We start from the raw sequence: 72,089 nt of genomic DNA, 5'->3' as shown, positions 1-72,089 counted from the left end.
CTTGTTTTTCCGAAAAAGCAAAATAAAAAGGACAAAAATTGGCATGTTAGAGAGGTTGTCCACCACTTTTTCTTTGATGACCTATCCTTGTAATAGGTCATCAATGTCTCATCTATCGGGGTTCGACACCTGGAACCCCTGCTGATCAGCTGCCCACGGTGTGGGTTGCGGCCGCCGCAATCCGGAACGACTTACTTGCAGAGCTGGCCTTCTTCTGATAGTGGCTGGGGCTTGTTAATACACATCTGCCTCCTATTCAAATCAATATGAGGCAGATGTGCAGTACACTGCACCGGCAACTAACAGAAGACGGCCAGCTCCACAGTTGAATACCTCTGACCAGCAGCCGGCGCTGATAACAACTGATCAGCGGGAGTGCCAGGTGTCGAATCCCAATCAATCAGACATTGATGACCTATCCTAAGGATAGGTCATCAATGAAATAGTAGTGGACAACCTCTTTAATGTAATTGAAAACTTTAATAAAACATACCATAAGGGATAAAAGTGTAATGTACATTTATGTAAATGTTATGTATAACTACTGTTGTAAGGAAAGCGTAGTACTCTAGTTAGGCCACTAGATGGGGTGGAGCGCATACTCAGCCTGTAAATAGTTAAAGTAGGAGGAGTTAACGACGGTTAAGCTTGTGAACAGCTGAGATTTGAATCAGTTGGGCGGGATCGCCCTGACAGGGCAGTCAGCTCTGTAACATTAAAGACACGAGCCCAGCCATCCAGGGCCTGAAGGCCACAGATGACAACACTGTAGAACAGAGCAGCGCAGATCACAGCCGCACAGTTCACAGCAGCGCAGAACATAGCAGTGCAGATGACTACACTGCAGATGGTAGTGAGACAGTTGGCAGCGGTACAACAGCACAGATTGCTCATTATGAGGCAGCTTGCTACGTGGGCATACGTCTTTTTGTCTGGGGAGAAACAGACAGGGGAACTCCCAAAAATGGTGAAGCTGGACAGATAGGATGTTGTGATGCTGAACGGGACAGGACGTCCTGGAGATATGCTGAAGGAAGACAGTGAGAGCATAGGTAAAGGGACAGAATTTTGCACTGTGGAATCTGAGGTAACCGCTGTAAAGAAAATGGATGTGCTATGTACAAAAATGCGTAATGCTGTTATTGTTAAGGTTGAACGGGACTGTGACTCTGTTTGTTCCACATCGTCTGAGGAGAACGTGCAGTGCATTACAGAAAGCCCTGAGAAGAATGGAGCTGCAGGTATGTTGACAGAAAGCTGTCATGTCTATGTGAGGGGAGGTCACGACACCATTGCCATGGTATCCTTGGCCACTGGCTGAACCTTAAATGTGCAATGAGCATTCAGATCAGTCTATAACTGTGTACATATTTACTATGTTTTAATGTAAAAAATAAACCGAAATCAACATTTTCCAGTATAATATAAAAACAGATATTTTACAATCACCATAATGACTTAATTAGTTAATTACTAAAAACTCCAAAGTAATCAAATTACTAAGCAATTGCTTCTCTTGGCTGTAACCTGTAATCAAGATGCCTCCCTGATCACTGTAATTTCCAAGTGCAAATGTTAGCCCAGAACTAAGGAGCACAACTGAAGATGCCTTATAATGTAATTCTTGAAAAAGCAGTGAATTCATATATTATATTTTTAAATTGTAAATTTAATTTAGATCATTAAAATTTTATAAAATAATAAAATTAAAAAAAAAATTAATTTACCCTTTCTTTTTCCACATGGCAACTTAGTGATGTACCCCAGACTAAAGTAAACACTCAAGTTGAGTATTCACTCACCATTTACCATTGCAAGCTGTGCCTTTGCCATGCATTTTTGTGATTATCCACTGATCATGGTGACTCCTGAAATTCATTCACCAAATGACTGGCTTATTAATAGGAGATTATAAAGTCAGTGAGCCATTGAATCTGAAAAGTATTCTAGAGGACTTACTGTAAGATGTAAATGCAGCCAGAGAGCCTTAAAATTACACTTTTATATCTATTAAATGGACTTCACTATGTGACAAATTCTGGACTTCACCAAAAGTTCCTTACATAATACCACATGTCGAATCTATCATTTGGTAAACTTCTGATGGATATATAGCTGTTTTGAAGCTTGAAAGGGTATTCTCAAGTTTGGAAGTCATTTCGATTTTTGATGGTTTGACTGCTGGGGCCTCCACTGATCCTGTGAGATAGGCTTCATGGCTCCATGTGATTGGAGCAGTGCTCAATCATTTGCACTGCTGCTCCATTTATTTTAAAGATAGACAAACTTTGGTTTTCGCTGGTTTCGGGCACTCACATAAGAATGATGGGAGTAGCAGTGCTCATGATTGACTTCCTATCCATTCAAAAGGTGCTCTAATGTCCCATGGATAGAGATAACTTCCATAGTTGAAAATTCCTCTAAGGCCGTGATCACACATGCGAGAAACTCGGACGAGTCTCGCATGTTAATACTCGGCACTGCTCTTGGCACTCAGGAGCGGAGCGTGCAGCTGCATGTATAGCTATGCGACTGCACACTCCGATCCGGTTGCTGTGTATTAACTTGCGAGACTTGGCTGAGTTTCTTGCATATGTGATCCTGGCCTAACTTTCAGTATAGCTATGTAAGTACTACATCAGTGTTGAAGAACGCTAGTTAGTCAATAATTAAATATTTGACTTTATATTGTTATTTTCTATTATATGATCTTGTGACATTTTTCAGTTTTAGCTTTGTTTTAGTTTAAGTACACAGATATGTTGACTAATATTAACTCCCTTAACGAACGCCGATACGCCTTTTAACAGCGGTAGTTAAGGGTACTCATGGAACTGTGAAAAAAGTATATAGTGCCCCCCAGAGTGGGATTTTCTCCGGGATCTTGGCTGCTGGGGGTAGCCGAGACCCCTGGGAGCATGATTCGGGTCTATGTTTACTGACCCCAGTTTTACGATTGCCGTTATTAACCTTATAACGACGACTGCAAAAAAAGTCCGATATGCCATTTAAATTCTCTCTCCTCTGATGTGATCGCACATCAGAGGAGAGAGAAATAGGGTCCCCGATCCTCCTGTGCTCCTCGGCCCTCGTGCTTTCCCCCACGGGCGTCGCCATTTTCTTCCGGGAAGAAAATGGCAGGCGCATGCACAGTGCGCTCGCTCGCAGAGATCTGCTGGCCGGCACCAAGCAACAATAAGAAGATTTTTCCTATTGGTTCATTTTGGTCACTGTGATAGACCCTATCACAATGATCAAAATATAAAAAAATAGTAAATAAACCCCCCTTTATCACCCACATAGTTAGGGAAAAATAATGAAATAAAGAAAATATATTTATTTTCATTTTCCCATTAGGATTAGAGTTGGGCTAAAGTTAGGGTTAGCATTAGGGTTGAAATTAGGGTTAGGGTTGCAATTAGGGTTAGGGTTGCAATTAGGGTTAGGGTTAGAATTAGGGTTAGGGTTGGAATTAGGGTTAGGGTTGGAATTAGGGTTGGGATTAGGGTTAGGAATACGGTTAGGATTAGGGTGAGAGTTTAAGGCTAGGTTTGGGATTGGGGATAGAGATGACATTAGGGATAGTGGTGGCTTGGGGTTAGGCTTGTGGTTAGGGTTACGGCGGGTTGGGATTAGGGTTAGGGTTGTGGTTAGGGTTAGGGTTGGGATTAGGGTTATGGTTGTGGTTAGAGTTATGGTTAGGGTTGGGATTAGGGTTAGGGGTGTGTTGGGGTTAGGGTTGTAGTTAGGGTTATGATTAGGGTTGGGATTAGAGTTAGGGGTGTATTGGGGTTAGGTTTGTGGTTAGAGTTATGGTTAGGGTTGGGATTAGGGTTAGGGGTGTGTTGGGGTTAGAGTTGGAGTTAAAATTGAGGGGTTTCCGCTGTTTATGCACATCAGGAGATCTCCAAAAGCGACATGGCACCACTGATTACAGCCAATTTTTCGTTCAAAAAGTCAAATGGTGCTCCCTCCCTTCTGAGCCCAGACGTGTGCCCAAACAGTGGTTTACCCCAACATATGGGGTATCAGTGTACTCAGGACAAATTGAACACCAACTTTGGAGGTCTAATTTCTCCTGTTACCCTTGGAAAAATAAAAAATTGCGAGCTAAAAATCATTTTTGTAGAAAAAAATGATTTTTTTATTTTCACGGATCTGCGTTATAAACTTTAGTGAAACACTTGGGAGTTCAAAGTTCTCACCACACATCTCGATAAGCTCCTTGGAGGGTCTGTTTTCTAAAATGGAGTCACTTGTCGGGAGTTTCTACTGTTTAGGCACATCAGGGGCTCTGCAAGCGCAACATGACTCCCGCAGACCATTCCATCAAAGTCTGCATTCCAAAACAGCGCTCCTTCTCTTCTAAGCTCTGCCATGTGCCCAAAAAGTGGTCCCCCCCACATATGGGGTATCAGCGTACTGAGGACATATTGCACAACAACTTTTGCAATCCAATTTCTCCTGTTACCCTTGGGAAAGTAAAAATTTTGGGGTGAAAACATAATGTTTTTGGAAAAAATATGATTTTTTATTTTCACGGCTCTACATTATAAACATCTGTGAAGCACTTAGGTGTTCAAAGTGCTCACCACACATCTCAGTAAGCTCCTTGGGGGGTCTAGTTTCCAAAATGGGGGTCACATGTGGGGGGTTTCTACTGTTTAGGCACATCAAGGGCTCTGCAAATGCAACATGACGCCAGCAGACCGTTCCATCAAAGACTGAATTTCAAAATGTCACTACTTCCCTTTTCAAGCTCCGAGGTGTGCCCAAACAGGGGTTTCCCCCCATATACAGTTGTGGCCAAAAGTATTTCCACCCCTGCAATTCTGTCAGATAATACTCAGTTTCTTCCGGAAAATGATTGCAAACACAAATTCTTTGGTATTATTATCTTCATTTAATTTGTCTTAAATGAAAAAACACAAAAGAGAATGAAGCAAAAAGCAAAACATTGATCATTTCACACAAAACTCCAAAAATGGGCCAGACAAAAGTATTGGCACCATCAGCGTAATACTTGGTTGCACAACCTTTAGCCAAAATGACTGCGACCAACCACTTCCGGTAACCATCAATGAGTTTCTTACAATGCTCTGCTGGAATTTTTGACCATTCTTCTTTGGCAAACCGCTCCAGGTCCCTGATATTTGAAGGGTGCCTTCTCCAAACTGCCATTTTTAGATCTCTCCACAGGTGTTCTATGGGATTCAGGTCTGGACTCATTGCTGGCCACCTTAGAAGTCTCCAGTGCTTTCTCTCAAACCATTTTCTAGTGCTTTTTGAAGTGTGTTTTGGGTCATTGTCCTGCTGGAAGACCCACGACCTCTGAGGGAGGCCCAGCTTTCTCACACTGGGCCCTACATTATGCTGCAAAATTTGTTGGTAGTCTTCAGACTTCATAATGCCATGCACACGGTCAAGCAGTCCAGTGCCAGAGGCAGCAAAGCAACCCCAAAACATCAGGGAACCTCCACCATGTTTGACTGTAGGGACTGTGTTCTTTTCTTTGAATGCCTCTTTTTTTCTCCTGTAAACTCTATGTTGATGCCTTTACCCAAAAAGCTCTACTTTTGTCTCATCTGACCAGAGAGCATTCTTCCAAAATGTTTTAGACTTTTTCAGGTAAGTTTTGGCAAACTCCAGCCTGGCTTTTTTATGTCTCGGGGTAAGAAGTGGGGTCTTCCTGGGTCTCCTACCACACAGTCCCTTTTCATTCAGATGCCGATGGATAGTACGGGTTGACAATGTTGTACCCTCGGACTGCAGGGCAGCTTGAACTTGTTTGGATGTTAGTCGAGGTTCTTTATCTAACATCCGCACAATCTTGCGTTGAAATCTCTTTGTCAATTTTTCTTTTCCTTCCACATCTAGGGAGGTTAGCCACAGTGCCATGGGCTTTAAACTTCTTGATGACACTGCGCACGGTAGACACAGGAACATTCAGGTCTTTGGAGATGGACTTGTAGCCTTGAGATTGCTCATGCTTCCTCACAATTTGGTTTCTCAAGTCCTCAGACAGTTCTTTGGTCTTCTTTCTTTTCTCCATGCTCAATGTGGTACACACAAGGACACAGGACAGAGGTTGAGTCAACTTTAATCCATGTCAACTGGCTGCAAGTGTGATTTAGTTATTGCCAACACCTGTTAGGTGCCACAGGTAAGTTACAGGTGCTGTTAATTACACAAATTAGAGAAACATCACATGATTTTTCGAACAGTGTCAATACTTTTGTCCACCCTCTTTTTTATGTTTGGTGTGGAATTATATCCAATTTTGCTTTAGGACAATTCTTTTTGTGTTTTTTCATTTAAGACAAATTAAATGAAGATAATAATACCAAAGAATTTGTGTTTGCAATCATTTTCAGGAAGAAACTGAGTATTATCTGACAGAATTGCAGGGGTGTCAATCCTTTTGGCCACAACTGTATGGGGTACCATGGTACTCAGTACAAATTGCGCAACAACTTTTGTGGTCCAATTTCTCCTATTACCCTTGTGAAAATAAAAAATATCGGACTAAAAAATCATTTTTGAGGAAAAAAAATGATTTTTTTCTTTTCACGGTTCTGCGTTATAGACTTCTGTGAAGCACTTGGGAGTTCAAAGTGCTCACCACACATCTAAATAAGTTCCTCAAGGGGCATAGTTTCCAAAATGGTGTCACTTGTGGGAGATTTTCACTGTTTAGGCACATTAGGGGCTCTCCAAATGGGACATGCCGTCCAATCTCAATTCCAGCCAATTCTGCATTGAAAAAGTCAAACGATGCTCTTTTCCTTCCGAGCTCTGCCATGCGCACAAACAGTGGTTTACCCCCACATATGGGGTATCGGCGTACTCAGAACAAATTGTACAACAACTTTTTGGTGTCTAGTTTCTCCTGCTACCCTTGTGAAAATAAAAATTTTGGGGCGAAAAGATCATTTTTGTGGAAAAAATATTCTTTATTTTCATGACTCTACGTTATAAACTTCTGCGAAGCACTTGGAGCTTCAAAGTGCTTACCACACATCTAGATAAGTTAATTAACCCCTTCATGACCCAGTCTATTTTGACCTTAATGACCTGGCCATATTTTACAATTCTGACCAGTGTCCCTTTATGAGGTAATAACTCAGGAACGCTTCAACGGATCCTAGCGATCCTGAGACTGTTTTTTCGTGACATAGTGGGCTTCATGATAGTGGTAAATTTAGGTTGATCATTTTTGCATTTATTTGTGAAAAAAACGGAAATTTTGCGAAAATTTAGCAATTTTCAATTTTTAAATTTTATTCTGTTAAACCAGAAAGTTATGTGACACAAAATAGTTAATAAATAACATTTCCCACATGTCTACTTTACATCAGCACAATTTTGGAGACAATTTTTTTTTTCTTAGGAAGTTATAAGGGTTAAAAGTTGACCAGCGATTTCTCATTTTTACAACAAAATTTACAAAACCATTTTTATTAGGGACCACCTCACATTTGAAGTCACTTAGAGGGGTCTATATGGCAGAAAATACCCAAAAGTGACACCATTCTAAAAACTGCACCTCAAGCTACTCAAAACTTCATTCAAGAAGATTATTAACCCTTCAGGTGCTTCACAGGAACTAAAGCAACATGGAACGAATAAATGGACATTTTAATTTTTCCAACAAAAATTTTATTTTAGCATCAATTTTTACATTTTCACATGGACATCAGGATAAAATGGATCATAAAATGTGTTGAGCAATTTCTCCTGAGTATACCAATACCTCATATGTGGTCATAAACCACTCTTTGGGCGCATGGCAAGACTCAGAAGGGAAGGAGCGCCATTTGACTTTTTGAATGGAAAATATGCTGGAATATTTAGCGGTTGCCATGTTGCATTTGGAGAGCCCCTCTGTGCCTAAACATTGGAGCTCCCCCACAAGTGACCCAATTTTGGAAACTAGACCACCCAAGGAACTTATCTAGATGCATAGTGAGCACTTTGAACCCCAAGGTGCTTCAGAAATTGATCAGTAAAAAAAATTTTCTTTTAGCCTAAGTTTTTTCATTTTCACAAGGGCAACAGGAGAAATTGCCCAACAAATTTAAGGATCCATTTTATACTGAGTACACTGATACCTCATATGTGGTCATAAACCACTGTTTGTGCGCATGGCAGGGTTCAGAAGGGAAGGAGCGCCATTTGACTTTTTGAATGGAAAATTACCTCCAATCATTAGCGGACACCATGTCTCGTTTGGAGAGCCCCTGTGTGCCTAAACAGTGAAAACCCACCACAAGTGACACCATTTTGGAAATTAGACCCCTTAAGGAACTTATCTAGATGTGTGGTGAGCACTTTGAACCCCCAAGCGCTTCACAGAAGTTTATATCGCAGAGCTGTGAAAATAAAAAAATCATTTTTTTTCCTCAAAAAATGATTTTTTAGCCAGCTATTTTTTATTTTCACAATGGTAACAGGAGAAATTGGACCCCAAAAGTTGTTGTACAATTTGTCCTGAGTACACTGGTACCCCATATGTGGGGGGAATCACTGTTTGGGCACATGTCGGGGCTAGGAAAGGAAGTAGTGACTAGAGTTGAGCGAAACATGTCAGATTCAAAGCGAAACCCGACCATTGCGTGAAGTCGGCCATGCGTTCGTCGACCCGAGCGCCAAAGTCGTGTTTCCCATAATGCTTGCAGGCGCCTTTTCTTAGCCAATGAGCAAAGACGCACACTGTAGGCAACAAGATTACATGGGCAGTGGCCACCACCATCACCACCAGAAGGGCATTGCAGTGATTGGCTTGCTTTGTGTGGCATCACAGTGGCTATAAAAGCCCTGACCACCAACCACCATTTTACTTCTGCCGATCTTAGTGGGTTGCCCTCCCAGGGCTTTGGGGTACTCGGTACCGAGCCCGATGAGCTTCAATAGGAGATGTCATGGCAGCTGTGACCCAGCCCGTGGCCCTGGGAGCCCATTGTAAAAGGGGTTGTTTCAGTATGCTTGTAGTGATGAAAGTTTATAAGTGATTCGTGACACCACCTGTAGTGTTCGGCAATGAAGATATAAGCTGACGCTGCAGACAGATCCTCTGGGACAGATGGTGTGGCGCAGCAGTGATGGTATAGCCCTCCACAGGCAGGTCTGTAGTCCCAGGGCAGAGTAAATGGAGTGACAAGTAGATGGTGCAGTGTCAGGTGCAAGGGATGTAGCAATGCTGGGCAGGTTGGCGCAGGAATAAGTGGAGGACACCAGGGCATGTAGTTCCAAAGCTTTACTCACAGTCTGTTGTACAAATAGGTGCCTGCCTCCGTGCCGTGTCCTCCGGGTCAGGGGACTCAGTCAACCTCCAGGCCAGATGGAATACTCCTTTCCAACACTCCGTCAACATGTACCTTTCTGAACGTCTCCTCTTATAGTGCCTTTAGGTGAAGTAATCCCAGTACTGAGTTACACTGGAGTTCCTCCTGTCCGATGTTCTTATGAACTCTACTTGTACGGCAGACAGCTGTAGCCTGCTTCGGGGACTCCTTGCTACTAAGTCCCTGCTCACTATTATGTTGCTGTTGTGCCCCCAAGTCTTGTGTGGGAATAAAGTGGTCACTACTTCTATTCCTCCGGTGTCTGCTGCAGGACCATTAGTTTCCGTACAACCTTGGGGACCGGGCCCCAGCCTTGCGCTTAGAACTTCTAGGAAGGGTTTTTTTCTAACCCAAGTCCTCTGTTCTCTTTTACTCCTCGTGTTCCACACTCATCTTCCTCTCTATGGAGAGTCAGGCTTCCAGTCTGCGTTGCTCTCTCTCTCTTCCTTTCCCGTGCCAGCAGACCCAGGTCACTGGGATATGCTGCAGCACTTCCATCCATCTATCCCTCTCTCTGGGGATCTTCTTCTCTCCAACTCTCTAACCAACTGACTGACTGACTACCCTAAACTCTTCCCGCTCTTTGTAATGTTATCTAACTCCACCCACCTCCCAGCACATTTTGTGTTCCAGGCAGGGAGCCACCAATGGGTGCTTTGCTATACTCCAAGCAGGGAGCCGCCGAAGGTGCTTTGCTACACTACTTTGTGGTGTGGAGTGCAGGTGTTGGAGTGTGGTCAGGAGTCTCCACCTTACCTGGATGGTGGGATACCACACCTCAGGAGGAGGTGCAGTACCTCTGTGGCAACTGAGCCTCAGGGGCGCCAAATTAGCGTAGGGAGAGGTTGCTGCCACTGTATCTCAGTAGGAAGAGAGTTAGGCAGGAAAGAAAAGTGATTCTGTGCGTGTGCTGATAGCAATTGTGCTATATAGTTAGTGTGCAGTGACAGGGGAGGATTTTCTTGTGTGCAGCAGTGCTGGTTATTAGGCTGCATGATAGCTGCATTGCTGTGTGTACATTGCTGTGCAGACTGCATTTAAAACAGCACTAATACGTGTATTCTTTTTTTTCTGCACAGTTACCGACCGCTCATTTTTTCCCACACCATATAGAACTGTACGCTCCTCACACACTATCGTGTACCGGCTGGTATCAAGGACAAATACATGCTGACTATCTGTGTGTGACTACGGAAATAAATACGGAGATTTAAATTTTCCCCTACACCGTATACAGCTGTATGTTTCTGATACAGTACCGTATATCTGCTGCTTGGATCACGGTCAAATCCATACTGGGAGAGCGTCTATGTATGACTAAGGAAATATATATGGAGATTTACATTTTTCCCTACACCGTATACAGCTGTACGTTTATGATACAGTACCGTATATCTGCTGTTTGTATTACGGTCAAATCCATACTGGGAGAGCGTCTGTGTATGACTCCGGAAAAAAATATGGAGATTTAAATTTTCCCCTACACCATATACAGCTGTACGTTACTGATACAGAACCGTATATCTGCTGTTTGTATTAAAGTCAAATCAATACTGAGAGAGCATCTGTGTGTGACTAAGGAAATATAAACAGAGATTTAAATTTTTCCCTACACCATACACAGCTGTAGGTTTCTGATACAGTACCATATATCTGCTGTTTGTATGACGGTCAAATCCATACTGGGAGAGCGTCTGTGTGACTCTGGAAAAAAATACGGAGATTTAAATTTTCCACTACACCGTATACAGCTGTACATTTCTGATACAGTACCGTATATCTGCTGTTTGTATTACGATCAAATCCATACTGGAAGAGCGTCTGTGTGTGACTTCGGAAATAAATATGGAGATTTAAATTTTCCACTGCACCGTATACAGCTGTACATTTCTGATACAGTACCGTATATCTGCTGTGTGTATGATGGTCAAATCCATACTGGGAGAGCATCTGTGTGTTACTAAGGAAATATATACGCAGAGTTAAATTTTTCCCTACACCTTATACAGCTGTACGCTCCTCATACAGTACCATATATCTGCTGGTATTTTCGGTACATGTTCCCAAACATGAGGAAGTATGGTGGAAGAGGCTGCGGATCTGGGCGGGGGGGCAACTGGTAATGATGGTGGTGGTGGTGCATCTGCTGATTATGCCAAAAGCACAATAGCAGCTAAGGCAGGAGGTGTTGAGCCTGCGTCATCGTCTGGCTCAAGAAGGCCTGGAAGGTTCCCTTTTCTGGGAGTAGGTAAACCGCTTTTAAAGCCGGAGCATCAGGAACAGGTTTTGGCTTACATTGCCGAAACAGCCTCCAGCTCTATCGCCTCCTCTTCTGAAGTTTCAAAAACTGCAATCTCTGAGTTGTCAGTGCAGGCTTCTGATCAGGAACAACACCTTTCCTTGTGTCCTTCACCCCCACCAAAAGTGAAGGATGCGGCAGGCCACACTTCAGATTACTCCATGGAGCTCTTTTCACATACCATGCCTGGGTTATCAAGTCAAATCCTGAAATTGAGGAGGAGGTGATAGATGACCCAGTTGTTAACCCGGATTGGCATCCATTGGGGGAAGAGGGGGCCACTGGCAATAGCACAGAAGAGGAGAAGGATCCGCAGCAGGCATCGACATCACAGCAGCTTTTATCTGGCAGGCCCGTAGCTGTCCAAAAACGTGGTAAAAAAACAAAAAGAGATGCAGGACAGCTTGGCCAGAAGGTCAAATTAGCACAGTGTGCAAGCATTGAAAATTTATACCATAGTAGGAAGAGTGCAGTGTGGCACTTTTTTGACCAAAATCCTATTGATGAGGCAAAGGTTATCTGTAAGAAGTGCGGAAGGACCTTTAGCCGAGGGAAAAATCTCCGAAATTTGAATACCATTTGCATGCTTAGACATTTAATCACCATGCAAGCGTGAACGGACAACAAAACCTTAGGTAGCACATGTGCACCTGCTCCGACTAAAGGTAGCCAGCAATGCTCCATCGCTTCCCCCACTGTAAGCCCACCGGTAAGCACACCACCAGCAAGAAATTTTGAGGTGTCGTCGCAAGGCCAAAGCAGTCAAGGAATCACAATGTTTTTTCAGCGAAAGACTGAATCTAGGCCATCACCACCACCACCACCATCACCAACCCCCTCTCAGTCCGTCAGGTCCACCGCTAGTTCCCCCATATGCAGCTCTCAAGTCCAGCTCACCCTACCAGACACTCTGAGTAGGACAAGAAAGTACTCATCCTCTCATCCACGTACACTGGCTTTCAACGCCTACATTGCCAAACTGATCTCACTAGAGATGATGCCCTTCCGTTTGGTTGAAAGTGAAGCGTTCCGAGACCTCAAGCCTACGCTGTCCCACACTATGACCTACCCAGTCGGCATTTCTTTTCTAGAAAAGCCATCCCTGCCCTCCACCTGCATGTGAAAGACCGCATTGTCCATGCACTCAAACAATCAGTGAGTGGAAAGGTGCACCTCACAACAGATGCATGGGCCAGTAGGCATGGCTAGGGCCGTTATGTGTCCATCACTGCGCACTGGGTTAATATGTTGGATGCAGGCTCCACAGGGGACAGCGGAGGTTGAACTTTGCTGCCTAGCCCACGGTATAGGGAACAGTTGGCTGTAGGCGTTCGACAATCCAGAAGCGAAAGCTCGTCGACAGAGCGCAGTCGCACGTGCACTCCATCTGCAGCTGCCAGTGTTGCACATGAGGTGTCCCACTATCGAACAGCTAGTGGTAAGTGTCAACAGGCTGTTTTAAAGATGATGTCTTTGGGCGACAACAGACACACCGCGGTGGTACTGGCCGAGTACTTGCAGTTTGAGGGCAGACATGGAATTGTCGGGTGTGCAGTGGTCAAAATTGAAAAACCTCTGTAAAGTCCTTCAGTGTTTTGAGGAATGCACACGGCTGGTAAGCACAGACAACGCCATCATAAGCATGAGCATCCCACTTATGCGTCTGCTCATGCAAAGTTTGATGCACATTAAAGATCAGGCGTCTGCAGCGGATGAGGAAGAGGAGGAGGAGGAGGGAAGCCTTGATGATAGTCAGCCCTTGTCTGCTCAGGGAACTGTCCTGGATGAGGTGGAGGAAGAACAGGAAGAGGAGGATGGGGGGGATGATTATTTTGGGGAGGAGCATGCTTCTCAGTGGCAAGAGAAAATGTTGGCTTGCCAAGGTCAGGTACAGGGTTTGTGCGTGACTGGAGGGATGTGGATTTGCCAGAAAGTGCTCCTCCACCCACCACTCGCAATGCATCATTGACACCTGGAACATTGGCCCACATGTGTGATTATCTGTTGCGGATCCTAAAAAGGGACCCCCGCATTGTCAAAATTATGAAGGATGATGACTACTGGTTGGCCAGCATCCTCGATCCACACTATAAAGGCAAATTACAGAACATCATGCCACAGGAGAACCTAGCGCTAATATTGGCGAACAAACAAGCAACTCTGGTAAACCGTTTGTTAGAGGCATTCCCAGGACACAGAGCAACAGTGCAGGTTCTACCATGAGCAATACTGGGCCAAATGGAAGAGGTGTTCATGGGGCACACAGCCGAACTGGCGTTGGAGACAGGGGTTTCATGACCATGTTGTGGACTGATTTCTCGAGGACCGCTCACACGACTGTTAATACTGAATCAATTGCAACAGACAGGAGACAGCAGTTATGAACTTTGGTTCAAAATTACCTCTCCTCCCCTATCGATGTTCTCCCTCCCTGTTCATTCCCCTTTGACTACTGGGCCTCTAAACTGGACACTTGGCCTGAATTGGCACAATATGCCTTACAGGAGCTCGCTTTCCCTGCTGGTAATGTGCGATCAGAAAGAGTTTTCAGTGCTGCTGGATCAATTCTGACAGAAAGAAGGACCCGACTGTCGAACCAAAATGTTGGTGATCTCATCTTCATTAAAATGAACCATGCCTGGGTTTTAAAGGATTTTGTACCACCTCACCCTGATGACACATAGGTTGCCAGCAAAATGGCTCGCTTTGTCCTCCTCTTCCTCTGACTTGTGCAATTCCTCCATTTACAGCTGCTGAACGTCCAGCCTACACCTCAACAAATGCCAGTTTTTACACCTCCCTAACTGAGCTGTACACCCCCAGGGCTGGCAACAGCACATGGCGCACCTGGGCAAGTGCCGAGGCCCTGAGAAGGTGGGGGGGCCAACTCGTGGTCGACGGCACTGACACAGTACCCCACACAGTACGCCGGTGTCTCTGACGGTGGGGGGGCCCACTCGCCGTCAGAGACACCGTCGTACTATGAGGGGCCCTGTGCCAGTGCCGTCTCCCATGAATGGGCCCCCCCTGCTTGCTCAGGGCACCAGCACTTGCAATACTTACCTCTCCCTGCTCCACCACTGTGACCTCTTCCGCTTTCCTGACAGTGATATCCAGGTCAGAGAGCGCGATGACGTCACATCTCTACACCATCTGCCTGAACAGTCCAAGATTCATAAATATCAAAGCTTAATATTTTTGGAAGTTGGAGTGGGGTTTTTTTTAGATTTGGCTATCTTAGGAGGATATCTATTTGTGCAAGTAACTATTACTGTGCAGAATTATTAGGCAACTTAATAAAAACCAAATATATACCCATCTTACTTGTTTATTTTCACCAGGTAAACCAATATAACAACACAAAATTTAGAAATAAACATTTCTGACATTCAAAACCAAAAAAAAAGTGACCAACATAGCCACATTTCTTTACGATGACACTCAACTGCCTTCCATCCATAGATTCTGTCAGTTGCTTGATCTGTTTACGATCATCATTGCATGCAGCAGCCACCACAGCCTCCCTGACACTGTTCCGAGAGGTGTAACGTTTTCACTCCCTGTAGATCTCACATTTTATGAGGGACCACAGGTTCTCTATGGGGTTCAGATCACGTGAACAAGGGTGCCATGTCATTATTTTTTCTTCTTTTAGACCTTTACTGGGCAGCCACGCTGTGGAGTATTTGGATGCATGTGATGGAGCATTGTCCTGCATGAAAATCATGTTTTCTTGAACGATACCGACTTCTTCCTGTACCACTGCTTGAAGAAGGTGTCTTACACAAACTGGCAGTAGGTCAGGGAGTTGAGCTTCACTCCATCCTCAACCCGAAAAGGTCCCACAAGTTCATCTTTGATGATACCAGCCCATACCAGTACCCCACCTCCACCTTGCTGGCATCTGAGTCAGAGTGGAGCTTTCAGGCCTTTACTGATCCAGCCTCGGGCCCATCCATCTGGCCCATCCATCTGGCCCATCAAGAGTCACTCTCATTTCATCAGTCCATAAAACCTTGCAAAAATCTGTCTTAACATATTTATTGGCCCAGTCTTGACGTTTTATCTTATGTTTCTTGTTCAAAGGTGGTCGTTTTCCAGCCTTCCTTACCTTTGCCATGTCCCTGAGTATGGCACACCTTGTGCTTTTTGATACTCCAGTAACATTGCAGCTCTGAAATATGGCAAAACTGGTGGCAAATGACATCTTGGCAGCTTCACGCTTGATTTTCTTCAATTTATGGGCAGTTATTTTGAGCCTTTTTTATCAACACGCTTCTTGCGATTCTGTTGGCTATTTGCCATGAAACGCTTGATTGTTCAGTGATCATGCTTCAAAAGTTTGGCAATTTCAAGGCTGCTGCATCCCTCTGCAAGACATCTCACAATTCTCTCTTCTGACCCATTTTGCCAAAGGAAAGGAAGTTACCTAATAAATAAGCATACCTTATATAGGGTGTTGATGTCATTAGACCACACTCCTCCTCATTACAGAGTTGCAAATCACCTGATTTACATAATTGGCAGTTGGCTTTCAAGCCTATACAGCTTGGAGTAGTACAACATGTATAAAAAGGATGATGTGATCAAAATACTCATTTGCCTTATAATTCTGCACACAGTGTATAGGCCCATCATACACTGGAGCATCATCCATGGGGCCTATCTTATACTGCAGCATCATATGGGGCCCACTATATATGGAGCATAATATAGGCCCATCATACAATGGAGCATCATGCATGGGGCCCATCATATACTGGAGCATCATATGGGGCCCATTATATATGGAGCATTATATAGACCCATCATACAATGGAGCATCATCCATGGGGCCCATCATATACTGGAGCATCATATGGGGCCCATTATATATGGAGCATTATATAGGCCCATCATACAATGGAGCATCATCCATGGGGCCCATCATATAGTGGAGCATCATATGGGGCCCATCAGATACTAAAGCATCATATGGGGCCCATTATATATGGAGCAATATATAGGCCCATCATACAATGGAACATCATCCATGGGACCCATCATATACTGGAGCATCATATGGGGTTCATTATTTATGGGGCATCATATATGGTATGGCGCATTATATGGAGCACATATGGGGCATATTCTGTATGGAGCAATATATAGGGCCCATCATATACTGTATGGAGCTTGATATGCGACTCATTATACTGTATGGAGCAATATGTGGGGCTCATTCTACTCTATGGGGGCCATCCTAGACTGTATGGCACATTATATGGGGACCATCATATACTGTAGCATTATGTGGAGCTCATCATATACTATATGGAACATTATATGGGACCAATTATTCTGTATGGAGCAATATATGGGGCTCATTATTCTGTATGGTGCACTATGTGGTGGCCATAATACTGTATGGAGGAATATACTGTCCGGTTTTTGAGCTATTGTAGGATTTAAAATAAATATCAGTCATGTAATGTAAGAAGTGAAGTATTTGTCATTGCACTATACCAATATTTCTCTGCCATATCAGAGCCTTATGAATTGTGGCATGTGTTAAAGGGGCCCACTGACACTCTTTCACCCGGGGCACATGAAAACCTGGAGCCAGCCCTACCCCCCCACAACTTTAGCCAAATAACCCCCAGTTTTCAATGAGCAATAGTAAATAGTTAATAGTAAATTAAGGTTGACAAGCTTAAGTAATAAGAATTGATGTTGTTGGCATTGAAATGGGCACTGTAGGTGTGTTTACTGTCCTCCACTCCCTGCCGACTTTGCTTCCCCATTGACATGCATTGGGTTTCGTGCTTCAGTCAGACCTCCGATTTCCCGATAGTCGGCATATTTCGTTCGACTCGACTTTTGAGAAAGTCGGGTTTCATGAAACCTGACTCGACCCTAAAAAAGGCAAAGTTGCTCATCTCTAGTAGTGACCTTTTGAAATGCCGACTTGATGGAATGGTCTGCGTTTGCAGAGCCCCTGATGCGCCTAAACAGTAGAAACTCCCCACAAGTAACCCCATTTTGGAAAACTAGACCTCCCAAGGAACTTATCTAGATGTCTGGTGAGCACTTTGAACCCCCAAGTGCTTCACAGAAGTTTATATTGCAGAGCTGTGAAAATAAAAAATCATTTTTTCCCCCAATTTTTTATTTTCCCAAGGGTAACAGGAGAAATTAGACCCCTAAATTTGTTGTGCAATTTTTCCTGAGTATGTTGATATCCCATATGTTGGGGTAAACCACAGTTTGGGCACACGTTGGGGTTTGGAAAGGAGGGAGCACCGTTTGACTTTTTGAATGCAAAATTGGCTGGAATCAATGGTGGCGCCATGTCGCGTTTGGCGACCCCCTGATGTGCCTAAACAGTGGAAAACCCTCAATTCTAACTCTAACCCTAACCCCAACACATCCCTAACCCCAACACATCCCTAACCCTAATCCCAACCCTAACCATAACCCTAACCCCAACACACCCCTAACCATAACCCTAAACCCAACCCTAACACCAACACACCCCTAACCCTAATGTTAACCCTCATTCCAACCCTAACCCTAATTCCAACCCTAACCCTAGCTCCAACCCTAACCCTAATTCTAATCCTAACCCCTATTCTAACCCTAACCCTAACAGAAAATAAAAATATTTCATTTTATTATTTGTCCCTACCTATGGGGGAGATAAGGGGGGGTGATTTACAGTTTTTTTTATTTTGATCACTGTGATAGGATCTATCACAGTGAACAAAATGAATGAATGGCATCTACCGTTTGGCAGATTCAAACGGCGCACTGCGCATGTGCCCACCATTTTGGAAAATGGCGGCACCCATCACCGATGGCGGCGGGTCACCAGAAGCCACAGCAGGACTTGGAGGGTACCGGGGGGTGATCGGAAGGTGGGGGAGCAGAGGGAAGGGGAGGGGGAGCACATGATGATGGCATCTGCAGATCACCACCATCATTCATTGGCGGAGGCCGATCACCCCCATCAGTTATGGGGGTCAGATCGGTGTCTCCAGCCATGCCTGATGCTATTTCAGCATCGGCCATGGCTGGATTGTAATATTTCATCAAATTTCATTGATGAAATATTACTATCGCTCTGATTGGCTGTTTCACTTTCAAGAGCCTATCAGAGCGATTGTAGCCAAAGCCTTCTGTATCTGCGGGTCGGGTGACCTTTCAGTGTCCCTGGTCACCCGACCCGCAGGAATGCTATTTATACCATGACGCCAACATAGGCATCATGGGTCATATTGGCACAGATTTTCATGATGCCTACGTTGGCATCATGGGTTGGGAAAGAGTTAAGGGCTCTAGTTTCCAAAATGGTGTCACTTGTGGGGGGTCTCCACTGTGTAGGCACATCAGGGGCTCTCCAAACGTGACATGGCGTCCGATCTCAACTCCAGCCAATTCTGCATTGAAAAAGTCAAACGGCGCTTCTTCCGCTCCAAGCCATGCCGTGTGCCCAAACAATGGCTTACCCCCACATATGGGGTATCGGCATATTCAGGAGAAATTGCACAGCAAATTTTGTGGTTCATTTTCTCTTTATACACTTGTGAAAATAAAAAAATTGGTTCTGAAGCAATATGTTTGTAAAAAAAAAGTTAAATGTTAATTTTTCCTTGCACATTGCTTCAGTTCCTATGAAGCACATAAAAGGTTAATAAACTTCTTGAATGTGGTTTTGAGCACCTTGAGGGGTGCAGTTTCTGGAATGGTGTCACTTTTGGATATTTTCTGGCATACTGACCCCTCAAAGTGACTTCAAATTTTAAACCTTATAACTTCCTAACCAAAAAAAATTTGTTTCCAAAATTGTGCTGATGTAAAGTAGACATGTGGGAAATGTTATTTATTAAGTATTTTGTGGGAGCCCTGGCCCTAACCCTAATGGGAAAATGGAAATACATACATTTTTTTTATTTTATTATTTTCCCTAACTAAGGGGGTGATAAAGGAGGGTTTGATTTACTATTTATGGCGAGTTTTTATGTTTGGCAGCTGTCGCACGCTAAAAGACGCTTTTTATTGTAAAAATAGTTTTTGCATCACCACATTTTGAGAGCTATAATTTTTCCAAATTTTGACCCACCGAGTCATGTGAGGTCTTATTTTTTGCGGGAAGAGTTGATGTTTTTACTGGTACCATTTTCAGGCATGTGACATTTTTTGATCGCTTTTTATTCCAATTTTTGGGACGCAGAATGAACAAAAACCAACCAGCATTTCAAGAATTTCTTTTGGGGGGTGCATTTACACCGTTCCATTTGCGGTAAAATTGTTAATGCGGTTTTATTCTTCGGGTCAGTATGATTGCAGCAACACCTCATTTATCCCTTTTTTATGTTTTGGCGCTTTTATGCAATGAAAACAATTTTATATAAAAATAATTATTTTTGCATCGCTTTATTCTGCGAGCTGTAACTTTTTAATTTGTTCACAAATGATGCTGTATGGCAGCTCGTTTTATTGCAGGACAAGATGACGTTTTCAGCGGTACCATGGTTATTTATATCCGTCTTTTTGATTGCGCGTTATTGCACTTTTTGTTTGGCGGTATGATAATAAAGCATTATTTTTTGCTTTGTTTTTTACTTTTATTTTTTAAGGGGTTCGCTAAAGGGGTTAACTAATGGGACAGTTTTATAGGGCGGGTCGTTACCACATGAGCGCCGCTGATCGCTTTGATGTACTATCCCGTCCATGGGCATAGGGGCCCGGGTCTCATGGACGGGATAGTACGTCAGATGTCAGAAAGGGGTTAAAATGCACCAGGTTATTAGAGTGGTTTGTGCTGTTATTATTATTATTATTATTATTATTTATTATTATAGCGCTTTACATGTGAGGAGGGGTATACATAATACATACAAGTACAGTATTCTTAAACAATACAAGTCACGACTGGTACAGGATGAGAGAGGACCCTGCCCGCGAGGGCTCACAATCTACAAAGGGATGGGTGAGGATACAGTAGGCGAGGGTAGAGCTGGCCGTGCAGCGGTTTGGTGGATCGGTGGTTACTGCAAGTTGTAGGCTTGTCGGAAGAGGTAGGTCTTCAAGTTCTTTTTGAAGGTTTCCATGGTAGGCGAGAGTCTGATATGTTGTGGTAAAGAGTTCCAGAGTAGAGGGGATGCGCGGGAGAAATCTTGTATGCGATTGTGGAAAGAGGAGATAAGAGGGGAGTACAGAAGGAGATCTTGTGAGGATCGGAGGTTTCGTGCAGGTATGTACCGGGAGACTAGGTCACAGATGCTGTTGATAAATATGGCACATATTTAGACTGTCCTGTCCAACTTTACATGATCTGTTAGGGTATGTGCACACATTGCGGATTTTGATGCGGATCCGCAGTGGTTTTTGAAGCATGGATTTGCATCAAATCCGCAGTGTAGTGCACAGGCAATGTTAGTCTATGACAAATTAAGATTTCTTATGCCCATGCTGCTGAAAAATCTGCGCAGATTTGCAGCGTTTTTTTTTCCGAGGCATGTCAATTCTTTTTGCGGATCCGCAGCACTGTTTTCCAGTGCAATACCCTTAGTTGGCTTAGTTTGAGTCAAAAATTTGCACCAAAATTTTGAGCATGGTGTCACAATTAAAGCTCATTTTGGATAAAGCACATCTAATTTCAGTGAAGCCAAGTTCCTCTGTCTGACAAGGCTGAGTAAATGTCGAAAAAGCAAAATAAATATAGTGAGTGCAGGTAATTAAAGCCATTTTGATACAAATTGCACCAAAATGGTTTTCAAGACTGGAAGACTTGTATTGTGAGTATGTTTTCACAGATAGAAATTGTATCCATTAAAGTCTACTAGCAATTGAACCCTTTCTACTCCCAGGGGGCGAGAATTTTTATTGGTACATTTTTAATTTTATGCCATTTTTTGAAGACACCATCTGAAAATTTGCTTACACAGTGTCTTCAATAAAATGTCTCCAGAGATCGCTTTATGTGTACACACTGACTCCGACACAATTTTGTTTAAGTAATTTACTAAAAAAGTGATGGCAACCCCGAGTTCCAAAACTGCAACCCAAAACCCGCTTATTTATTGCAAAGCGTAAACACGGCAATTTAACCTGAATAATGACGTTTTAGTTTAGAAAAATTAAAAAAACTCATACAGAGAGCATGTGGGGGCAGTTTGTTACACTGTGATGGTCTTTGGTAAGAAAGCGGGATCTCCAACTGTCCCTGGAACTGGAACCCTAACCATCCCTGCCTCGGGAGTACTATTAATGGGAGACAGGCCCGAGTCTCTAACTTTACTATGCTTCTGTTATACCATGATCCGTCCCATTCCCCTCTCCAAGGAGGCCAGGGACAGATATGTTAGTGTATAAACAAACAGGGATAATAAAAAGCAACTAACTGTTGTGCTCAAATGTTTACATACCCCGGCAGAATTTTTGCTTTCTTGACCTCTGTCAGAGAATATGAATGATAACACCAAAACTTTTTCTCTACTCATGGTTAGTGGTTGGGTGAAGGCATTTATTGTCAAATTAATGTGTTTAAATCATAATGACAACCCAAGACATCCAAATGACCCTGATTAAAATTTATTTACCCCATTTCTGTATCGCCCCCTCTAACATCAATGACATCTTGAAGTATTTTGTGGTAGTTGTGGATGAGGTTCATTATTTTCTCAGATGGTAAAGCTGCCCACTCTTCTTGGCAAAAAGCCTCCAGTTCCTGTAAATTCCTGGACTGTCTAGCATGAACTGCGTGCTTGAGATCTCCCCAGAGTGACTCAATGATATTAAGGTCAGGAGGCTGAGATCCCTAGACCCCTCACTTCACTATCTGTAAGTTACTTAATTTAAACCCTAAAGAGCACCTTTAGGATAAATTAGGACGACGAGTTGGGGCCCGTAACCATAGCAATCCAGGTGAATTGTTTGCAGACTTGCAAATGAAATAGAGCAAGATGCCTCAAGATGTCTTGCATAACCTAGTGGCTTCAATGACTCACTGGTGTGATGCAGTAATTTAACCCCTTAACCCCCGGATCTTTTTTCGGTTTTGCGTTTTTGTTTTTCGCTCCCCTTCTTCCTAGAGCCATAACTTTTTTATTTTTCCATCAATATGGCTGGTTGAGGGCTTGTTTTTTGTGGGAACAGTTGTACTTTTGAAAGACACCATTGATTTTACCATGTCGTGTACTAAAAAACAGTAAAAAAATTCCAAATGCGGTGAAATTGCAAAACAAGTGCAATCCCACACTTGTTTTTTGTTTGGCTTTTTTACGAGGTTCACAAAATGCTAAAACTGACCTGCAATTATGATTCTCCAGGTCATTACGAGTTCATAGACAGCAAACATGTCTAAGTTCTTTTTTATCTAAGTTGTGAAAAAAATTCCAAACTTTGCTAAAAAAGAAAAAATAATTATGCCATTTTCCAATACCCGTAGCGTCTCCATTTTTTATGATCTTGGGTTGGGTGAGGGCTTATTTTTTGCGTGCCGAGCTGATGTTTTTATTGATATCATTTTGGTGCAGCTACGATCTTTTGATCGCCCGTTATTGCGTTTAGAGACCAGGTTAATCCTTTTTTTTACTGATAGATCGGTTGATTCTGAACACGGTGATACCAAATATGTGTATATTTGATTTTATTTAGGCATTCGAATAAGTAAGTCAACTTTAGCCCATATAAACCGAACACACAAATCATAGAACAGAAAAAAAATAGATTTATATACACACACATAATAACATCACAATATAGATACAGCCTGATCTTGCCAGGTAGTAGCACCATGAGGTGAAACAAAATACTGGGTGAACACATCACGCACTTTGATTCCTGAGAGAGGACGCCGTAAAGGGAGCACATGTGGCCTAGGCCTATCCCCATTGTCGACCACACCTTCAGTCACATCAGATGAGGAGCAATCATGCAGTCTAGTGAAGTTATGGAGGACCACACAAGCTTGGATGACCTCATTGACGTTGGCTTCACTCAGTTGAATGGCAGACTGGAGGACACGCCATTTGGACAAAGAATGCCGAAGGCACACTCCACCAGTCTTCGGGCGTGTGAAAGGCGCAAATTAAAAATCCTGCGCCGGTGGTCAAGGTTTCTGCGCGGGTATGGCCTCATGACATGCCTGGTCCATTGGAAGGCTTCATCCCCCACTAGGACATAAGGCACCACTTCTTGATTTGAGCCTGGCAGCTGACGTGGTGGTGGTGCTAGGTCCAACTGGTTATTGCGCAGCCGCCCACTCATAATGGAAGAATTGAAGACTCGAGAGTCTCCAGTTCTTCCATAAGCCCCAATGTCTACAATTATAAACCTGTTGTTACTGTCAACCAGAGCCAACAAAACTACAGAAAAATATTGTTTATAATTATAGAATTGGGACCCTGAGTTCGGCGGCTTACGCACATGGATGTGCTTCCCATCCAGGGCTCCAATACAATTGGGGAATTGGCAGTGCAACTCAAATCCCCTGGTAATCCTCAACCAGTCTCCCATCTTGGGCTCTGGCATGACCAGATGATGAAGTCTGGACCAGATTTCCGAACATGTAGCACGATTGATGCCAGATATTGTCGATCACCCAATGAAAAACTCCAGATGGAGTGCGGCATAAGAAAGGCCAGTTGTGAGGAACCTACAATTAAACAAATGTCGAAAATATATACATTAATACATGCTAAAGGATGCACTCATTACATATAGATCACCAGAACAGTGTATAAGTAAGCTAGGCGAACAATACATATACACATGTACCACGGCTATGTAATGTGGAATAACACATCAAAGTCTTCTAACTTTTAGAGCATATATTTGGTACCAATTCATAATGTTACTTGGCCAAAAAGGTGTTACTGAGTAAGAGAATACTTTTTGAAACTAATCATCTACATACATTCTGTAGCTGAGGAATACATACCGTAACGTAAGGAGAAGCCGCTCCTCCGCAGAGATACATTTGCACATCCGGGTGTCCTGGAAGGTGATCTCTGGGCGCACTGTCTCCAACAAAACATCAAAGGTAGAAATGGTCATCCGACAATAGAGGAAGAACTTGTCAGGATGTGTCCTCAGAGCTGCATAAAGCCTGTGAAAATGGCCTTTATTGAGGCGTTGTCTCAAATGCGGATGAACCCACATGCGTCTCCTCCTTCTCGGATCCACATTCACTTGATATGGCTGGCCAAAGCGCGGGGACAAAACCCAGTTGAACGGAACACGATCAGTTGGGGTGAACTGAAGTGTGTCTGACATGTTTGTTAACAACCACCAAGACACCAACACAAGCACAGCACCAAAATGGGCAGATTGGAGGCTGCCACCTGATGTTAAGGCAATAAATAGGGTTGGTGCTGATGATTTAAATTATGTGCAGGCCTCAAAACCGTTAAATGTCCATTTTGCAAGGTTGCGAGAAAAAACCGCTATACGGATAACATACGGATTACATATGGATGCTTACATGATAAAAATACGCGGCCACACCCTGACAACGAATGACATGCGAATCACTATTTAGCGACCATTTATGCGTATTATGGCCGTACAATACGGTCCGTATTTTTCTACGTTGTGTGTGACTCCAGCCTTACATAGAGGCTATGATCAGATCGCCTCTATATAGCAGATTTACTCACTTGCTATAAGTGCAGACCACTAGGTGGTGCTCACAGCAGGCACTGACAACCATAAAGGTCTCCAGGAGACCTCCGGTTGTCATGCCAACACACCGGTGACCCGCGATCACGTGACGGGGGTCACTGGTGTGCGTATTTCCGGCGTGATTGCCTGAAGCTCTTGTTAAATGCCGCTGTCAACATTTGACAGCGACATTTAACTGGTTAATAGCTTTGGGTGGATCGCGATTACAAAACAAAACAGCTGTCATGTCACGGGAAAGATGTGGGTTCACCGGAGGAGCCCAACTCAAAGGGAGGGAGTCCGAAGTTGCCATAAATGTACGCCCGATGTCGGAAAGGGGTTAAGCAAGAGGTTGTGCTACAAAATGCTAAGTTATGTCATTGTAAACATGAACTGCTCTCTACGTTGTGATCAATAGATAATATATGCAAAACTTTTTGCAGTCAGTTTACAGTGGGTACAGACAGTATTCAGACCCCTTTAAATTTATCACTCTTTGTTTCATTTCAGCCATTTGGTAAAATCAAAAAAGTTCATTTTTTGTCTCATTACACTCTGCACCCCATCTTGACTGAAAACACAGAAATGTAGAAATTTTTGCAAATGTATTTAAAATGAAAAACTGAAATATTACATAGTCATAAGTATTCAGACCCTTTGCTCAGACATTAATATTTGTCACATGCTGTCCATTTCCTTGTGATCCCCCTTGAGATGGTTTTACTCCTTCATTGGAGTCCAGCTATATTTAATTAAACTGATAGAACTTGATTTGGAAAGGTACACACCTCTCTATATAAGACCTCACAGCTCACAGTACATGTCAGACCAAATGAGAATCATGAGATAAAAGAATTGTCCAAGAAGCTCAGAGACAGAATTGTGTCAAAGCACACATCTGGCCAAGGTTACAAAAGAATTTATGCACTACTCAAGGTTCCTAAGAGTACAGTGGCCTCCATAATCCTTAAATGTAAGAAGTTTCTGCCACCAGAAGTCTTCTTAGACCTGGCCATCCAGCCAAACTGAGTAATTGTGGAAGAAGAGCTTTGGTGAGAGGTAAAGAACCCCAAGATCACTGTGGCTGAGCTCAACAGCTGCAGTAGGGAGATGGGAGAAAGTTTCACAAAGTCCAACTACCACTGCAGCCTTCCACCAGTTGGGTCTTTATGGCAGAGAGACCCGACGGAAGCCTCTCCTCAGTGCAAGACATATGAAAACTCGCATAGAGTTTGCTGAAAAAAACACATGAAGGACTTCCAGGCTATGATAAATAAGATTCTCTGGTCTGATGAGATGAAGATAGAACTTTTTGGTGATAATTCTAAGCGGTATGTGAGGAGAAAACCAGGCACTGCTCATCACCTACCCAATACAATCCCAACAGTGAGATGTGGTGGTAGCAGCATCATGCTATGGGGGTGTTTTTCAGCTGCAGGGACAGGACGACTGGTTGCAATTGAAGGAAACATGAATGCGGCCAAGTACAGACATATTCTGCATGAAAAACTCTTCCAGGGGGCTCTGGACCTCAGATTTGGCTGAAGGTTCACCTTCCAACAAGACAATGACCATAAGCACACAGCTAACCTAACAAAGGAGTGGCTTCAGAACAACTCTGTGACCATTCTTGATTGGCCCAGCCAGAGCCCTGACCTAAACCCAATTGAGCATCTCTGGAGAGACCTGAAAACAGCTGTCCACCAACATTCACCATCCAACATGATGGAACTGGAGAGGACATGCAAGGAAGAATGGCAGAAGATCCTTAAATCCAGGTGTGAAAAATTTGTTGCATCATTCCCAAGAAGGCTCATGTCTTTACTAGCTCAAAAGGGTGCTTCGACTCAATACTGAGCAAAGGGTCTGAATACTTATGACCATGTGATATTTCAGTTTTGCAAAAATGTCTACAATTCTGTTTTTTCTTTCAGTCAAGATGAGGTGCAGAGTGTACATTAATGATAAAAAAACTTTTTTGATTTTACCAAATGGCTGCAATGAAACAAAGAGTTAGGAATAGAGTTGAGCGACTTTTGCTTTTTTAGGGTCGCGTTTCGTTTCGTGAAACCCGACTTTTCCAAAAGTCGGGTCGAGCAAGATCGTCCGATTATAGGGAAAAGTCGGGGTCATCCCGAAACACGAAACCCAATGTAAGTCAATGGGGAATAAAAGTCGGCAGTGAGAGGAGGACAGGAAACACACCTACAGTGCCCATTTGAATGCCAAAAGCATCAATTCTTCTTACTTAAGCTTGTCAACCTTAATTAACTTCATAATACAAGTTACGCACTGAAAAATGGGGGTTATTTGGCTAAATTTGTGGGGGGGGAGGGCTGGCTGCAGGTTTTCATGTGCCCTGGGCGAAAGAGCGCCCCTTTAATACATACCACAACTCATCATGCTCCGATACGGCAGAGAAATAGCGGTATAGTACAATGAAAAATACCTCACTTTTTACATCTCATGAAGAGGCCCATCTATTTCTCCATACAAAATCATTGGTCCCATATAATGTTTGAAACAGTATATGATGAGCTCCACATAATGCTACAGTATATGTTGGTCCCCATGGATGAAGCTCCACTGTCTTATGGGCCCAAATAATGCTCCAAACATAATGGGCCCCATTTCTACTGCTCTAGTGTATAATGGGCCCTGTAAATGCTGCTCCAGTGTCTGATGTCCACCTTTGGAATGTTCCAGTGTATGGTGGGCCCCATCTATCATTCTCCAGAGTATAGTGCTCCCCAAAAATTGCTGTCCCAACATAGAAAACAATCAAATAAGTCTCCTCGCTAGGGAATCCCTGTACTTGTCTGGACAGGTGCTGTAGCTTGCTTAACAGCTCGCCAGCCGTTCTCACGCCCAGTATGGATTGCACGTCATTGCACAAAGGTTAGAAAGGGTACCGTATCCCTGGATAACATGTATGGATAGCGTACACATTCAAAATATATGTCTATACAGCATGAGGCAGGCTCAGACGGTGGTAGGCCCAGTATGGATTGCACGTCATTGCACAAAGGTTAGAAGGGGTATCGTATCCCCGGATAACATGTATGGATAGCATACACATTCAAAATATATGTCTATACAGCATGAGGCAGGCTCAGACGGTGTTAGGCCCAGTATGGATTGCACGTCATTGCACAAAGGTTAGAAGGGGTACCGTATCCCCGGATAACATGTATGGATAGCGTACACATTCAAAATATATGTCTATACAGCATGAGGCAGGCTCAGACGGTGTTAGGCCCAGTATGGATTGCATGTCATTGCACAAAGGTTAGAAGGGGTACCGTATCCCCGGATAACATGTATGGATAGCGTACACATTCAAAATATATGTCTATACAGCATGAGGCAGGCTCAGACGGTGTTAGGCCCAGTATGGATTGCACGTCATTGCACAAAGGTTAGAAGGGGTACCGTATCCCCGGATAACATGTATGGATAGCATACACATTCAAAATATATGTCTATACAGCATGAGGCAGGCTCAGACGGTGTTAGGCCCAGTATGGATTGCACGTCATTGCACAAAGGTTAGAAGGGGTACCGTATCCCCGGATAACATGTATGGATAGCGTACACATTCAAAATATATGTCTATACAGCATGAGGCAGGCTCAGACGGTGTTAGGCCCAGTATGGATTGCACGTCATTGCACAAAGGTTAGAAGGGGTACCGTATCCCCGGATAACATGTATGGATAGCGTACACATTCAAAATATATGTCTATACAGCATGAGGCAGGCTCAGACGGTGTTAGGCCCAGTATGGATTGCATGTCATTGCACAAAGGTTAGAAGGGGTACCGTATCCCCGGATAACATGTATGGATAGCGTACACATTCAAAATATATGTCTATACAGCATGAGGCAGGCTCAGACGGTGTTAGGCCCAGTATGGATTGCACGTCATTGCACAAAGGTTAGAAGGGGTACCGTATCCCCGGATAACATGTATGGATAGCGTACACATTCAAAATATATGTCTATACAGCATGAGGCAGGCTCAGACGGTGTTAGGCCCAGTATGGATTGCACGTCATTGCACAAAGGTTAGAAGGGGTACCGTATCCCCGGATAACATGTATGGATAGCGTACACATTCAAAATATATGTCTATACAGCATGAGGCAGGCTCAGACGGTGTTAGGCCCAGTATGGATTGCACGTCATTGCACAAAGGTTAGAAGGGGTACCGTATCCCCGGATAACATGTATGGATAGCGTACACATTCAAAATATATGTCTATACAGCATGAGGCAGGCTCAGACGGTGTTAGGCCCAGTATGGATTGCACGTCATTGCACAAAGGTTAGAAAGGGTACCGTATCCCCGGATAACATGTATGGATAGCGTACACATTCAAAATATATGTCTCAGGAGGCAGGCTCAGACGGTGTCAGGCACAGTATGGATTTGACGGCCCAGATTACACAGCGGAGGAGCAGGGAGAGGTAAAGATTGCAAATGCTGGGGCCCTGGCTAAGCAAGGGGGGCCCACTCGTGGGAGTCGGTACTGGCACTGGGCCCCTCATAGTACAGCGGTGTGTCTGACGGCGGGTGTGCACCACCACCGTCAGAGACACTTGATTGCACTATGAGGGACCCTGTGCCAGTGCCCGCTCCCAAGAGTCGGCCTACCCACCTGTCCAGGGCAACGGCACTCGCACGGTGTCGTGCGCTAGGTGGTGACCCCGGCCATGGGGGGGGAGGCAGCACAGTTAGGGAGTTTTAGAAAGTGGCATATGTTGATGTTGGATATTCAACTGATGCAAAAGGCGAAATAGGTGAAGTACCAGGAAGAGGTGGACCAAAGCAAGCCATTTTTCTGTCACCCTATGTGTCATCAGGGGAAGGTGGGACAAAATCCTTGGAAACCCATGCGTGGTTCATTTTAATGAAGGTTAGATCATCCACATTTTGGGTTGACAGATGGGTCCTTTTTTCTGTCAGGATTGATCCAGCTGCACTGAAGACTCTTTCCGATAGCACACTTGCAGCTGGGCAAGCGAGCTCCTGTAAGGCATATTGGGCCAATTCAGGCCAGGTGTCCAGTTTAGCGGCCCAATAGTCAAAGGGGAATGACCTGTGTGGGAGAACATCGATATGGGAGGAAAAGTAGTTTGTAACCATAGTTGACAACTGCTCTCTCCTGTCCTGTCACTTTCCATCGATGCAGTATTACCAGTTGTGTGAGCGGTATTTGAAAAATCAGTCCACAACATTGTCATGAAACCCCTGTCTCCAACGCCACTTCTGCTGTGTGCACCACGAACACCTCTGCCAAGCTGCCCCCGGCCCGTACGGCTCGTGTGAGAACCATCACCGCTGCTGTGTGCTGGGAATGCCTCAAGCAACCGATTTACCAGAGTTGCTTGTTTATTAGCCAATATTAGGTCAAGGTTCTACTGTGGCATGATGTTTTGTAATTTGCCTTTATAGCGTGGATCCAGGATGCTGGCCAACCAGTAGTCGTCATCATTCATCATTTTGGCAATGCGGGGGTCCCTTTTTAGGATCCGCAAGGCATAATCTGACATGTGGGCCAATGTTCCCGGTGTCAATGATGCACTGCGAGTGCTGGGTGGAGGAGCACTTTCTGGCAAATCCACATCCCTCCAGTCACGCACAAACCCTGTACCAGACCTTGCCACGCCAACATTTTCACTTGCCCCACGAGATGCATCCTCCTCCCCTAAGTAATCATCCCCATCATCCTCCTCCTCCTCCTCCTCTTCTTCCTCCACCTCGTCCAGGAGAGGTCCCTGAGCAGACAATGGCTGAATGTCATCAAGGATTCCCTCCTCCTCTTCCTCCTCATCAACATTGGCTGCAGACGCCTGCTCCTTAAGGTGCGTCAAAGTTTGCATGAGCAGACGCATAAGTGGGATGCTCATGCTTAGGATGGCGTCGTCTGCGCTTACCAGCCGTGTGCATTCCTCAAAACACTGAAGGACTTTACAAAGGTCTTTCAGCTTCGACCACTGCACGCCTGTCAACTCCATGTCTGCTCTCAAAGTGCCTGGCCGTGTATCCTCCCACAAATGCATTATGGCCTGCCTCTGCTCGCACAGCCGCTCCACCATGTGCAGGGTGGAGTTCCACCTTGTTGCAATGTCGATAATGAGGCGGTGGTTGGGAAGGTGGAGCAATCGCTGCAGCTTCTGCATACGAACGGAGTGTACAGGCGACCGGCGGATGTGCGCGCACAGTCTTCGCACCTTCGGGAGCAGGGCTGTTAACTCCGGATAATTTTTGAGGAAGCACTGCACCACCAGGTTCAAGGTGTGAGCCAAGCAAGGTATGTGGCTGAGTTTTGAAAGGGCTATGGCTGCCACAAAATTACGGCCGTTATCACTAACTACCTTGCCTGCCTCAAGATGTACACTGCCCAGCCATGACTCAGTTTGTCGCTTCAAGTACTCGGCCAGCACCTCGGCGGTGTGTCTGTCGCCCAAACACATCATCTGCAACACAGCCTGCTGACGCTTTCCACTAGCTGCTCGATAGGGGGACACATCGTGTGCAACAGTGGCAGCTGCAGATGGAGTGCTCGTACGACTGCGCTCTGTGGACGAGCTGTCGCTTCTGGAGGAGGAGGAGGAGGAGGAGAGTCGAACGCCTACAGCCAACTGTTTCCTATACCATGGGCTAGGCAGCACTGTCCCACCACCGCTGTCCCCTGTGGACCCTGCATCCACCACATTAACCCAGTGCGCAGTGATGGACACGTAACGGCCCTGGCCATGCCGACTGGACCATGCATCAGTTGTGAGGTGCACCTTTCCGCTCACTGACTGCTTGAGTGCATGGACAATGCGGTCTTTCACATGATGGTGGAGGGCTGGGATGGCTTTGCGAGAGAAGAAGTGGCGACTGGGTAGGTCATAGCGTGGTACTGCATAGGCCATGAGTTTGCGGAAAGCTGTGCTTTCCACCAACCGAGAGGGCATCATCTCAAACGAGATTAGTTTGGCAATGTGGGCGTTCAAACCCAGTGTACGCGGATGAGAGACTGAGTACTTTCTTGACCTATTCATAGTGTCTGGGAGGGTGAGCTGGACTTGAGAGCTGCATATGGTGGAAGTAGCGGTGGACAGGGCGGACTGAGAGAGGGTTGATGATGGTGATGGAGTTGGTGTTCTTTCTGATGGCCTAGAATCAGTCTTTCGTTGATATAACAGTGGGATTCCCTGACTGCTGTGGCCTTGCAACGACACCTCAACATTTGCTGCTGTGCTAACCGGTGGGCTTACAGTGGGGGAAACAATGTAGCGTTGCTGACTACCTTCGTTGTGATCAGTTGCACATGTGGCACTTGAGGTTTGGTGTTGTGTCCACGCTTGCAAGTGCATGCTGGTTAAATGTCTAAGCATGCAACTGGTATTCAAATTTTTCAGATTTTTCCCTCGGCTAAAGGTCTTTGCGCACTTCTTACAGATAACCTTGGCCTGATCATGAGGATTTTGTTCAAAAAAGTGCCACACTGCACTCTTCCTACTTTGGCAGACATTTTGCGGCCTAGCACGCTGTGATCTTTTGACCCTCTGGACAAGCTGTCCAGCAACTCTTTTGATGTTTGGAACCTGTCTTTGGAGTGCTCCGGGCCTGCCAGATAACAGCTGTTGCGATGTCGATGTCTGCTGTGGATGCTCCTCATCTGAGCTATTGGAAGCAGCACCCTCTTCCCCCAATGGATGCCAATCTGGGTCAACAACTGGGTCATCCATCACCTCCTCTTCTATGTCATGTGCACCTTTCTCTGTGTCACCGTGTATGGTGGTATAGTGTGCGGGAAGGGGCACCTGAGTCTCATCAGGGTCAAAATCTGGCTCTGTACACTGCGAGGACAATGTAGTGCTCTGAGTGAATGTACCAGCAGAATCATCCATCAGCGGCTGTGCATCAGTGCACTCCATGTCAGATTCATCTTGGCCTGGGTAATTCACCATTTGACTTGATAATCCAGGCATGGTATGTGAAAACAGCTCCATGGAGTAATCAGTAGTATGGCCTGCGTCATCCTTCAATCTTGGTTGGGGTGAAGGACACAAGGAAAGGTGTGGTTCATGAACATGAGCCTCCAATGACGACTCAGTGCTTTTACTTTTTACAACTGAAGAAGAGGAGGCGATAGAGCTGGAGGCTGAGTCAGCAATGTAAGACAAAACTTTTTCCTGATGCTCTGCCTTTAAAAGCGGTTTGCCAACTCCTAGAAAACTAAGCGTTCGAGTCCTTATGTAGCCAGACGATGACGCAGGGTCAGCACCTCCTGCATTCGGTCCTATTTTGCTCTTGCCACTACCATCAGATCCACCACCAACACCATCATTACCAGCTGCCAACCCCCGCCCAATTCCACGGCCTCTTCCACCAGCCTTCCTCATTTTTGGTAGAAATGTAGACAAAATCCAACAAACTATATAGTAATGTAAAACAAGGTACAAGGTGTCTATAGGATAGGGGAGTTTTAGAATTTCTGCGTACACTTTTGGACAGGGGACACTTGTGGATTGTGTGCGGCCCACTGATATCTGAGCGCTATGTGACACGCTCGATGGCACAGCTGCCTGTGACCAAAGTGACGAGAGGATAATGGAGATTTTGAATCTCTGCGTACACTTGTGGACAGTGGACACTTGTGGATTGTGTGCGGCCCACTGATATCTGAGCGCTATGTGACACGCTCGATGGCACAGCTGCCTGTGACCAAAGTGACGAGAGGATAATGGAGATTTTGAATCTCTGCGTACACTTGTGGACAGTGGACACTTGTGGATTGTGTGCGGCCCACTGATATCTGAGCGCTATGTGACACGCTCGATGGCACAGCTGCCTGTGACCAAAGTGACGAGAGGATAATGGAGATTTTGAATCTCTGCGTACACTTGTAGACAGTGGACACTTGTGGATTGTGTGCTGCCCACTGATATCTGAGCGCTATGTGACACGCTCGATGGCACAGCTGCCTGTGACCAAAGTGACGAGAGGATAATAGAGATTTTGAATCTCTGCGTACACTTGTGGACAGTGGACACTTGTGGATTGTGTGCGGCCCACTGATATCTGAGCGCTATGTGACATGCTCGATGGCACAGCTGCCTGTGACCAAAGTGACGAGAGGATAATGGAGATTTTGAATCTCTGCGTACACTTTTGGACACTGGACACTTGTGGATTGTGTGCGGCCCACTGATATCTGAGCGCTATGTGACACGCTCGATGGCACAGCTGCCTGTGACTAAAGTGACGAGAGGATAATGGAGATTTTGAATCTCTGCGTACACTTTTGGACACTGGACACTTGTGGATTGTGTGCGGCCCACTGATATCTGAGCGCTATGTGACACGCTCGATGGCACAGCTGCCTGTGACCAAAGTGAAGAGAGGATAATGGAGATTTTGAATCTCTGCGTACACTTTTGGACACTGGACACTTGTGGATTGTGTGCGGCCCACTGATATCTGAGCACTATGTGACACGCTCGATGGCACAGCTGCCTGTGACCAAAGTGACGAGAGGATAATGGAGATTTTGAATCTCTGGGTACACCTGTGGACACTGGACACTTGTGGATTGTGTGCGGCCCACTGATATCTGAGCGCTATGTGACACGCTCGATGGCACAGCTGCCTGTGACCAAAGTGACGAGAGGATAATGGAGATTTTGAATCTCTGCGTACACTTTTGGACACTGGACACTTGTGGATTGTGTGCGGCCCACTGATATCTGAGCGCTATGTGACACGCTCGATGGCACAGCTGCCTGTGACCAAAGTGACGAGAGGATAATGGAGATTTTGAATCTCTGCGTACACTTGTGGACAGTGGACACTTGTGGATTGTGTGCGGCCCACTGATATCTGAGCGCTATGTGGCACAGCTGCCTGTGACCAAAGTGACGAGAGGATAATGGAGATTTTGAATCTCTGCGTACACTTGTGGACAGTGGACACTTGTGGATTGTGTGCGGCCCACTGATATCTGAGCGCTATGTGACACGCTCGATGGCACAGCTGCCTGTGACCAAAGTGACGAGAGGATAATGGAGATTTTGAATCTCTGCGTACACTTGTGGACAGTGGACACTTGTGGATTGTGTGCGGCCCACTGATATCTGAGCGCTATGTGACACGCTCGATGGCACAGCTGCCTGTGACCAAAGTGACGAGAGGATAATGGAGATTTTGAATCTCTGCGTACACTTTTGGACACTGGACACTTGTGGATTGTGTGTGGCCCACTGATATCTGAGCGTTATTTGACACGCTCGATGGCACAGCTGCCTGTGACCAAAGTGACGAGAGGATAATGGAGATTTTGAATCTCTGCGTACACTTTTGGACACTGGACACTTGTGGATTGTGTGCGGCCCACTGATATCTGAGCGCTATGTGACACGCTCGATGGCACAGCTGCCTGTGACCAAAGTGACGAGAGGATAATGGAGATTTTGAATCTCTGCGTACACTTTTGGACACTGGACACTTGTGGATTGTGTGCGGCCCACTGATATCTGAGCGCTATGTGACACGCTCGATGGCACAGCTGCCTGTGACCAAAGTGACGAGAGGATAAGGGAGATTGGATTGCTTTTAAAAAAGCAGTTTGCGGAGCAGTGGGTAAACAGCAATGCCAGCGTGTCAGGAAGCCTTAGAAGGCAGCCCAACAACCAACACCACTGATACACCACAATATAGCCTCCCCTTGCACTGCACACACAGTGACTTGTGTGTTGTGCAGGCCAAATCGCTAGCAGCAGAAGCAGTTTTTTTGTCTTCTTCCCTGCCTAACGCTCTCCCTACAGAATCAGCAGCAACCTCTCCCTATACTAAGATCGGCAGAAGTAAGATGGCGGTCGGCGTGCACGCCCTTTTATACCCCCTGTGACGCCCACCAAAGCAAGCCAATCACTTGCATGCCCTTCTGAAAGATGGTGGTGACCCGTGCCTATGTCATCACGTTGCCCACAGTGTCCGTGGATCCTGATTGGCTGAAAAAGAGCGCAAAACAAACTTTTGAAACGCGACTTTGGCGCGTAAGTCGCCGACCTCGTGGCCGACCTCATCCTAGGGTCGGGTTTCGTTTCATGAAATCCGACTTTGCCAAAAGTCGGCGACTTTTGAATTTTTTCGACCCGTTTCACTCAACTCTAGTGACAACTTCTATTCCTCCAGTGTCTGCTGCAGGACCATTAGTATCTATACAAGCTCGGGGACCGGACCCTGGCCTTGCGCTGTGAACTTGGGAAGGGTTCTGCTCTAACCCTAATCCTCAGTTCTCCTCTTCTCCTTACGTTCTGTTCAAATCTATCTTTCTTATAAAGAGTCAGGCTTTCCATCAATGTCTCTTTCCTGTGCCAGCAGACCCAGGTCACTGAGGTCCGCTGCAGCACTTCCCTCGTCCATCCCACTCCGGGGATCTTCTCTCTCCTTCTGACCCTGTCAGACTGACTAAATCCTAAACTCTTCCCAATCTTTTGGAGCAGACTAAGCTCCACCCACCTCCCAGCACTCTTCGTGTTCCAAGCAGGGAGCCACCAAAGGGTGCTTTGCTACACTACTATGTTGTGTGGGATGCAGGTGTTGGAGTGTGGTCAGGTGTCCCCACCTTACCTGGATGGTGGGGTACCACACCTCAGGAGGAGTGCAGTACCTCTGTGGCGACTGAACCCTCAGGGGCGCCACAAAAGCATCACTGAAGAGAACAATACGATTATCAAGGCAACTTGGCAATATTCAAAGGTTGCCCCAAACCCTTGATCAACTTGTTATTCCCCAGAAGTTCCAGGGGATCAGTATTGATGGTATCCAGCAGCAGTTCCTTCTGCATGACTCTGGTAAGCATTTAACATTTCCATTATATAGAATTATTGCAAAGTTTATGTTGCACAAATGAGAAAAATTATCTATTACAAAGTGCTGACCTAGAATACTATGTGATTATTTTAGCTTAAAGGGAAACTTTGAGGATAGTATAATGTAAGGTGAGGCCTACTGATTCCAACTATGCCTCACTTGTTTAGTTGCAGTCTGATTCTCTGCTCAGCTTCAAAGTAGAAGTCCTGCCTTTGAGATACAGTGGCCTGCCGTGTTGATAAGCAGAGTGGTAATCTTGTCCACCAACCATGATTTGCAGGTATCCAGCCATTGTCAATCTCAGCCAGAGGACAAGGTTGTCGCATCACAATCGCATCACTAGATGTCAATTTTAGTGTAGAATTTTCTGCTATAAATTAACTGCAGATTGTTTGCTGCAACTACTTAGTGCATGTGAATGGACCTTAAGGATTCATTAACATGTCTCCTAACCTCTGCCCTGCCCCTTTAGCCATGCCCCCTGCCAACAGCCAGAAATGAAGTTCCAATGCTGAATTAGTGCTGGGAAGAGGGTACACCATGCCCCAGTAGGTGCCGGTCACTTACCGGAGCATGGCAGGGGGTTAATTAATATTCACCACCTGCTGCCACACGCTGCTTTGATACAGGACCTGGAATGATGTATGCAATCATGTGATCGCTCACGTCTCAGGATATGCATCGAAGCAGAGTGAGGAAAGCAGCGCAGCAGCAGCGGTGAGTATTAATTTATCCTTGCCATGCTCCAGGAGGAGACAAGCACCCACTAGAGCATGATAGATCCAGGGGGCCCGCTGATCATGGGCGCATTACACCCCTTGGCGGCAGGCCCCTCACGGCCCGAGGGCAGTGGCGTCCCCTGCCTACATGGTAGGTACCCCACTGCTGCACTGCATGTCATTTTTTTTATCTGTGCATTTTTTCATGAGCATGTGGATGGGATTTGGACATTTACGCTGCATTTGAACCCGACCTAATGAACCATTGAGTTAGTATGCTTTTTTTCACAAATACTTCTTACATGTTTGCTCGTTTTTCCTGATGTAAACCTTTTATTATCTTGGAATTCTGCATTTTGCTAGTTTCTGCTGCCGTTATTCCTTTCTTGACTTCGAAAATGTGACATTTTTGAAGCTTGGAAGCATTTTTAAACAGGAATATATCATTTTCCACTGGGACAATACATGTCGTAGAAAAAACTATTGTTTAGCTACCTCACACCAGATTTTGCTTCAATTTAATGTTTCTGTTATAAAATCAGAAAATCTGAAGCAAAATGTGAGTTTTTAATGTGAGATATGAACAATGGATGCTTCTGATTAGGAAAATTTATTGTGAATTCATCTCAAAATTCTGTCGCGCATCCGCCCTTTTTGCACTGCACCGAGCGCACAAAAATGCAACATAGTGTGGTTGGCGCACGTTGGCGCAGCACAAAAAGGGCGGATGCGCGGGCAAAAGTGTACCAGAGCACGACCAGCGTACCCAACGCTAAGTATAGGGTATGCTGATCGCATGCAGCATCATGCAATCGAAGGAGCTGACCGGAGGAGGCACGGCCGGGGGCGGAGCTTAGCGGCGGCCCTGTGCTGCGCCCAGAAGCGCTAGTGTGAAACTAGCCTAAGTGTCCAAGAAAAAATATGCAACTCAAGATAGAGAAAAGGTAATCCATGTGGCAGAAATGACCAGAGTACATATTAGAGATTTGAAAGCTAAGGTATAAGGAAGATATATAAAAGAAAAAGTGTTGCTACATTACCTTAAGTAGTGGCGGTACCCCATCGTGCGTTTCGCATTTGCTTTTTCAAGGGGAATGTTTTTTAATATAATCAGGCAAAATTACCTTTAGGTATCTTTTATACAGGGTGCCGCTACCTCCTGGACTAGCGCGTCCGCCCCGACGCGAGTTTCGGCTCCTTTCTCAAGGGGCCTGCTATTAACCATGTGTCTCCATTATTTATATATTGCATGGTATACCGCGCAACCGGAAGTGACGCTCACCACCCGGATGTGACACGTCACATCCGGGTGGTGAGCGTTACTTCCAGTCGCACGGACCAGAAGTGACCACGGTTATCTGATTATATTTGCGGAGTATTATTGTAATAATGGGTATGAGGGTTATTGCCAGGCAAACGGCATTGTTTTATGGTTGACATCTAGATCATAATCTGTGATGTGGCCTATAAAGCTTGCGATATAATTATGGCTATATTAATATTTGTAGTAGTTTATTATTTGGGCTTTTTCTGTTCTGCCCCTTGTAGCTGCAATATATTGCTGGCAGTCCCTATGTCTATCCGTTTTCGTGGTAGCTGCCTATTCCTGGATTTGCGCATTTAATGAGTGACTGTGAGCAATGAGTGTATCTGTACTCTCCTACTTCCCCAGTTTTGGCAGTATGGTTTTAATGAATTTGTTTCAATAAAAATTCTATTTTTATACACACAAATCATTGCCTTGTGATCATCCTTATTCCTATGGTTCTATGAGGTACCGACAGACGCGGAGGGTCCTCTTCACTCCTCTTCCATGCACTTCCACATTGTGTGAATATGTCATCGTTCCCGAGGGAATACCTTTCAGAATTCCTAGCTAGGGATTCCCTTGATCAAGAAGACTCTCCACACAGATAGGGACCTCGGCAAAGGGGAGAGAAGCCATTTTTCTTTTCTGATGAGCAAACTCCAAACATTGCCTGTCTTGGGTCGGTGTGGTTGAACCCGAGTAGGCAATGTTCGATACGAAACCTGAACTTTCCAGATCGGGTTTGCTCATCACTAGATGTAGTATGGATGACAAAAAGAAGCCATTAAGTGTAACACCACTAGTACATGACAGTAAAATGATGGTCACTTGTCTTAGATCAGGGGTGTCAAACTCATATTCACCAAGGGCCACACCAATTTAATGGTTGTCCCCAAAGGGCCGTTTGTTACTGAAAGACCAGATGCATACAATCGAGTCCCGTCCAGAACATGCATTTCTATGCACAGAGCAGTGCATGCCCCTGTATAAGGCATGTCACGGTGGATCAGCTCTTTACCAAGCGCTGTCACGTCTTCCCTGGATCTCACTGAAATCATGGAGAGCTATGGCTGCATAGAATCATAGAATCATAGAATCATAGAATCGTAGAGTTGGAAGGGACCTCCTGGGCCATCTGGTCCAACCCCCTGCTCAAAGCAGGATTCGCTAAATCATCCCAGTTAGATGTCTGTCCAGCCTCTGTTTGAAGACTTCCATTGAAGGAGAACTCACCACTTCTCGTGGCAGCCTGTTCCACTCATTGATCACTCTAACTGTCAAAAAGTTTTTTCTAATATCTAATCTGTGTCTCCTCCCATTCAGCTTCATCCCATTGCTTCTAGTCTTTCCTTGTGCAAATGAGAATAAAGTTGATCCTTCTACAATGTGACAGCCCTTTAGATATTTGTAGACAGCTATTAAGTCTCCTCTCAGTCTTCTCTTTTGCAAACTAAACATTCCCAAATCCTGCAACCTTTCCTCATAAGACAGGGTTTGCAGACCGGTCACCATTCTGGTTGCTCTTTTCTGAACTTGCTCCAGTTTGTTGATGTCTTTTTTAAAATGTGGTGCCCAAAATTGGACACAATATTCCAGATGAGGTCTGACCAAAGAGGAGTAGAGGGAAATAATTACTTCACGTGATCTAGACTGTATGCTTCTGTTAATACATCCTAGAATTGCATTTGCCTTTTTTGCTGCTGCATCACACTGTTGACTCATATTCAGTCTGTGATCTATTAGTATACCCAAGTCTTTTTCACATGTGCTGTCACTTAGCCCTATTCCTCCCATTCTATATATGCTTTTTTCATTTTTATTGCCCAGATGTAGTACTTTGCATTTCTCCCTGTTAAAAACCATTCTGTTAGTTGCTGCCCACTTCTCCAGTTTATTTAAATCTTTTTGAATCCTCTCTCTCTCTTCTCTAGTATTAGCTATCCCTCCTAGCTTTGTGTCATCAGCAAATTTAATCAGTTTACCCTCAATTCCTTCATCTAAATCGTTGATAAAGATGTTGAACAATACAGGGCCCAGGACAGAGCCCTGTGGTACCCCACTTGAGACATTCTTCCAACTGGATGTGCAGCCATTTACGACCACTCTTTGGGTCCGATCACTAAGCCAGTTATGAATCCACCTAACAGTTGCCTTGTCCATTCCATACTTAGTCATTTTTTCAATAAGGATTGTATGAGAGACTTTGTCAAATGCTTTGCTGAAGTCAAGATATACTATATCTACAGCATTTCCTTGATCCACCCAATCAGTAATACCATCATAGAAGGAAATTAAATTAGTCTGACATGACTTATTAGTTACAAACCCATGCTGACTCTGTTTAATCACTTCATTCTTATCCAGGTATTGACATACATGTTGTTTAATAATTTGTTCAAAGATCTTTCCTGGTATAGAAGTCAGACTCACCGGCCTATAGTTGCCTGGGTCCACCTTCTTCCCCTTTTTGAAGATAGGAACAACATTTGCTCTTCTCCAGTCTTCTGGCACTTCTCCTGTTCTCCAAGAATTTTCAAAGATTATGGAGAGGGGTTCAAAAATTTCTTCTGCTATCTCCTTCAGTACTCTGGGGTGTAATTCATCTGGACCTGGAGACTTGAATACATTTAGGTTAGCTAAGTGTTTCCTCACTATCTTTCTGTTTATAGATATCCTGGATTCTTCTATTCCCTTAATAGGACAGTGAATAACAGTTGATGTTACATTTCCTTTCTGAGAGAAAACAGATGCAAAATAGGAATTTAAAAGTTCAGCCTTCTCAACATCCTGTCTTACCATTTCATCATTTTCATCCTGTAAAAATCCTATAGCATCTTTGACTTTTCTTTTACTTTTGACATATCCCCAAAATCCTTTATTATTGCTTTTGACATCTCTTGCAAGCCTCAATTCATTTTCAGCTTTAGATAATCTGATTTGTGCCTTACAGGTTCTGCAGACAGCATTATATTCTTCTTTAGATATGCCTCCTTCTTTCCATTTTATAAACATTTTTTGCTTCCTTTTTAGCATGTGCTTAAGTTCTGTGTTCATCCATCCTGGTTTCCTTAAATGCTTCCTATTCTTCCCTCTTTTCGGAATTGTTAACAACTGTGCTTTGAGAATTTCATTTTTCAAGATTTCCCATCCTTCCTGGACATTTTTGTCTTTAAGGATATCCAGCCATTGGATCCCTCCAATTCTCTTTCTGAATCCCTTAAAATCTGCCTTTCTGAAATCTAACCTTGACGTCTGAGTCTTCACAGGTCTTCCGCCTCTAGTTATCCAAAATTCTAAAATAGCATGGTCGCTACCTCCTAGGGTCCCAGCCACTTTTACCTCCTCAACCATTTCCTCCCTGTTTATAAGGATTAGATCCAAGGTAGCAGTTCCCCTTGTTTTCTCCTTTACCTTTTGGAAGATAAAGTTGTCAGCAAGAGAGGATAAGAATTTCCTTGACCTGTTAGTTTTGCCTGAGAGAGATTCCCAACAAATGTCTGGATAGTTGAAATCTCCCATGACAACTATGTCATATTTTTTGGAGAACTTGGCCATCTGATGCATAAAGAGTTCATCCATATCTTCAGCTTGCACAGGCGGCCTGTAGTAAATGCCTACAATGGTGTCCTTTCCATTGTTCTGTCCTTGTATTCTTACCCAAACAGTTTCCACAGAACTCCCAGTCTCTGAAGCTTCAATCTCTGTGCAGATATACGCATTTCTAACATACAATGCGACACCCCCTCCTCGTTTATCAAGTCTGTTTCTTGCAAATAAGTTGTATCCTTCTAGTCTTGTATTCCAATCATGTGTATTGTCCCACCAAGTTTCAGTGATTCCAATGACATCATATTTCTTTTCCTGTGTTAGTAGTTCCAATTCTCCTTGTTTGTTGCCCATGCTTTGTGCATTAGTATAGAAACATTTTAGTTTGTGATTGGTTTCTCCTTCTCCAATATTTTTTTTAATTAGATTCTTTCGTCTTTGTTCTTCCTTTCCACTTCTAATAGCAGAGTTCTCAGTAGCATTTGTCAGGTGTATGGCTTTTTCTGGTCTTTTGCTTCCCTTCCCATGTTGTTCTAGTTTAAAGCTCTCCTTACAAGTGTAGCAAGGCGACTTCCAAATACCTGCTTTCCAGTCTTCGTAAGGTGCACCCCATCTCTAGCAAGTAGTCCATCGTATAAGTAGTTCACTCCGTGATCCAGAAATCCAAATCGTTGCTGACGGCACCATCGACGTAGCCAGTTGTTCACCTGCAGAATCTTATTCCACCTCCTTGTTCCATGGCCATCCACTGGGAGGATGGAAGAGAAGACCACCTGCGCTCCCAGTTCTTTCACTTTCTTGCCTAAGTCTTCAAAGTCTCTGCAGATGGTTTCCAGGTCGTTTCTTGCGGTGTCATTTGTCCCCACATGTAGTAGCAGGAATGGGTAGTCATCTGTAGGTCTGAAGAGTCCTGATATCCTGTCAGACACATCTTTAATTTTTGCACCTGGAAGACAGCACATTTCTCTTGAAGTTATATCCGGTCTGCAGATAGCGGCCTCTGTTCCTCTCAACAGGGAATCCCCCATGACCACCACTCTCCGTTTCTTCTTCACAACATTTTTCTTTCTCCATCCAGGAGGACTCTGAAGGCGTACAAGGTTGCTGTTTGTTGGCAAAGTCTTATCCTGATGTATTTCTTCATCATTTTCCTGCGTGAGAGCCTGGTACTGGTTTCTGAGCAGTATGGGTGCTGACTGCCTCCTGATCCTCCTGCTTCTCTGGGTCACATGTCTCCATTCCTCTGTTTCTTCAGGTGCACTTCGAATTTCTTCTCTTTCTGTAACATGAAGAGATAATTCTGCTCTGTCCAAGAACTCTTCACCTTCCTTAATGATCTTCAACGTAGCTAACCTCTCTTCGAGATTTTGCAACTTTTCCTCCAACAGGGTCACAAGCTTGCATTTGTGGCATGTGAAGTTTGGCTTTTCCACTGGTAAATCTGTGAACATGTAGCAAGAAATGCAGCTCACCAAATGGCTCCTGGCCTCTTCCATCTTGAGATTTCTTAAAAAGATGAAAGATGAGCCAAAATTCGGCACTTGGAATATGCAAATGATCTCCTCAAGACTCTTCCCCTGGTTTCTCCGATTTCCTCTTTTCAGCTGCAACGGCCAAAACCCAGTGATCGTTGAGCTCGCGGAGACTCTTCACTTATCCCAGAAGGCACTTGGAATATGCAAATGATCTCCTCAAGACTCTTCCCCTGGTTTCTCCGATTTCCTCTTTTCAGCTGCAACGGCCAAAACCCAGTGATCGTTGAGCTCGCGGAGACTCTTCACTTATCCCAGAAGGCACTTGGAATATGCAAATGATCTCCTCAAGACTCTTCCCCTGGTTTCTCCGATTTCCTCTTTTCAGCTGCAACGGCCAAAACCCAGTGATCGTTGAGCTCGCGGAGACTCTTCACTTATCCCAGAAGGCACTTGGAATATGCAAATGATCTCCTCAAGACTCTTCCCCTGGTTTCTCCGATTTCCTCTTTTCAGCTGCAACGGCCAAAACCCAGTGATCGTTGAGCTCGCGGAGACTCTTCACTTATCCCAGAAGGCACTTGGAATATGCAAATGATCTCCTCAAGACTCTTCCCCTGGTTGTCCTTGTTGTTGGTGCTGAAAGCTGCTGATAAACAGCTGGTTTAATGCAGAATACAACTGGACCCTATTCTTGGCCTAATCTGAGGAATGGGCATCAACAGAAAAAGGGATCCTGAAGTGAGAATGCCACATTTATCTGCTGCTCCATTCTTTGGTGTACTGGCAGAGTGTTCTGTGAGGGCTAATCCCAAAACCCCCCTTCTGAAGACATTATAAAGAGGTTCTGTAGAAGCTGGTTAACCACCACTTTAGTTCAGCAAAGCCAATATCTCAGTTCTGCAGAGATTGTTGGTGGGATTAACCCTGTAGTCAGTCAACAGTCCCCCTGCTTCCATACATAGCCTGCATTAAAGGGGTATTCTCATGCCGAACAGCAAAATAAGGCTGGTTTCACACTTGCGTTTTTTTGCGCTGTTTTTTAGCGCAAAAAAAGCATGCATTTTTTTCCCTATATTTTACATGGGGTGCGCTTATGTGCGCATACACATGCGTTTATACTCGTTTGTACACATATGCGCAAAAAACGCATGCGGTTTTTTTTTAAAAAATGCACCAAAACCCCGCAAAAAAACGCACACAAACGCATGATGCGTTTTTTCCATGCGTTTGTGTGTGCAAAAAACGCGTAGAAAAAAAACGCAAGTGTGAAAGTAGCCTAAGGCAGCATGCTTTCAGCAATCATGTTGCGGTAAGCATGCTGCCAATCTTCCCCTCCGGTACTTACCTAGAGGTCTTCTGCTCATCTTTGTCTGATTTTCTCCTGACTATGTGGGCTGGCGATCGCCATGCTGGATCCGGAGGCCACCAAGAGTCCTCTCCTTCTTCCCAGCATCCTCTTCTTTTGCTTGATCTCATCGCAGCACTGCACATGCGCAGCAGTGTTTTGGTGACAGAAGAGGCATCCTGCCCCCTTGATTGACTGATGAATGGGGCAGGAGTGACGTCATGTCAGTGAGCGGCCAGGAGACATTCGGCCTCACTTCCGCGGCATTCTTCATGCTTCATGGATGAGTGATCCAGGCAAGATGAAAAGACAGTCAGAAGTAGGAGAAGGCGTCACGGGGAACCGCTAGACTGCACTCCGGGACCCAAGGAGCTGCAGCTGCGACAGGTAAGTATGTCAGTTTTTTGTGTTCTAGGTTGATAATACTCCTTTAACCCCTTACCTACAATGGACGTAATATTCCGTCCATGTGACCGTGGACCTAATTACCATGGACGGAATATTACGTCCCAGCGATCAGCGGCACCCACGTGGTGAGCGCCGCTGATCGCGGCCGGGTGTCAGCTGATCATCACAGCTGACACCCGGCACAATGTGTCAGGGGTGGTCACGGACCGCCCCCGACACGTTAACCCCTTGTACACCGCGATCAAACGCGATCGCGGTGTACCGGGGGTTAAAGGGAAGCATCGGCAGGGAGGGGGCTCCCTCCTTGCTTCCCTGAGCCCCCCACAGCAGAGCAATGTGCAGCGCTGCTGCGGGGGTCTCTTTCCCTACAGGCCCCCGGATCCAAGATGGTGACGGGGCCTTCGGGGGCCTGTAGGGAGCTGACTTCCTCACTGCCTGCAAAGCGCAGGCATGAGGAAGTCTGCAGAACTGCCTGTGACAGATTGCTGATCTGTCACAGTGAACTGTGATGTGACAGATCAGCGATCTGTCACAGGACAGTGATGTCCCACCTGGGACAAGGTAATAAAGTAAAAAAAAAAAAAAGTGTTAATTTTAAAAAAATCGCTAAATAAATTAGTAAAAAAAAAAAAATATTCCCCAATAAATCCATTTTTTCAAAATAAAAAAAAACAAAACAATAAAAGTACACATATTTGGTATCGCCACGTCCGTAGCGACCCTCCCTATAAAACTGTCCCATTAGTTAAGCCCTTTAGCGAACCCCTTAAAAGTTAAAAATAAAAAACGAAGCAAAAAATAATGATTTATTATCATACCTCCGAACAAAAAGTGCAATAACGCGCGATCAAAAACACGCATATAAATATCCATGATACCGCTGAAAACGTCATCTTGTCCCGCAAAAAACGAGCTGCCATACAGCATCATCCGCAAAAAAATAAAAAAGTTATAGCTCGCAGAATAAAGCGATACAAAAATAATTATTTTTTATATAAAATTGTTTTCATTGCAAAAAACCGACAAAACATAAAAAAACGACCTAAATGAGGTATTGCTGTAACCGTACTGACCCAAAGAATAAAAACGCTTTATCAATTTTACCGCATGCGGAACGGTGTAAACGCACCCCCTAAAAGAAATTCATGAAACGCTGGTTTTTGTTCATTCTGCGTCCCAAAAATCGGAATAAAAAGCGATCAAAAAATGTCAAGTGCCCGAAAATGGTACCAATAAAAACGTCAACTCGTCCCGCAAAAAATAAGACCTCACATTTCTCAGTGGGTCAAAATACGGAAAAATTATAGCTCACAATATGTGGTGATGCAAAAACTATTTTTACAATAAAAAGCGTCTTTTAGCGTCTGACAGCCGCCAAACATAAAAACCGCCATAACTAGTAAATCAAACCCCCCCTTATCACCCCCTTAGTTAGGGAAAAATAATAAAACTAAAAGAAAATGTATTTATTTCCATTTTCCCATTAGGGTTAGGGTTAGGGCTAGGGTTAGGGCTAGGGTTAGGGCTAGGGCTCAGATTAGGGTTAGGGGTGTGTTGGGGTTAGGGTTGGAGTTATAATTGGGGGGTTTCCACTGTTTGGGCACATCAGGTGCTCTCCAAAGGCAACATGGCGTCTGATCCCAATTTCTCCTGTTACCCTTAGGAAAATAAAAAATTGGGGGCAAAAATATCATTTTTGCGGAAAAAATGATTTTTTTATTTTCACACCCAGGCGTTATAAACTTCTGTGAAGCACTTGGGGGTTCAAAGTGCTCACCACACATCTAGATAAGTTCCGTGGGGGGTCTAATTTCCAAAATGGGGTCACTTGTGGGGAGTTTCAATAGTTTAGGTACATCAGGGGCTCTCCAAACGCACATGACACCCGCAAACCAATCAATCAAAGTCTGCATTCCAAAACGTCACTACTTCTCTTCCGAGCCCCGACGTGTGCCCATACAGTAGTTTTCTCCCACATATCATCACACTCAGGACAAATTGGACAACAACTTTTGGGGTCCAATTTCTCCTGTTACCCTTGGGAAAATAAAAAAATGGGGACTAAAAGGTGATGTTTGTTGAAAAAAATACGATATTTTTATTTTCACGCCCAGACGTTATAAACTTCAGTGAAGCACTGGGGGGTTCAAAGTGCTCACCACACATCTAGATAAGTTCATTAGGGGGTCTAGTTTCCAAAATGGGGTCACTTGTGGGGGGTTTCCACTGTTTAGGTACATCAGGGGCTCTCCAAAAGCAACATGACACCCGCAGACCATGCCATCAAAGTCTGCATTCCAAAACGTCACTACTTCCCTTCCGAGCCCCGACGTGTGCCCATACAGTAGTTTTCTCCCACATATGGGGTGTCAGCGTACTCAGGACAAATTGGACAACAACTTTTGGTGTCCAATTTCTCCTGTTACCCTTAGGAAAATAAAAAAATTGGAGACTAATTGATCATGTTTGTGGAAAAAATACGATTTTTTTATTTTCATGCCTGGGCATTATAAACTTCTGTGAAGCCCTTGGGGGTTCAAAGTGCTCACCACACATCTAGATAAGTTCCTCAGGGGGTCTAGTTTCCAAAATGGTGTCATTTGTGGGGGGTTTCCACTGTTTAGGTACATTAGGGGCTCTCCAAAGGCAACATGACACCCGCAGACAATTCCATCAAAGTCTGCATTCCAAAACGTCACTACTTCCCTTCCAAGCCTCGACGTGTCCCCATACAGTAGTTTTCTCCCACATATGGGGTGTCAGCGTACTCAGGACAAATTGGAAAACAACTTTTGGGGTCCAATTTTTCCTGTTACCCTTGGGAAAAAAATGGGGACTAAAAGATGATGTTTGTGGAAAAAATACAATTTTTTTATTTTCACGCCCGGGCGTTATAAACTTCTGTGAAGCACTGGGGGGTTCAAAGTGCTCACCACACATCTAGATAAGTTCCTTGGGGGTCTAGTTTCCAAAATGGTGTCATTTGTGGGGGGTTTCTACTGTTTTGGTACATCAGGGACTTTCCAAACGTGACATGGTGTCCGATCTCAATTCCAGCCAAAAACGTCAAATGGTGCTGCTTCCCTTCCAAGCTCTGCCATGCGCCCAAATAGTGGTTTACCCCCACATGTGGGGTATCAGTGCACTCAGGATAAATTGCACAATATCTTTTAGGGTCCTGTTACTCTTGGAAAAATAAAAATTGGGGGTGAAAAGATCATTTTTGTGGAAAAAATATGATTTTTTAATTGTACCGCTGTACGTTATTAACTTCTGTGAAGCCCTTGTGGGTTCAAAGTTCTCACCACATATCTAGATAAGTTCCTTGGGGGGTCTAGTTTCCAAAATGGGGTCACTTGGGGTGGGTTTCCACTGTTTAGGTACATCAGGGGCTCTCCAAACGCGACATGGTGTCCGATATGAATTCCAGACAATTTTGCATTGAAAAAGTCAAACGGCGCTCCTTCCCTACTGAGGTCTGCCATGCGCCGAAACAGTGGTTCCCCCCCACATATCAGGTATCAGCGTACTCAGGACAAATTGCACAATAACTTTTGCAGTCCAATTTCTCCTGTTACCCTTGGTAAAATAAAGAAAATTGAACCTGAAGTATTTTTTTGTGAAAAAAAGTTAAATGTTCATTTTTTTTTAAATATTCAAAAAATTCCTGTGACGCACCTAAAGGGTTAATAAACTTCTTGAATGTGGTTTTAAGCACCTTAAGGGGTGCAGTTTTTAGAATGGTGTCACTTTTGGGTATTTTCTATCATATAGACCCCTCAAAGTGGCTTCAAATGTCATGTGGTCCCTAAAAATAAAATGGTGCTGCAAAAATGAGAAATCGCTGGTCAATTTTTAACCCTTATAACTTCCTAACAACAAAAAAATTTTGATTCCAAAATTGTGCTGATGTAAAGTAAACATGTGGGAAATGTTATTTATTAAGTTTTTTGTGTGCCATATCATTGTGATTTAAGGGCATAAAAATTCAAAGTTGGAAAATTGCGAAATTTTCGCCAAATTTCCGTTTTTTTCACAAATAAACGTAAGTTATTTGAATGCAATTTTACCACTAACATGAAGTACAATATGTCATGAGAAAACAGTGTCAGAATCACCGGGATCCATGGAAACATTTCAGAGTTATGACCTCATAAAGGGACAGTGGTCAGAATTGTAAAAATTGGCACGGGAGTTAACGTGCAAACCACCCTTGGTAGTGAAGGGGTTAAGGCCAGTCAATAGAGCTGCTGAAAAGGCAGCCACAAGAATTCCCAGCAATTGGGGTCCTGTATATTTTACCCCCAGGTATGTTCAGCCCTAGATGTTTTGTTCCCTGTATGTTGACCCCAAAAGCTGAGGGTGAAACATCTGAGGTCAAAATGCTAGGGGCAAAAGATCAGATGGTGACACTTGCAGGGACAAAATGCTGTAGGTGAAACATCCGGGGGCAAGCTGCTGGGGGCGAAAAATCCAGGCGCGAAACATCCAGGAGCGAAACATCGGGGGGCGAACTGCTGGGGACGAAACATCTGGGGGCAAACTGCCGGGAGCGAAAAATCCAGGGGCGAAACATCCGGTGTCGAATTGCTGGGTTCGAAACATCCGGGGGCAAACTGCTGGGGGTGAAACATCCGGGGGCAAACTGCCGGGGGCGAACTGCTGGGGGCGAAACATCCGGGGGCGAACTGCCGGGAGCGAACTGCTGGGGGCGAAACATCCGGGGGCGAACTGCTGGGGGCGAAACATCCGGAGGCCAACTGCTGGGGGTGAAACATCCGGGGGCGAACTGCTGGGGGCAAAATATCCGGGGGCGAAAAATCCAGGGGCGAACTGCTGGGGACAAAACATCCGGGGGCGAACTGCTAGGGATATAACATCTGGGGGCGAACTGCTGGGGGCGAAACATCCGGGGGCGAACTGCTGGGGACTGCTGGGGGCAAAACGTGCGGGGGTGAAATGTGCGGGGTCGAAACCTCCTGGGGGCCAAATGCTGGGGATGAAATGTGCGGGGGCGAAATGTACCCGGAGCGAACTGCTGGGGGCAAAACATCCAAATCCCAAAATTTAAAGGGGTCAGAATACTTTCCGTACCCACTATACATACTAATAGAATTGAGTAAACTCTCTTCCCACTGGTGAAATAGATTTAAATAAGATATTAGTGCAAACAAGTGCTAGTGATAGAATTTTAAATAAAAGATTGTTAAATATCCTGATGGATGCATACTAAAGAATCCCAAGTGGAATTGCATCATTATATTTAACAAACACATCATCTGAAGAGAGCACAGAAAGCTCAAATGCAGAAGCCGTATAGTGGCATGTACAAGTTTTGGCACCCCTGGTCAAAATTACTGTTACTGTGAACAGTTAAACTAGTTGGGGAGGAAATGATCTCTAAAAGACCTAATGTTAAAGATGACACATTTCCTTTGTATTTTAGGTAAAAAAAAAAAAAAAAAATTTTCATCTTTTACATTTTAAAAATTGCAAAAAGGAAAATGAGCTCATGCAAAAATCTGGGCACCCTGCATGGTTATTACCTTGTAGCACCCTTTTTGAGAGTATCAGAGCTTGTATACTCTTTTTGTAGGCAATCAAGGTTGTTCCAATTTTTGTATGAGGGATTTTCATCCATCCTTGTGTTGGTATCGCAGGTACACAGGATGCAGTGAAGAGACAGGAGTCGGAGTGAACTTAAAGGGAAGGTGCCATGTTTTTTCATAATTTAATGTAAAAAAGAAAATAGTATAAAAAGATATTGTCCCCTAAGCTTGACTCAGTGGTGTGTATGGTTTGTTTTTTTTACACTGTATTAATGCAGCCACTGGGGGCTGCCATCTTACCTTTCTGGCTGCTGAACGACACTTTCCATGCTCATTTACGGCAGTCCCTGGGCATAAGACATAACGGTCGGCTCCCGACCCCTATCTCTATCATTGCAGCTGCATCAGGAGTGAACTGGCCATGCCTCTGTGGGCAGCTCAAGTCACAGCTGTAGGTGTGGCCAGGCGCCATCTTATTAGATCCCAGTGCTTTCCTGTTAGCTCCATTAACACTCTATTGCAAGCCCTGGATGCCGTACTGTTCCAGCATAACAGGGCTTGGATGTTCACTCTGCACATACCAGCTGCAGGAGAGGAACCAGGACGAGCTCCTGGATAAAAAGCTGCTCTTTCCAAAACACCCGACCAGCTGCAGCCCCTGCAAAACATAGGAGGAGCTGCTCCCTGCTGTTTCAAAACACTTGGCAATCTGCTGGACATCTAATCCTCTCCTGTGCGATACTGACTGCTGAGCTGTGTATCTAATCCTATCCTGTGATACTGTGTGCTGAGCCGTGTATCTAATCCTATCCTGTGTGATATTGCCGGCTGAGCCGTGTATCTAATCCTATCCTGTGTGATACTGACTGCTGAGCCGTGTATCTAATCCTCTCCTGTGTGATACTGTGAGCTGAGCCGTGTATCTAATCCTCTCCTGTGTAATACTGACTGCTGAGCCCTGTATCTAATCCTCTCCTGTGTGATACTGACTGCTGAGCCGTGTATCTAATCCTCTCCTGTGTGATACTGTGAGCTGAGCCGTGTATCTAATCCTCTCCTGTGTGATACTGACTGCTGAGCCCTGTATCTAATCCTATCCTGTGTGATACTGACTGCTGAGCCGTGTATCTAATCCTATCCTGTGTGATACAGTCTACTGAGCCGTGTATCTAATCCTCTCCTGTGTGATACTGACTGCTGAGCCGTGTATCTAATCCTCTCCTGTGTGATACTGTGAGCTGAGCCGAGTATCTAATCCTCTCCTGTGTGATACTGACTGCTGAGCCGTGTATCTAATCCTATCCTGTGTGATACAGTCCGCTGAGCCGTGTATCTAATCCTCTCCTGTGTGATACTGACTGCTGAGCCGTGTATCTAATCCTCTAATGTGTGATACTGTGAGCTGAGCCGAGTATCTAATCCTCTCCTGTGTGATACTGACTGCTGAGCCCTGTATCAAATCCTATCCTGTGTGATACTGACTGCTGAGCCGTGTATCTAATCCTATCCTGTGTGATACAGTCTGCTGAGCCGTGTATCTAATCCTCTCCTGTGTGATACTGACTGCGGAGCCGTGTATCTAATCCTCTCCTGTGTGATACTGACAGAGCCGTGTATCTAATCCTCTCAGTGTGATACTGACTGCTGAGCCGTGTATCTAATCCTATCCTGTGTGATGCTGACTGCTGAGCCGTGTATCTAATCCTATCCTGTGTGATACTGACTGAGCCGTGTATCTAATCCTATCCCGTGTGATACTGCTCTCCTGAAATACTCTGTGCTGCTGTCACCCTGCTCCCTCCACATATATCTCCCTCTGTGCCCCCCATAGACCAGTACTCTGCTCTCCTGAAATACTCTGTGCTGCTGTCACCCTGCTCCCTCCACATATATCTCCCTCTGTGCCCCCCATAGACCAGTACTCTGCTCTCCTGAAATACTCTGTGCTGCTGTCACCCTGCTCCTCCACCATATATCTCCCTCTGTGCCCCCCAGACCAGTACACTGCTCTCCTGAAATACTCTGTGCTGCTGTCACCCTGCTCCTCCAGCATATATCTCCCTCTGTGCCCCCCAGACCAGCACACTGCTCTCCTGAAATACTCTGTGCTGCTGTCATCCTACTCCCACAATCCTTGCTGCCTGCCATCCTCGGTGACCGAAGACCCCATTCCTCTCCTCAGATCCTGTCCTGGCGATGTGTGAAAGCGAGATGACAGGGGCCTGATATATGGTGGAAGGAGCAGGGTGGCAGCAGCACAGAGTATTTCAGGGGAGCAGTGTGCTGGTCTATGGGGGGCACCCTGTTCGGTGCCAGGGATTGTACATAGAGCGCTGTGTTATATACACATGGATGGACCGTCTGCTCCACAGAAATCCAGGAAACATTTCTGCTGATTGATGGCCTGTTCTGATCCAGACTTTGCATGCAAAGACAGTGGGTAACTTTGCAGGCCCTATCACAATGGCTGCTCACTGTGTTCCTAGACGTCATCCTCTCATTTCCCTTAGTAAACACCAAAAAGGGGAGGAGAGGAGTGACATCACAACATGTCAGCAGACTCCGCCCATAATTACTGCAGGGCAGTAATGTAAGCTAGTTCTACACTAGGTTTTTGTGCCAAATTTCAGTAGCTGCTCCCCCTAGTGTTAACAAGTGGAAATGCCAAACTTTTTAACATTATTTTTCATATTTTACAAAATTAAAAACAAATGATAATATTTTTTAAGAAAATGTAAACATTAATTCTTCACATTTTTTCAATTGCTGAAAAAAATTTTTTTGGATGGCACCTTCCCTTTAAAATGTAACTTTTATATATATATATTTGTATCCATAAGGGCTATCTTGAGTAACCAAAAATTAACAACGTTATCCTTGCAGGGATCAGAACAATAATACACAAGTAATTCGAACACAGCAACCCGGTTGGAACCGGTAATTATGGGTGCAGCGGTGTGACCGACGACGGGTCCAGTAACTACAGGTTTATTAACTACTACGTGTCACTGACGTCCGGCTGAGCGGTGGTCATTATCTCTTCGGCGTCTCAGATGCTGGGCCCAGCCGATGAAGATCTTGCGCATGCGTCTGGCATTCCTATGCCCAAGTAGAGTGTGGGCACAACAGGCCCCTGTAGAGTTCCTCTGCGTTGCACCTCCCGGCGGAAGGCGGAATGGCGGCAGCTGGGGCCCGAGATGTGTGGGCCACAGCCATGGGCTGGGGCCGGACAGCGGTGGCCACGGGTAGCAGCGGGCAGACTGCAGCTGCGACCTGGAGCCAGACACGGGCGGCCGCGGGTGGTGACAGGCAGGCCGCAACTGTGGGCTGGATTTGGTAGCGGCGGCCATGGGCAGCAACGGGTAAGCTGCAGCCACGGGCTGGATTTGGCATCGGTGGCTGCGGGTGGCAGCAGGCAGGCCGCAGGCGTGGGTTGGATCTGGACAGCGGCGGCCGCGGGTGGCAGCGGACAGACCACAGCTGCAGGTTGGAGTCGGGCTGTGGCGGCCGTGGGAAGGCCGCAGCCGCGGGTTGGCGTCGGGCTGTGGCAGCCGTGGGCAGCAGTGGGTAGGCCGCAGCAGTGGGTTGGAGCCGGGCTGTGGCGGCCGCAGGCAGTAGCGGATAGGCCGGAGCCGTGGGCTGGAGTCGGGCTGTGGCGGCCTCGGGTGGCAGCGGGTAGGCTGCAGCCGCGGGTTGGAGTCGGGCAGTGACAGCCGCGGGAAGCGCAGTCGTGCAGGCGGGATCCCTCTGCTGGTTGGCTTGGTGCCGTCTCCATCCTTCCCATGGTGAGTCTCTCTCCAGTCCCTCTAGTCGCCTAATTCTAGCTCTGGCTCTGGCTCTCTGGTGCCCTCTTGTCTTCCTGCTCCTTCTCCGCTCTGACAAGTGCCCCCTGCTGGCATCCTCCTCTCCTTTTATGTTGGCTCCGCCCCCACTCCTTCTGGAACTCTCTCTGGCCCATCCTCTAATAGTGTCCCCTGGAAACAATCTCCCTAGGAACCTTGGTGACAGTCCCCTTGGTTCTGGCCCAGTTACATAGCGGGGACTCTCCATCCTACACTTGCTTGGAAATTTCTTCCAGTTCTGTGAGATTCCTGGGTCATCTTGAATGCACTGCCTTTTGAGGTCTAGCCATAGATTGTCAATGATATTCAGATCAGGAGATTGTGAGGGCCATTGTAAAATCTTCAGCTTGCACCTTTTGAGTTACTCATATGTGAATTTTGACATGTGTTTAGGATCATTAACAATTTGCAAAAGGTATCCTCTTCAGTTTTTTTTACAGGTGGTGTTATGTTTGCATCAAGAATTTGTTTAAAATTCATTGAATTCATTCTTCCCTCTACCTGTGAAATGCTCCCTGTGCCATTGGCTGCAATACAACCCCAAAGCAAGAATGATCCACCCCCACTCTTAATGGTTGGTAAGATGTTCTTTTCCTGAAATTCTGTGCCTTATTTTCTTGACACTTACTTTAACTTGGATCAATGTGGCCAAAGAGATCTATTTTAATCTCATCAGTTCAGAGACTTGTTTCCAAAATGCATCAGGCTTGTTTAGATGTTCTTTTTCATACTTCTGATGCTGAATTTTATGGTGAGGACTTCTTTTTACTTTTTAATTAAGGCCATATTTGTGCAGGTGTGTCTGAACAGTAGAACAATGTTTCACAACTTCAAAGTCTGCTAAATCTTTCAAAAGATCTTTTGCAGTCAAGCAAGGGTGCTGATTTGCCTCTCTAGCAATCCTACAAGCAGCTGTCACTGAAATTTTGCTTGGTCTTCCACACCTTATCTTGACCTTCACTGTTCCTGTTAACTGCCATTTCTTTATCACTTTTTGAACTGAGGAAAGGACAACATAAAAATGCTTTGCTATGCTCTTATAGCCTTCTCCTGCTTTGGGGGACTCCACAATTTTCATTTTCAGAACGCTAGGCATCTGCTTGGAAGAATGCATGGCTTCTCTTTTTTTGGCACAAGGTTAGAGGAGGGTGGGTTTTTATAAAGCTGGGAAATCACCTGGCCTTTGCTAATGAAGATAGTGAACAATTCACAACCCTAACAGGCTAATTAAGATCAGAAAACTTGGTAAGTTATCTATGCATGCAAATCTCCAAAGGTAAAAACACAAAAATTGAGCTCGGTTTAAGTTGGTATACATGGATCATATAAATGTATGTTCACATTGACCACAAAGCATACAAAACCTACAAGAAGTCAAATAAACATAAACCCTTCAAGGGTACTTCAACTGCATCAGTCCATTTTTATTTTTGTAATTCTTAAAATTTAAAAGAAAATATATATTTTTTTGTCTAAAATACAAAGGAAATGTGTGATCCTTAACTTTAGGCCTTTTATAGATCATTTCATCTTCAACTTGCTTAACTGTTCACAGTTACAGTAATTTTGACCAGGGGTGCCCCCATTTTTAAATGCCACTATAGTTGACCGGATTAGTACCCCCTATATGTATGTGGCCAATGCGATTTTTCGTCAGCACTTTCTCAAGGGGCAAAAAACCAATGTAAGCACAGTGGGTAAAGTAACTGTCTGACATTACCAGTCACATAACTATCAGGTCACTGAATGCATTCGCAAGTTATTTAAAATAGAAGGGCAAGGAGGAAAGAGTGTGGGAGTAAGTTATATTAACATATAGTACATACTGTATATCAGCCATATTTAAAAACACTGGCTCTGCAGATGAGGTGTAAACATGTCAGCAAGCACCTGTCAAATGAGCAATTTGTCGGGTGATTGGATCTTTTATCGCAGCAGAAAAGTAATCTTTCATGGCAGCACAGGAGCCTGAGTACACAAAACCAATGCTGCCGACAACATGATAGAGGATCCTAACCCATCACATATTTATGCATATATATTGTATATTTGGCATTTTAGAGAATAAACTGATTTCTAGTAGCAATAGGATTAAATTGTAAAGTTCTTCTGAAAGTGTAATAAAAAATGACTTGCAAATCTTCCAGTAAATCTGCTTAGATTTCTCATTATAAACTCTCCATGATTGTAGCAAATGAGGGAAATGAGCAGTGCAATTTCAGGGAAACACTAATGATGTTGTAAAGATGGTTGTAATTAAAAGAAACTAAGATGATTTGGTCGATAGCTTAGACAAAAAAAGCCCAAAGGATTCATTTTGGCTTAACATTTTGATAATTTGCAGTCATTAGTAAAACACCATGAAATTGAAGTGATATCTAATTGCTTATAAAAGCCCTCAAACTGTACGCTTGCAGTGGCAAATCGAGCCCACCAAAATCTATTGATAAAGTAATACTTTTATGATAGTATTCAGTGGTAGCTCACATGGCACAATGTGCTTGGCAAGTCGGAGTCTAGTCATGTGGAACAAATTTTCTAAAAAGGCAATTATAAGTTGGCTAACAAAAACTGTTTAGCGTACCAGATGTGACATTTAATTTACCATGCACATGTGGTTAGTACAACATCCTGCAGCTTTTAAAACACCTAGAAACATGAGGATCTAATAGTCTAGGGTAACTCTTTGTCAATATTTGCTCGCCACTGCCCCAGCCCCAGATGACGCTGTAATATTGGTGAAACAAGTTGGGTGGTCATTTGTTCTCTGAAATTTAATATTCATTATTTGCCATACTATTTATGGATGGTACCCCGGGGTGCTATCCCATATTTAGAGATAGACTTTGCTATCCAATAGACACATTATAATTAGATGAGGGCATATATGAATTATATTTTATTGGGAACCTCATAATATAGTTTTAAATTAATCTAATAAAAGTTACTGTATATTTCATTGACCTGTTAGAGATCAACTATTCAGTGGGGCTTTCTAATTATATATTTATATGATCCAATAGTGTATGTTTATGTGAGAACTTGTGAAGCTCCTAAAGTGAACCCACAATATCACGGCAACGAACCTCCCCCAGATGAGCTAGCCTAGTGAGGACTGCCTCCTATACAGGGAGTGTCAGGGGCAGGCCCAGGGGAGACTATCAGCGCAACGGCTGGTACCAAGGGAAGATCAATAGGAGACACAAGCAGAGGAGACAGAGCGGGATGTATTGAGGCTGAAAGAATCGACCGGAGACTGCAGGAAAGGTCTTCAGTCGGTACGGAGGGGTAGACAGAAGCGGGCAACACAGGAGGTAAATGGTGACGAGGCTGGAGGTATGCGAAGGCTGGAGCTGGCATGCATTAAAAGAGAACACAAAAGCAGCAAGGTGAAGGCACAGGAGAAAGTAGCGCAGCAGCGCAACAAAGAGCAGGTAGCCAGGAGGTACAGAGGAGAGAACAGGGACCTGAATTACCGACAGACACAAATGATAAACAGGTGTAGCCTACAGGAAGAGGCTGCCTGATATAGGTTGTGGCGCCCCGCAGGACTTCCGGGTCAGGGTCCTCCAGGAACATAGAAAACGCGAGAAGCGCTGCGTGATGTGCACATGCACACACGACAGGACCCCGGAGCCAGCCACGAGAGCGGAAGCAAGGACACCAGGCGGTGCGCACCCACTCCAGAGGCGCATCGGGACGCCGTGAACAGGTAAATATGACGGGGCGCAGGGGAGAGCGGTGTGACAGTTTATGAATAAATAAATTATAATCTATCAGCAATTTTCCATGTTTTACACAGGTAACACTGTATCCATCACAATAGTTGATAGTCACAGTGTACCTCCTCCTACTTTTTGTTCATTGAACTCTGTATAGGTCACAGGGCAGTCTAAAAACTTTACAATAGATGTCAAAGAGTCATCTCTTGTCTACTATTCCCTATGGTCATCAGAATGCAATTAGGAACAGCTCAGGCTGGTCCTATAATCAGTTAATCACACATAAAATATTAAATAACAATCTACCAAGATAAAGGTGATACATTCCCATTAAACTTGTATAGATTTTTGTGGTTACTGACGTCTGACTTGTACTGGAATCTTAGAGTATGCTAAGCTTTTACTTTTACTATAAGCATGGGTAAATTTTGGGCAACATGGTGGCTCAGTGGTTAGTGTTATGAATGAGTCACCGTAGGAGGCAAAAGCACTTATACAAGCTAAGTCCAGAAAACCAGAGAAGTTGGCAACTATCAGCTTGCAGACCCCTGAACCTATCAACACAACTAGCAGTAGCCGTGGGGGGTTCCTACGATGCCCTAGACCCCTCGATCACAGCCGGAGAAATACATAAGCCTAAAGAAAGAAAGGGGAAATCTAAACTGCCCCAGAGCAGACCCCAAAGCAATAGGCAGCCCCCAACATATAATGACGGTGAAGCAAGATGAAAATACTAACACAGACAGAAAGATAGACTGAGCAAAGATGGGGCCCCAAAACTACCTAGATAGGAAAGGAAGGCTGCTGTCTGCAATCTGCAAAAACCCTATCAAAGACATAAGCCAACCAGCTGATATGAAAAAGGCCCTGAAGCAGCTAGGCTTCAAAAACTGAATCAGCACTCAGGTATTTTCAGAAGACAGAGCTAAATGAATTCAGCACACCCCAGCAGGGAATGGCAGAAATCCAGAAAAACAAAGCAAAAATAAAGTCAAAGCAAAAAGCAAAAGGCCGAGCAGCAAACTTAGCTTTGGAGGAGCAGGAATTCAGACTGGTCTCCAAGGATCCCACAGAGAAATCACCCGCAGGGCAGAAGGGCGTCGGCAGCAATATATCCAGTCCGTAACTCCACTCAGCCAGTCACAATCATCAGCCCAGGTGTTTGACAATCAGGCTCACTACCTTTCTTTACCAGAAGAGGGAGTTCCTCGGGCCTCAGTAATGAAGGGGAAAATGAACTCACAACAGTACCTCCCCCTTGAGGAGGGGTCACCGAACCCTCAACTATGCCACCAGGGCGATCAGGGTGAGCCCGATGAAAGGCACGCACCAATCGTTTGGCATGAATATCAGAGGCGGAGACCCAGGAATTATCCTCCTGACCATAACCCTTCCACTTAACCAAATACTGGAGTCTCCGTCTAGCCAGACGGGAATCCAGTACTTTCTCTACCTCATACTCCATGTTACCTTCAACCAATACAGGGTCTGGAGGTGCCACCCCCGGAACAACAGGTTCAACAAACCTCTTCAACAAAGATTTATGGAACACATTATGGATTTTAAATGTGAAAGGAAGAGCCAAACGAAAAGAGACCGGATTAATAATCTCCACAATCTTGTAAGGTCCAATAAATCTAGGCTTAAACTTAGGAGAAGCCACCTTCATAGCAATATTTTTTGATGATAACCACACCATATCACCAACCTTAAACTGGGGACCAATGGTCCTATGTTGGTTGGAAAACCGCTGGGCCTTCTCCTGGGAGAGAGATAACTTATCCACCACTTGGTCCCAGATCTGGTGCATTCTCTCCACCACAGTGTCAACACCTGGGCAGGCAGAGGGCTCCACCTGCCCTGAAGAAAATCGAGGATGAAACCCAAAGTTACAAAAAAAAGGTGACATCAAAGTGGCAGAACTAGCTCTATTATTCAAAGCAAATTCGGCCAAGGGCAAAAATGAAACCCAATCATCCTGATAAGCAGAAATAAAACATCTCAAATATGACTCCAAGGTCTGGTTTGTTCTCTCTGTCTGCCCATTGGTCTGAGGGTGAAAAGCAGAGGAGAAGGACAACTGAATTCCCAGCCTGGAACAGAAAGTTCTCCAAAATCTGGACACAAACTGCACTCCTCTGTCAGATACAATGTTCTCAGGAATCCCGTGCAAACGAACCACCTGTTGTAAAAACAGGGGCACCAACTCAGAGGAAGACGGCAACTTAGGGAGTGGTACAAGATGAACCATCTTAGAGAACCTATCACAAATCACCCAAATAACAGTCATCCTCTGAGAGACAGGCATATCAGAGGTGAAATCCATTGAAATATGGGTCCATGGCCTCTTGGGGACAGGCAAAGGCATCAACAACCCACTAGAGCGAGAACACGATTTAGACCGGGAGCACGTCCCACAGGACTGCACAAAATTCCTGACATCACGAGACAAGGAGGGCCACCAAAAAAACCGACTCACCAGATCTCTAGTACCAAAAATACCTGGATGACCAGCCAAAGCAGAGCAATGAACTTCAGACATCACTCTCTTCTTCCACTGGTCAGGAACATACAACTTTCCAGTGGGACAACGCTCAGGTTTGTCCTCCTGGAACTCTTCCAGAGCACGTCTCAAATCGGGCGAGATGGCAGAAAGAACTACCCCTTCGCCTAAGATGGTAGCAGGCTTGGTCACCACAGGAGAATCAGCAAGGAAGCTCCTAGAGAGGGCGTCTGCCTTGACATTCTTTGTTCCAGGAAGAAAAGAAACCACAAAATCAAAACGTGTAAAAAACAAGGCCCACCTAGCCTGTCTAGGGTTCAAGCGCTTAGCCGACTCTAGGTAAATCAAATTCTTGTGGTCAGTGAGGACCACGACTTGATGCTTAGCTCCCTCCAACCAATGTCTCCACTCCTCAAATGCCCATTTCATGGCCAACAGTTCCCTATTCCCCACATCATAGTTACGTTCAGATGGAGAGAACTTTCGGGAAAAGAAAGCACAAGGATTCATTTTAGAAGTTACAGGATCCTTTTGGGACAAAACAGCTCCTGCACCAATCTCAGAAGCATCCACCTCTACCTGGAATGGAAGTGAGACATCAGGTTGCCGCAAAACCGGGGCGGAGGTGAATCTTCGCTTCAACTCCTGAAAGGAAGAAACAGCCTCCGGAGACCAATTTAACACATCAGCACCCTTTTTAGTCAAATCAGTCAATGGCTTGGCAATACTAGAAAATTTTGCTATAAATTTCCGATAAAAATTAGCAAAACCCAAAAACTTCTGGAGGGCCTTCAAAGAAGTGGGCTGAACCCAATCGTGAATGGCCTGTACCTTGGCCGGGTCCATTTCAATAGTTGACGGGGACAAAATAAATCCCAAAAAAGAAATCCTCTGTACTCCAAAAAGGCATTTAGATCCCTTGACATACAGGGAATTCTCCCTCAAGATCCGGAACACAGTCCGAATATGTTCCACATGAGAATCCCAATCCTTGGAGAAGATCAAAATATCATCAAGATAGATAATCAAAAATTTATCGACAAAATCTCGGAAAATATCGTTCATGAAGCACTGGAAGACAGAAGGGGCATTAGTGAGCCCAAAAGGCATCACCAGGTACTCAAAATGTCCCTCCGGAGTATTAAACGCCGTCTTCCATTCATCCCCATGCTTAATGCGAATAAGATTATACGCCCCCCTGAGGTCAAGCTTGGTAAACCAGCAAGCACCTTTAACTCTGGAGAATAGATCAGAAATTAGGGGTAACGGATACTGATATTTAACAGTAATTTTGTTGTGGGAACGATAATCAATACAAGGTCTTAATGATCCATCCTTTTTGGCTACAAAAAAAAAACCGGCACCCAAGGGTGACGAGGATGGTCTAATATGACCCTTCTCCAATGCCTCCTTAATATAGGATCGCATAGCCTCGTGCTCGGGTACAGATAAATTGAAGAGCCGACCCTTGGGAAATTTACACCCCGGGCTCAGTTCAATTGCACAGTCATAACTCCTATGAGGAGGCAGAGACGCAGACTCATTCTCACTAAATACATCATAAAAGTCCACCAAATAATCATGAACATCATGCGACTGAGGAGAGGTGGAAAACACCGGAGCCTCACTAAAGGCACACCGACAACCCCAACTCACCACAGACACAGATTTCCAATCCAAAACTGGATTATGAATCTGTAACCTGGGAAACCCCAGAACAACAGTATCATGCAGATTATGCAACACCAGAAATCTGCAATTTTCTTGATGGTCTGGGGCGACCCGCATTACCACCTGGGTCCAAAACTGGGGTTTATTTTTAGCCAAAGGAGTAGCATCAATTCCCCTCAAAGGGATAGGCGTCTGCAGAGGTGTCATCGGAAATCCACAACGTTTAGCAAAATCCAAGTCCATTAGGTTTAGGGCTGCTCCCGAATCCACAAACGCTTTGGCGGAAAATGTGGACAGGGAGCAGATCAGAGTAATAGCCAGAAGAAACTTAGGTTGAACACCCCCAACAGAAAACGTGTGTGCAAAGCGTTTATCTCGTTTGGGACAGACAGAAATAATATGCGAGGCATCTCCACAGAAAAAACACAACTTATTACGCCTTCTGAACTCCTGACGCTGCTCTCTGGAAAAAACTCTATCACATTGCATAGGTTCAGACATTTGTTCAACAGGTGGCAACACCTCTCGTGCAGCTTTGCGATCGCGCAAACGCCGATCAACCTGAATGGCTAATGACATAGAATCGTCAAGACCAGAGGGAACAGGAAATCCCACCATAGTATCTTTTACGGCTTCTGACAACCCCTTCCGAAAGAGGGCAGCCAAGGCATTATCATTCCAGGTAGTAAGTACTGGAATTTTTGACAGTACAATTCTGCAGAATCACGACCCTGGCTCAATGCCAGCAGGGTCTTTTCAGCCTGATCAATGGCATTAGGTTCGTCATACAACAACCCCAAAGCTTGAAAGAATGTGTTCACATTAGTCAGAATAGGATCATCTGGTTTCAAAGAAAACGCCCAATCCTGGGGATCGCCATGCAGCAAAGAGATGACAATTTTAACCTGCTGCGCGGAGCTCCCTGACGAGTTAGGCTTCAAGGCAAAAAATAATTTACAATTATTTTTGATATTCAAAAATTTAGACCGATCCCCAAAAAATACATCAGGTGTAGGAATCTTTGGTTCAGCAGCATGTGAATGAGCAAGGTAGGCGGAAATTCCCCGCACTTCCGCAGCGAGCTGCTCCACACGATCAGACAATTGCTTTATCTCCATTGAGAGAAAAAAAAAAAAATTCCCCCTTCGGCCTCAGAGAAAAAATATACACTTTATTTTTTTTTTTACAATTCTTTCCTGCTATTGAGTACCCTAGAATCTGCGGTATGGCGGGTGATTCTGTTATGAATGAGTCACCGTAGGAGGCAAAAGCACTTATACAAGCTAAGGAACCCCCCACGGCTACTGCTAGTTGTGTTGATAGGTTCAGGGGTCTGCAAGCTGATAGTTGCCAACTTCTCTGGTTTTCTGGACTTAGCTTGTATAAGTGCTTTTGCCTCCTACGGTGACTTATTCATAACAGAATCACCCAGGTATTTTCAGAAGACAGAGCTAAATGAATTCAGCACACCCCAGCAGGGAATGGCAGAAATCCAGAAAAACAAAGCAAAAACAAAGTCAAAGCAAAAAGCAAAAGGCCGAGCAGCAAACTTAGCTTTGGAGGAGCAGGAATTCAGACTGGTCTCCAAGGATCCCACAGAGAAATCACACGCAGGGCAGAAGGGCGTCAGCAGCAATATATCCAGTCCGTAACTCCACTCAGCCAGTCACAATCATCAGCCTCAGGTGTTTGACAATCAGACTCACTACCTTTCTTTACCAGAAGAGGGAGTTCCTCGGGCCTCAGTAATGAAGGGGAAAATGAACTCACAACAGGTTAGCACTGCAGCCTTGCAGTGCTTGAGTCCTGGGTTCAAATCCCACCAAGGACAACATCTGCAAGGAGTTTGTATGTTCTCCCTGTGTTTGTGTGGGTTTCCTCCGGGTTCTCTGTTTTCCTTCCACATTCCAAAGACATACAGATAGGGAATTTAGATTGTGAGCCCCATCAGGGACAGTGATTATATTGTGTGCAAACTGTAAAGCACTGTGGAATATGTTAGCGCTATATAAAGATTATTATTATTAATTTTACATGACCTACCTTAAAATTGGAACACGTGAAAATTGAAATAAATATGGACACTACTAGTGATGATTGAGCACTAAAATGCTTGTGTGCGCTGTATACTCTGAAGGGCTTGACTTGAGTAATGAGTATAATGGAGGTCAAGGGAAACTCAAGCATTTTTCCAGAAGACCCTAACAGGAATGATGAGGGAGGCAGGAAAATCACTGAATTGGATGGAAACAGCCCTCAAATGGAATAGGAAATGGAGAAAACACCTTTGACACCCAGGTCGCTGCTGGGGACAATGTTGTCAGAGTATTACTCCATTTTTATGGACTGACAATAAAACATACAAAAGCAAAGTTAAATTGTTTTTTACAAAAAAGATGTTAGGAGACATTCTTTCCTGAATATAAGGCAAAATTAAAAACAGGAAAAAAAGAAGAAAATGCCTCCTTCACCACTTAAGAGTCGGGCCATCTTTCACCGCACTTCCCCATCACCTATAACTACAGTAGATGACATAGTCAAGGGGGAAATAAAACTACACCCACCGGTAGTCACTGGTAAATGTAGTTTTAACATTTTACTACATTATCTGGCCATGTGGTGTGTGACATGGTCAGACACGTCCTATTTAAATTATTAAGGAAAAGTGCCAAAAATTGTAAAAATCTTACACAGCACGCAGTGTCATAAGTGAGGAGAATGTCGTTCATCAGCTATGAACTGCAATGGCTTTCTCATGGCAGCTCAGCGCTACACACTGCAGGAGTACGATTATGCTCCTGTCTCGGTGTGATCTGGCTGGCATGGAGATCAGTCACCGATGTGATTTCTCTCCAAAGCATCGGGATCTTCGTCGGACAGATATGGATTATCTTCTCATTGGACAGGTAAGGAATATGTTTTCTTACTATTTTTGTCTTTTTACAGGTGACATGGACTTTGGAGGATTATTTTCACGACAGACAGGTGAGGAATATGGTGGTTTTTTCTATTTTCTTACTTTTACTGGTGACATGTGCTTCAGTGGATTAGTTGTAAATGTGAGTATAACTGTTTTTTTATTTTTATTTCAAATAAAGGAGTCAGTGTCTTTATTTGAAAAAAAGGACTTTATTCTTGCTGTGTGTTTACTTTAAAACTTACTATGAGGCTACTAATAGAGGTGTCTTATAGATGCCTCTCTATTACCAATCCCTGAGCTTGATATCAACTGACAATACACAGCTGACATCAACCTCAACCCTATTATCCTGCTTTCCATTTCCACAGGGCAAGTAGTAAGAGCGAGGCTAAGCACCAAATTTGGCATAACTTATTGATGCGTCATTTCTAGGGTGTCTGAGGACTGATGTTTTTAGTCTCAAAGGGGGCCAATATCCAATGCCCTTTCCTAAGCTATTAATATCAGCCCACAGTGGTCTGTTTAGTCATTGCTGTTATTGAGTATAGGGGTGACCCGACATAATTTTACGGTGGGGTATCACATATAAAAACCAGTAAAGGATAATAAAACACCTGTGAGTTGATATTAATAGCCTGGAAACCTCATGGAAAACTTTGAGGGACATTTTAAGGTTACTGAAGTTTCCAGCTGCTGGAATAAATGGAAGTTGTGAACTAACATTACCTTGGGTGGGTATTTTACTGTACTTGTTAAGAAATAAAAAATATAAATTAAAAAAACAACATTTTCAGAAACAACAGAGGGAAAGCCGACCCCTGAGGACTGATATTATCTGGTGAAGGGGACAGTAGCCCAAAAGTTTTCACGCTATTAAGTTCAGCTCACAGCTGTTCGCTTAGCCTTTACTGGATATTGTATACAGGGACCCTAGATAAATTCAAACCAGCGAAGGCTAAACAGACAGCTGAGGACTGATATTAATAGCCAGGGAAGGGGCAAGGGAAATTTACCCCCCTCCCAGGCTAAGAACATCAGCCCTCAACCACCCCAGAAATAAAAATGTGGCGCATAGCCTCGCTCTTCCCAATTTTCCTGGTGCATTGACAAGTGGGGTAATAGTATTGGCGGGGTTGATGTCAGCTTTGTATTGGCAGGTGACATGAAGCCCATGGGTTAGTAATGAAGAGGTGTCTATAAAACAACCCCATTACTAACCCCACACTGAATAAAGTCCTAAAAATAAAGTCCATAAAATAAAAAATCAAAGTTATACTCATCTTGGCCCCTAGTTGATTGAAGCCCATGTCCCCTGTGAAAGAATTAAAATAATAAACAACCATTTCTCTCACCTGTCTAATGTAAAGATAATCCTCCGATGATGTGAAAAAGGTGAGCCAATTTCTTAGCCAATGAACACCTCACTGACGTCACTGCTAGGGCATGAGAAAGTTCTCACGCTAGATTTGAGGTCATTGATGTGAATGCGAGATACTGATGCTTTGCTATGATGCAGGCTGGCAGGTTGAACAAGTGCATCATGCCAGCATTCAGCCTGGCAACTAGATGTAGCAGAGCTAGACTTGCCATGGGACAATTGGATTATGTTCTCATCAGAGAAGTGAGGAATATGGTTGTTAATTATTTTAATTCTTTTACAGGGGGCATGGGCTTCAGTGGTTTAGGCATCAAAAAGCAAAGATATATACACCTCATTTTAAATAAAAAAAGGTGTCAATGCCTTTATTTAAATAAACGAGTTTATTCAGAGTGTTTTTTATTTACAATATGACTCTTTGCTTAGTAATGGAGAGTCTTATAGATGCATATCCATTAATAGCCCCTGAGCTAAATGTTAGCGGCCATATAACAGCTGACATCAATCCTAAAAATATTAGCCCACTTGCCACTGCATGAGGGCAAGAAAGATTTATCTTCCCCTGAAGAAGTGTTTTCCACTTTGAAACGCATTGGGACTAAATGTGAATAAAAGATTGATCTTTCAATTTAACTGGATTGTCTATTATGTCAAGAGCATCACGTCACCAGGTCTTATATAAGACTCCATGACGCGATGCAGCTGGTCAATTACAGTAATGCCAGGATCCAACATGGCTGCGGCATTACCATGTACGTCAGGCAATTCCTACATGTGTATTGTTTGTCGAATAGATTTCAAACATGTGGAGTGCTCAAGCACCTGTAGGAGTGGTGGAGCTGATGGTCTGCTCCCTGACCCTCTGAAGGGTTTAATGTCTTTGATATTCACATATGTTATAAAAAGGGTAACATCCACTGGGGCTGCAGTTTAGCTTAGGCAGGGTTAATTGTAATGGCAGGCTCAGTTAGGGAGGGGGAATTGAGAGTTAGTGAAAGTTTCAGGAAGTGCGTGCTAGTGGAGGGACAGTACTGTGAACTGCTAGCAGCAGTCTCAAGCATTGGGCTGCTAGGGATAACGTGGGCCTAATATTCAGGGCAGTGGATTTCCAGAAAACTGCTCCACATAAGTCCCCTTGCCGGCCTGGGAACCTCGAGATAGACATCAGGGCCCGGGGGCACAGTCCTTCTGCAAAGCTGCAGGAGAAATTGGACTCAAGCTCTCAGAGGTGGAGTGACATGGAATTCTCACATACTGCTACAAGTAGACAAGTAGAGAGCAATTCCTAGTGCTAGGGAAAATTGCAAGAGGAATACTCTACTCATACCGAGAACCAGGGCTGAAGTTGTGTCTGGTACCTGTAGCAAAGATGACAACCCATTGGGCCTTATCCTGTATGTCTGTTTGTATAGACTGACATTTGTCAAGTAAAAGTTTGATTATTTTTATGGCATCTACTGTATGTTCCCTGGAGGTATTACTGCCGAGGTTCCAGAAGAGAAAAACCTGGAGCCAATGGACTACACACACAGCAGTACACCAGGACAGAGACGTGTTGTCTGTAGGATGCCAAAGTGAGAGAGAACAGAAGCTCACCAATAGCTACCTCGCTTGGGCATCTTACACACCTGCGGTGCTCGATCAAGTAACAAGCGTGCATGAGCATCCCAAGGCTCGAATGAGTATCGAGCAGTGGCGAGCATGTTTGCCCATCACTTGTCATTATCGTAGGTCTAGTAATAAAATTCCTACCTTTACATTATAAACATCCTTACTGTACGTACTGTATGTTTAGTTTCATTTGAACTCTAGACTATTACACTCGCATACTAAAACTGGTGTACTGTAAATATGTAGGATTACATAAGAGACATCTGTAGTAACAGAATGCTAGCTCTAAGCTTGGCTAAGCTTATCTATCACTAGGTCATGCTAGATCATTTTTTCATCAGTAGCAGCATACTTTTAACTTCCATAATTGTCTACATTTAATAATCAATTAGTTTAGAAGTTGCTGATAAGTACTAAGATCAGCCCAAAACAGTTGAACAAGATGTCTTTTTCCATGGCCCACATTTGTAAATGTATTTGTGCCTATTTTTGGTACATTTTACTCCAAACCGAAGAGAAAATTGGCATAACTTCCTGGTTAGCCTTATTCAGATGTCTGCTTAATATGGTCCATGCGTAATATGCCGAGCTTCTGTTCCCACCCACTTTGGCATCCTATAAACAACTCGTGTCCCAGTCCCAGTGTGCTGTTACTTTACACATGCAGGCCTCTTCTGACTCAAGGAATCCTTCTTCTGTGACCAGGTCAGCAATCAATCCAGGAGACAGGAGGCTCAAAACACAACCAAACGTTTACTTGATGATTGGCAGTATTAGTATTACAGTATACAGAGGCAGGTATCAAGCATAAGGCCCAATGGGTTGTCATCTTTTTCACAGATAACGGACACAACTTCAGTCCTGGTTCTCAGTATAGGTAGAACTTTCCTTTTACTATATTCTCTTGCTCTAGGGAATCTTCTTATTATCTAGCAGTATCTAGATAATGAGTACTCTGGATTCCATCTCACTCTGCCTCTTAGGGTTCGAATCCAATATCTCCTGCAGCTTCACAGAAGGAGTGTCCCCCCATATGTCTATCTCGAGGTTCCCAGGCCAACTAAAGGGGACTCGAATGAATGGGTTCTCTAGCAATCCACTGCCCCGAGGTTCTGGGCTCACCCAGTCCCTAGAATCCCATATCTTGAGCCTGTTACTTGTTACTGCTCACCACTCACTAACTCATCACTTCCTGAACTTGACAATAACCCTCAGTTCCCCCTTCCCAATCTGGGCTGGCTGTTAAACCTCAACTACCACTATGCCTGCTGTGTTACGGGGCAAACTTCACCTACATTCTAGACAGTGACATCTTGTGACTGTTGGTTATTACTGCAGCCCACAGGGGAATTACAATTGTTTTAACAAGGAAACATATCCAGAACAAAACATTATTTACATTCTAACCACAGTAGCATTGATGTTTTCAGGGGGAATATGTCAGCTGGTCCATCTCCTTTAAGTGTATGCATTGTTTTGCAACGACCAGAGGCAGATCTCTTGACTCAAACTTGATAGCTGCTCTGGAACATATGAGTGTGTCAAGATCATGTTGAGAGACCCGTGGCCGGACCATATATCATTGTCCATAAACAGACCATGTTACATGGATACATGTTACCATCTTACATGTTACCGTGTTACCGCAATATGGCTGTGTGACCACGATGCGATTTTTAAGCGTTTTTGCGGCAATTTTCATCGCGAAAACGCTGCGAAAACGTTTAAAAATCGTGTACAGAACGCCCCCCATGCATTCCTATGGCATTCCGCACATGCTGTGCTAATGCTGAGCTTTTTTCCGCAGCGGAATCGCATGGCGGAAAAAAATCGCAGCATGATCATTCTTTTGTGCGGAATCGCAAAGAATTGCCGCGATTCCGCACCCATAGGAATGCATGAGAATCGCTTACTTCCCGCATGTGGCTATGCCCACTATGCGGGAAGTTAAGCGTCTCATGTGCGGTTGGTACCCACAGTGTGGAGGAGAGGAGACTGTCCTCCAGGCCCTGGGTACCATACCCCTGTAAAAAATAGAATAAAAAATAAAAAATCGGGGTATATTTACCTTCCGACGTCCCGCGCTGCCATCCCGGGCCACAGCGTTCCCAGTAATGCCTTGCGGTAAGGTCCTGTGATGACGTAGTCTCGCGTGACTCTAGCGGTCTCGCGAGATCGCTATAGTAACGCGAGACCAACGTCATCACAGGTCTCGCAAGGCATCGCTGGGAACGCTGAGGCCCGGGATGGCAGCGCGGGACGTCGGAAGGTAAATATACCCCGATTTTTTATTTTTCTATCATTTTTAACATTCTATCTTTTACTATTGATGCCGCATAGGCGGCCTCAATAGTAAAAAGCTGCTCACACTTGTCAAACACTATGTTTGACGAGTGTGACCAACCTGTCAATCACTTTCCAAGCGATGCTTCAAATCGCTTGGAAAGTGCTTGAGAAAATCGCGAACAGAATTGCGGTAAAATCGCGGTGAAATCGCGCTGAAAAAACAGCGCGATTTCTGGGAAGGAGTCCGGTTTTCACTGTGCGCTTTAAAACGCTACATGGGCACATAGCCTACATGTTACCGTGTTAAATGCTACACTATTAGGCTTTAGACAAGTTTATGCATTCAACAAATTTTGGGAGCAACATCACAACTAGAGATGAATGAATATTTTAATGTTCATTTCGGATTACGATTGCCGAATTTGCAATATTCTCATATTAATTCATCGAATATTCTCCGAACATAACCGAACGCCATTTTCCTCAATGGGAGACAAAAACAAGCGCATGTACAACACCTTATAATTGCCCCAAATGCTGCCTAAACACATCAAACGAGCGACAGACACCAGGAAAGCGGCCTCAATTCACACACAGTACAAATTTTAGCATGGCACTGCACCAATCAGCCAGGCATGA

Source organism: Dendrobates tinctorius, unplaced genomic scaffold (genome assembly GCF_039654945.1).
Source record: "Dendrobates tinctorius isolate UK_male_01 unplaced genomic scaffold, ASM3965494v1 ptg000044l, whole genome shotgun sequence".
NCBI classification, from domain to species: domain Eukaryota; kingdom Metazoa; phylum Chordata; class Amphibia; order Anura; family Dendrobatidae; genus Dendrobates; species Dendrobates tinctorius.
This window is presented reverse-complemented; position numbering follows the sequence as displayed.